General features: G+C 46.9%; 14 non-coding genes across 14 annotated transcripts; 9 read left to right on the top strand and 5 right to left on the bottom strand.

Annotated features, from left to right (window-relative positions):
* Nucleotides 1-34,438: 34,438 nt before the first annotated feature.
* On the bottom strand, nucleotides 34,439-34,513 carry Trnas-gga (transfer RNA serine (anticodon GGA)). The gene has a single exon. It is a non-coding gene; the product is annotated as a tRNA-Ser (tRNA).
* Nucleotides 34,514-34,716: 203 nt separating this feature from the next.
* Nucleotides 34,717-34,791, bottom strand: Trnas-gga (transfer RNA serine (anticodon GGA)). Its single transcript has one exon. It is a non-coding gene; the product is annotated as a tRNA-Ser (tRNA).
* Nucleotides 34,792-34,994: 203 nt separating this feature from the next.
* On the bottom strand, nucleotides 34,995-35,069 carry Trnas-gga (transfer RNA serine (anticodon GGA)). Its single transcript has one exon. It is a non-coding gene; the product is annotated as a tRNA-Ser (tRNA).
* Nucleotides 35,070-35,272: 203 nt separating this feature from the next.
* Trnas-gga (transfer RNA serine (anticodon GGA)) lies at nucleotides 35,273-35,347 on the bottom strand. Its single transcript has one exon. It is a non-coding gene; the product is annotated as a tRNA-Ser (tRNA).
* Nucleotides 35,348-35,550: 203 nt separating this feature from the next.
* Trnas-gga (transfer RNA serine (anticodon GGA)) lies at nucleotides 35,551-35,625 on the bottom strand. Its single transcript has one exon. It is a non-coding gene; the product is annotated as a tRNA-Ser (tRNA).
* Nucleotides 35,626-35,747: 122 nt separating this feature from the next.
* On the top strand, nucleotides 35,748-35,822 carry Trnas-gga (transfer RNA serine (anticodon GGA)). The gene has a single exon. It is a non-coding gene; the product is annotated as a tRNA-Ser (tRNA).
* Nucleotides 35,823-36,025: 203 nt separating this feature from the next.
* On the top strand, nucleotides 36,026-36,100 carry Trnas-gga (transfer RNA serine (anticodon GGA)). The gene has a single exon. It is a non-coding gene; the product is annotated as a tRNA-Ser (tRNA).
* Nucleotides 36,101-36,303: 203 nt separating this feature from the next.
* Nucleotides 36,304-36,378, top strand: Trnas-gga (transfer RNA serine (anticodon GGA)). Its single transcript has one exon. It is a non-coding gene; the product is annotated as a tRNA-Ser (tRNA).
* Nucleotides 36,379-36,581: 203 nt separating this feature from the next.
* Trnas-gga (transfer RNA serine (anticodon GGA)) lies at nucleotides 36,582-36,656 on the top strand. The gene has a single exon. It is a non-coding gene; the product is annotated as a tRNA-Ser (tRNA).
* A 203-nt stretch (nucleotides 36,657-36,859) lies between these two features.
* On the top strand, nucleotides 36,860-36,934 carry Trnas-gga (transfer RNA serine (anticodon GGA)). Its single transcript has one exon. It is a non-coding gene; the product is annotated as a tRNA-Ser (tRNA).
* Nucleotides 36,935-37,137: 203 nt separating this feature from the next.
* On the top strand, nucleotides 37,138-37,212 carry Trnas-gga (transfer RNA serine (anticodon GGA)). The gene has a single exon. It is a non-coding gene; the product is annotated as a tRNA-Ser (tRNA).
* Nucleotides 37,213-37,415: 203 nt separating this feature from the next.
* Nucleotides 37,416-37,490, top strand: Trnas-gga (transfer RNA serine (anticodon GGA)). Its single transcript has one exon. It is a non-coding gene; the product is annotated as a tRNA-Ser (tRNA).
* A 203-nt stretch (nucleotides 37,491-37,693) lies between these two features.
* Nucleotides 37,694-37,768, top strand: Trnas-gga (transfer RNA serine (anticodon GGA)). Its single transcript has one exon. It is a non-coding gene; the product is annotated as a tRNA-Ser (tRNA).
* A 203-nt stretch (nucleotides 37,769-37,971) lies between these two features.
* Trnas-gga (transfer RNA serine (anticodon GGA)) lies at nucleotides 37,972-38,046 on the top strand. The gene has a single exon. It is a non-coding gene; the product is annotated as a tRNA-Ser (tRNA).
* The last annotated feature ends 33,654 nt before the right edge of the window (nucleotides 38,047-71,700 follow it).

The raw sequence follows: 71,700 nt of genomic DNA, 5'->3' as shown, positions 1-71,700 counted from the left end.
GCTCTGCCGATGATAAAACCGCAAAACAGCCAGAGAAACGATGGTGTGCTCTCTGCATTTCTCGCCCTCGGATTATGTGTATAATCTTGCCCTCGGGAAGTATCTTGGCGTGCCCCAGAGGCTAGTCCTTTCTCGAGCAGCTGTTCCCTCAATGCGGCCTTCATCAAACCCCCTACCGGTGCCCCTGCAGCAGCAAACTGGCGTCTCGGTGAGTGTTGAATGTCGTTAAATAAAGCCACGAAATAACCATACCGAGTACGTGCGCAACTTTCTACGCTTGTTCTGTCGGGAACATCGTCGCCTGGCGGACCGGACGCTTCGCCTTCCGTCGACGAAAACGAAGCTCGGCTTTCGCCGGCGCGGCCGGCGGCTCACCGCCATCGCACGCGGAAACACCTACCGCTCGAGCACGGAGGATCATTTCGCGCTCCGTTTCACTGATTATCGCAGAAATGCAGTCCTGCTTCCCTGGCGAGCTCTTCGTTGCAAGGTTCAGCGGCAGCAACGGTATCCATCGCGGCGAACGCAAACGCAGCGACCATGCATGCAGTCACGATGCATCCAGCGCCTCGGCCGTTTATGCAAGCGGTGACGTATCATGGCGCACTCTGATTCGCTGAGAGCAATGAAATCTGTGACGACACTGCTTCAGCGCCAAATCTGGGGTGAGGGAAATTGAGGAAGAGATATTTGGTCTTTGTTTACGAATTTCTCCGCTAATCACTCATATTTTTGCACCCAACAAAAACTGCATGCATTCCTGCAGGTACCTCTTTTATTCCAGCTGAACTTCCTGTTTCTCTTTCGTGTCCCTTGAAGCAGCGTCTCCTTTGAGAAATAGTTGCAAATAATGAAACTTCTCAGTGGCGGTAAGACTCGCATTGTTGTGAATAATCTGGTCAAATTGCTCCCAAAACTCCACCCATTCACACACATCGCCAGAGAAGGGAGTGATCATGAGTTTTGGTAGCTTGGCTCCCGTCCTTTCCGATGGTGACGCAATGGTATGGGTAGCCGACGTTGAACCCTCGGCTCCGTGCGCAGTGTCACTTGAAATGCGGTCCCGCCTGCTCATCAGCTCAGCAAGGCTACGCGTCGCGTTGTCCTCATATTCCAAGACTGTTTCGTACTCGGCTTGGAATTCTTCGTCCGTGATTAGGTTCTCTAGTTCCACATTTGTCTTGTTTAGTTCGTTATTATTTGCCTTCAGCCTCTCGTAGACGGAGTCGAGCTGCTCATGCGTTGCGGAGTCGCTACGAAAAAGGGCACTTGCCTCGTTGATGATCCAACTGTTCAAGGATCGTCGTGAAGTCCGCTTCGCCTTGAGCTTCTCCATTTTCATGCAAGCAACTCGTAGCCGTCAGTTGGTCTATCCCGGATAGTTCGGCACCAAAATTGTGGAATTATGGCGTACAGCAGCCGCAGAATAACTCGATTCCGTCCATATAATGGAGAAAGGCTTTTAATAGCACTGATACAGGCCGTGAAGACCCTGCTAACAGGCGAGAGTCCCCGTTTTCTCCTCTCATGATGATGATGATGATGATGTCCTCGGCACATGGCTCGTACCCACTTCGGGGGATTGGCCAAGAATTGAGCATCTGAACTTTTAGATATGCATTCTGAAACTACAGTTAATGTGCATTTTAGTAATCAGAACAACAGACAGATTAATTTTTCTGAACTGCATAATTTATAATACTAATGCCAAAAATAAAAACTGAAATATCTCTCAGAGAATTCTAAAAGTGAGAATTTAAAATTTTATTAGTTTTGTTGATTGAATGAAACCACAAACGGCATCAAATACGTCCCTGTGGCTAAAGCCCAATACCGAGGCACCGAAAGTGAGTACTGATTCTGATGTTAAATTTAACCCTAATTCAGCAAGCGGTATTTCAAGAAGTCTTTTTCTTTGTAATTTATACTGACGACAGATTAAAAAATAGTGTTCTACGGTTTCTATTTCTAGGCAGAATTGGCACAGCGGCGATATCGCCAGACCAGCCCTGTGTAAATATAAATTTAATGGTGGGACACGGCAACGTAATTTTGTAAGGATGACTCCCGATTGTCTTGATGGACACCAATGAATTTTCCACGGAAATTTTAGGTGCTGAAATTCAGTCCATGATGTTATTGTTTCCATGATATCTCTACGAATTGCATATTTCCGATATCTGATCGCTGTTATTTGTGCCACCACTGCAAGGACCGATAGTATCGGTTCATTCAGGGATGCTCTCGCTAATGAATCGGCCATTTCATTTAAATGTAATCCGCAGTGTCCTGGTACCCATAATAATTGTATAAGATTCATCTGGGGGGGAACTAATGTTAGAAACGTCTTTAGAGCTGGTGAATTTGTTGAAGCTGTAAGCGCAGTACAGACAGAAAGGGAATCTGTTAGAATTAACGCGCTGGATTCATTTAAAGGGAGTTTCCCCAAAGCTAGAATCATTGCTAGGAGCTCAGCTTCAAATACAGGAGTGAAATCTCGTAGTCTGAAGGAGAATGACCAGCCAAGCGAAAGCGAGAAAATGCCTACGCCCGCCTTTTCGTCATTCACGGAAGCGTCAGTGGCTATTATGGTAATTGTGTGTACGTGTGGAACATAATATATATTATCTTGCAACATATTATTTAATAACCTGACCGAATGAAACTAAGGGTTTTGCGGGAAAAGTTCATCGAATTCAATCTTTAAATTCTGATTTGAGTCATATGATGGAATAACGTCTCGAATTTTTACATTCAAACTGTCTAATTGCTTTTGTACAAAAATAACCTGTGGGGTGTGAAAACGTGGCCAATGAGCACGAAAGAAGGAGTTTGGATCGTTTATTAATACATATTCAGATCATCTAATTGGAGAACTGTAAAACTTGAGAAATGTTTGTATCGTTAAGATGCGGAATCTGCAGGGCAATGTTGGTAGGCGCGCTTCCTGATAAAGAACATTGTTTGCTACAAACCTAGGGAGTCCCAGGCACAGGCGCAGGGCTTCACGCTCCAAAAGGACCAGAGGCTTAGTTTTATAAGCAGGGCTTCCTGAGAATAATACACAGCCGAATTCCAAAATTGGACGGATGTACATTTTGTATATCATTAAGAGGGCTTGCCTACGTAGCCCATATTTTCGGTTGCTCAGTCTGCGTAGTAAACCTAAAGCACGCTGAGCCTTAGATGCCACGTTTTCTATATGTGGACTCCAGTTGAGTTTTCCGTCATAAATTATACCTAAATATTTAAGAGACTCAACCTGCGGAATGTTTTCTTGATTGTAAACTATGGATATAGAAACCGGATGCATAAGTGGGAACACCAATATTGCGCTTTTACTTACGTTTAATGACATGCCAATTGATTGAAGCCATACCTCAAGCATACTCAAGTATCTCTGCAATTTTTGGTATAAAGAATATATGTCGTTGTCGGCGGCGAAGAATGCAATATCGTCTGCATAAACGCAAACTTGCACGTCCTGACTGGCTGGAATAGAACTCATTAATATGTTAAATAATATTGGAGATAGGACTGCTCCTTGGGGGACACCACGAGTCTGTTTGAACTTAGACGAAAAGCAGCCATCCTTAAAGCAATAAAATTCTCTTGATCTCAAAAATTCTGCCAACCACGCGATTATATATTTTGGGGCATATGATTCCGTGGTACATTCAGTAAGACTGTATGTTCTACGGAGTCATATGCTTTAGCTATGTCTAATGTAACTAAAGCGGCATATCGTCTTCTTTTTCTAGCGAGTTGTATGTGGCTCTCTACATCAGCATGGGCACACCATATAGAGCAGTCAGCTCTGAAGCCTATTTGATTTGTATTTAATATTAAATTATCCGACATCCAGACTAATTCTGTAATGTAGAACCCTCTCTATGAGTTTAACCATATTAGAAGTAAGAGAGATAGGTCTGATATTTTCTATGGAGTAACCTAATCCTTGTTTTTTAGGTATCGGGATTACTTTAGCTAGTTTCCAATCGTATGGTATCCAGGCATTGTTTAGAGAATAGTTTATAATGCTTCGGAGATCAGAAGGAGATAGTTCGAATAAAATTTTTATCATATGCACTGTAATTCCATCAGGACCTGGAGCTGACACGGGTAAGTTTCGAATTACTTGAGCTAATTCAGGCAAAGCAACTTCATTAAACTCTGACGTTAGGGCTGGTTTTTGCAAGTTTTGTGACATAGATGACATGAATCAACGCTCAAGGCCTTTCGCAATCTGTTCTAGGGATTTTGTCATTTCATCAGATGATAGAGTTACATAATCAATATTAATTGGTGGTGGCAGAATTTTGCGATTTCGCATATATCTAAACATATATCTCCTCTCGTGCTCGCCGACGCTTCTTCTTCTCTTCTTGTTCCGCCGGCGCTTCCAGTGAAAACAACAGTGGAATAACTTGCTGCAGCCTTCGATAGCGACCGGCTAGCGTAACTTAGAACCTGTTCTAGTCCGTCAGTCCTCTGCATAAGCACGGCGCCGAGTCCTACGTCGCTTGTGTCGGTGTGGACTTCGGTATCGGCGCTTTCGTCGAAATGCGCAAGTATTGGCGGCGATTGCAGGCGTCGCTTTAGTTCAACTGCTTCGACTTGCGGCGTCTCCCACTTAAACTCGACGTCGGCCTTCGTGAGGTAGGTCGGTGGCTCGGTGATCCGTGAAAAGTCGTTGACGAAGCGCCTGTAATAGGCGCACAGTACAAGAAATCTACGAACTGCCTTCTTGACGGCGGGCTGAGGAAAGTCAGTGCATGGCTCCTCATACGCGAAGCGGCACTTTTCTGGCTTCAACGTGAGTCCGGAGGTTTTGATTGCTTGAAGAACTGTATCAAGGCGCCGGAGGTGTTCCTTGAAGCTTGAGGCAAACACAACGACGTCGTCCAAATAGACGAGGCAAGTCTGCCACTTCAAGCCGGGCAGTACTGTATCCATGACGCGTTGGAAAGTCGCAGGTTCCGAGCAAAGACCAAACGGCATGACCTTGAACTCGAAGAGTCCGTCTGGTGTTATAAATGCAGTCTTCTCCCGGTCCCTCTCGTCGACTTCGATTTGCCAGTAACCGGGTTTGAGGTCCATCAACGAAAAATACTTTGCATTGGAGAGCCGATCCAAGGCGTCGTCAATCGGTGGGAGAGGGTATACGTCCTTCTTCGGGATATTGTTCAGGCGACGATAATCGACGCAGAAACGTAGGGTTTCATCCTTCTTCTTCACTAACACCACAGGGGACGCTAGCGGACTCTTGTATGGCTGGATGATGTCGTCGCGTAGCATTTCGTCGACCTGTTGCCTTATGGCCTCGAGTTCGCGCGACGAAACTCGGTACGGGCTCTGATGGAGTGGGCGGACATATTCGTCGGTTATGATGCGGTGCTTGGCGACTGGGGTTTGTCGGACTTTTGGCGACGACGAGAAGCGATCCTTGTATAGCAGGATCAGAGCTTTTAGCTGTTCTTTCTTATGCCAGGGAATGTTCTCATTGACGTCGAAAGTTGGTTCAGGTACAACAGTCGTCGTTGCAGGCGCACTAGAATCCGTGAAGGCGAAAGCACTGCCGGCTTGTACTATTTCGTCGATGTAGGCGACCGTTGTGCCTTTGTTAATGTGCTTGTATTCGTCGCTGAAGTTCGTGAGCATCACTCTTGCTTTCCCTTCACGTAGCTTAGCTATACCTCTAGCGACGCAAATTTTACGGTCGACCAGTAAGTGAGGATCGCCCTCGATGACGCCCTCCATGTCTGCAGGCACTTCGCCACCGACTGAAATTATTACGCTGGAGTGAGGCGGAACGGTGAGTTGTTCTTCTAGCGTTACCGACTTGGACGTTAAGTCGATGACTGCACCATGTTGGTTTAGAAAGTCCATGCCTAGGATGACATCCCTGGAGCATTGCTGCAGGATTACGAAGCTCGCCGTGTAAGTGTCAGTTGTTTACCGTGACTCGCGCTGTGCAGATTCCAACCGGTGTTATTAGGTGGCCTCCCGCTGTCCGGATATCGGGTCCTTGCCAGGCCGTCTTCACCTCCTTCAACTTGGCGGCGAACTGGCCACTGAAGAAGGAATAGTCGGCTCCAGTGTCGACGAGAGCGGTTACGCTATGACCATCAATTAGCACGTCTTGGTCGGTAGACCGTCGTTTGGCATTACGGTTAAATCGTGGCGTCGGATCACGGCCGCGTCGGCTTACTCTGCTGCTCCCACGTCGCGTCGGAAGGTCGTCTTTCTGCGGCGAAATGTTGTCGTCAACGCTCTTGCCAGGCGGTGTGCTGACACCTCGTCATGATGATTCGCGCATCTTCTTCGTCGGCGACGGACGATCTTCGGCATTGCGTCGTACAGCAACCGTACCTCAATCGGTTGCTGCCTTTAGTTTCCCGGGTAAAGGCTGGGAGATCGGCCCCGGGTTCGGAATACAGCCGGTGATGCGGCGAGATGTAGCGGCCTGGTGACGGCGAGCGTGAGGGTCGTCGTGGTTGCCACTGGGCAACGGCGAGGTAGTCGGCGATGTCGCGTGGTCGCTCGCCGAGCTGTGGACGTGGCGTGTTGACGGCGAATCCTCGTAGGCCCATCTCGTGGTATAGGCATCGGCGGTAGACATGGCCGGCTTCCCCGCAGTGATAGAGCGGGCGGTGGTCGGGGGCACGCCAAATGTCCGTCTCCCTCTGCTAGCTGTGCTGGGCGACGGGTGGGCGTGCTGGCGGCGGCGGCGGTGGACGACGGAACTGCGGCGTTACGGGGCCCTGGCGCGAGCGCGGAGGGGGGCCTTGACGACGGGCGACGGCGGCATAGGGCATCGCTTCCGGCTGGGGTTGCGGCGATTGGGGAAGTCCTAGCGATTGCTGGATTTCCTCCCGCACGATATCGGCGGTGAAAGCTACTTGAGGCTGCGACTACGGTAGTAACTTCTGCAGCTCTTCGCGTACGATCGCCCTGATGGTGTCTCGTTGGTCGTCGGAAAGTCCTTGGACTTCGGCGTAGTGTGGCGTGGAACGGCGATTGTATTGGCGGTTGCGCATGTCCAGTGATTTCTCGATCGTCGTAGCCTCCGAAAGAAAGTCTTGGACTGTCGTTGGTGGATTCCGCTCCAGTCCGGCGAATAGCTCCTTCTTAACTCCCCGCATGAGCAAGCGAACTTTCTTGTCTTCGGGCATAGCGGAATCGGCGTGCCGGAACAATCGATTCATTTCTGCAGTGTACATACCGATGCTCTCACTCGGGAGCTGTACACAGTTTTCCAGCAAGGCTGCAGCTTTTTCTTTACGGACGACGCTCGTGAAGGTGTCCAGGAAGGCGGCTCGGAAGAGGTCCCAGGTTATTAGTGCACGCTCCCTATTCTCGAACCAGGTTCTGGCGCCGTCTTCAAGAGAGAAGTAAACATTGCGCAGCTTTTCATCGCAGTTCCACTTATTGAACGTAGAGACCCGGTCGTATGCCTCCAGCCAGCTTTCGGGATCTTCACATGGCGAACCGCGGAAAGCCAGCGGCTCCCTGGATTGTTACATCACGACCGCAGATGTTAGCACAGGGGCTGTCATGGAAGCTGCTGCCGAGGTCATGACTTTTGTCCTCTTGGCCTTGTCGGGTAGGGGTTCGTACTCCGGTGGCAGGTTCAGTAGCCTGCGGCTAGGTCGCTGGTAGGGGTGAGCGTCGACGTCTTCTAGACGGTGTGGGCTTGGCTCACGGCTGGATGGGGGGGTCCGGTACAAGGAAATAAAAGCACCTCCACCAGATGTCACGTAGTAGTGACGAAGCAAACAGCCGTAAAACTGTGAAGGACGAAACTGATTCTTTATTGGGCGAACCTGTGCCCACAAAACCAAGTTACACTCGAAGCACAACGATAGCGGCGAACACAGTCAGCGATCGTCGAAAATCTGATCAGCGGCGAAACGCGTCAGCTTTTATACATGAGTCATCGAAGGTGCCCGCGTATCTTCTGGAAAGTTCTAGGCCATTCGCTTCGGTCATACTATCAGATTACGCAAGCGTCGGTGTCAGCAGAGAACGGATAGAAGCATCGATAACGGTCGGGAAACTTCGGAAACATGCAGCCGCGTCCTGTGCTTAGCGATAACGTTTAACATTTGTTAGTCGGTGAAAAGCGGTCACCAGTGAAAGATAAACATGTACACGTGTCAATATATTCCCGTATGCATCCTGGGTCGGTATTTTGTAGCGATGCCTTTCCGGTGATAATGCCTTTGCGCGCTTATCGCGCTTTGTCAGTGGTCAGAGCGATGGTCCGCTCGCGCTCTCAATGGGATCAGCGGGCCGTGAGCGGCGGATGATAAGACTAGTATAGAATAATTCATAAGGCATCGCTACAAAATCGCGGCCCTGTACTCCTTAGTTAAGTAATGCCTCTATGACTGCTGGGCCGCGATTTTGTAGCGATGCCTTACGACTTATTTTACACTAGTCTTATCATCCACCGCTCACGGCCGGGTGATTCCGTTGATAACGTGAGCGGACCGTCGCTCTGACCACAGACAAAGCGCGATAAGCGCGAAAAGGCATTATTACTTTAAAGGCATCGCTACAAAATACCGGCACTGGTATCTACACCTGCTGAAAATACCCATGCGCCTGCGGAAAAAAATGGCTTTAAGAAGTTTATTACCTAGATATCTTTCTTAAAATGTCGTTTGACATCAGTTCATTTCGCTCATATTGAAAGGATCCTGAGAGTGTATGTATATCGGCACTAAATAGATTTTAGGGCATATGTATTTGCTACTTCTTGGCACCTAGGTCAGAGAATCGCGCGCAAGACTGTATGTGCAGATCGCCGAAGGTTCTTGTCGCAAATAGGGAACGAAATGCCTTATTATTGCCTTATTCGTATCCGCACTAATCCTTGGACGGCAGAGGATGTGTACCTATCGGCAATTTTACACCCGATTCGAAAAAGCTACAGTTTTACCCTAAAGCATTTTATATCCATTTACAGGTCCAGAGTGAGGTATGCCTCTCCTTGCAGCTTCACATAGACCTGATGCGGTCGATTAAGTCGAGGAGAAAGGCCCATTTTCAGAGCCACTCGTAACTGGACAGTAGTCGCTAGGCGGGCTCCTTCCATGCAAGAAGCTCTTTACTTATTTTCTAAGGTTAAAACGAAGGACGCCTGCGGCTGACGCACACATTCTATTAGGACTAGCACTTACATGTTGACCTTACACGAGCACTCTCATGTTTCAATTCCCACGCCAAGCGATCTTATAGCGAGATTTTCCAATTCACGCTGGCAGTTCACAGATGCCGCTGCTCTTCATCAAATGGAAGCCGATACAGCCAAAATATTTCAGAACACGTTCGCGCATCATGACTGATGACACACGTCGCATGTTTCTGTAGCAAAAAGAAATTTTCGCATAGTGTAGTTACTGCTGTACCCGAAGACTACAACGTGGTTCCACGAGCGCCTTGCACGAACTCACGTGACGCAAGTTTCTCGGAGAACGAGCTAGAACATCTCCAAGTCGTCCAGCAGCACGTGATGGCAACAATTTCAAACAGCTTCGCGCCGGCTCGCACTCGCCCTTTCCTCCTCACCCGCTCTAAAGGAGTACATCATAGTTGCGTGGTGGCGATTTCCGAGCAGTAGTGATTTGGAAATCATTCCACATTTTCAAACACCAGGAATGGAATGAAAATAAAATGATGGCACCAGTCGGGCAGATAGAATGGGAATATAATGAAAGCCCTAATTTCGAAGGGAGTAGGAATGAAACGTGCACATAGTCCCGAAACGCAAAATGTTCATTTTTAGCGAGACTACAAAACTGACTAAACTAGTCCTGGCCAATTTATTACATTTCTCAACATTTACTCAATACGGCTCTTTTAGTGTCTGCCTAATTTGACCACATCTGCGGTGGTCCAGACATTATTCTGCGCATTCTGCACTTCTTATGACCCAGAAACCATTGTTCATTACGATGTTGAGGTTCATTTAAAAACAGCAACTTTTAAATCTCCGTAACTTTTAGTTAAAGACTTGAGTTGCCAAGAGGAGTCTTCAGTTTAGAAAGAGCATGCTTGACGTACGACAAAGATTGGAACACCTGAAACTGCCATTTCGCAAACGGTGGCGCCCTGCGTGAGTTCTCGGGGATTCGGAAAGCCCACCATGTTCTAAGGTGGTCTTGAAAACGCTCTACCGAAATAAATGCTAGCTCGAGACGCGCTTGTGCCACTGCTCGCGTGTTTGTCGTCGCCGTCTTCCACAGCTGGCTTCCATGCCGCTCATCATGCAAAAAAGACTAAGCTAATTAAGATCAAGTTGTTTTAGGCATTGTAACCTACAACCTTCGGTGGGCGTCGAACCCACGACCTGTGGTGTTGAGGCGAAGTAAGCCCCAGTTCATTAACATAGAGCTAATTAAGGCCCTCCAACCCACAACTTTGGTGGGAGTCGAACCAACGACCTTTTGTAGTAATTAAGGCGAAGGTAATTAAGGCACAGTTAATTAAGGTAGCGTAAATTAAGGCACTTACACGCATGATCTTTATTGGGCGAAAACATGTATTGAGAAGTAACAACGCATTCGAATGAGAATGTCAAGTAATTTAATGAATGTCTCTTGAGCGCCCTAGCCTTCGCCCTCTTTGGCGTGTGCTAAAGCGGCTGTCAATTTTGTTTTTTCGCACACTTTGGGGTATCCAGAATGCAGTATAGTAGGCGGTCAGAGAGGTGTGCTGGAAACAATGGAGCCCGTTATTGTGCCAGTTCATTGCGAAACATAAAAAGAAGCAGCAACCTCCAACGATTCCTTCGGCTCCCAACTTGCTGCGACAGCAGCATTGTCCAACAGTGAAGACCACCGTCTTAATTTTGTTTGTCTGCTTTTTCCTCCGATAACTGCACGCACCCACCATGGGAGAAACGGTCTAAACTTGTTTTGAACGGGGCACTACAAGAATTATTAATAAATAGAGACATTACAGGCAACAACGCCCTGAAAAGATGACAGGCCACAAAGCATGTTTGCTCTTGCGCTATAAAATGGTACCTAACATGTTTTTTATTACGTTGCCACAACTTCAAGAAAATGATTCTTTGCAAGCGGCAGTAGTAAAGAATTAAAGAGAAATCATTTCATTTGGTGAATTTTGGAAGAATGGAATGGGTCAATTCACTCACTTAAGGATTGGAATAATCCAACTCTCATCATCCCTAAGAGTTAGAAGGAGTGAAATTACGAGGATCTCCACTCTACGGAACAGAGCTTAAATGAAATTGAGGGCTCCACTACGCAACTCTGGTTTATGATGAAGACGCCCCGCTCCCAGGAGCAGACGCAGGGAAGCTTTGCGTAGAAAAACGGCCCGCCGGCCGTCAGCGGATGTTTGCCGCGGGCCGGTAGAAAGGACTCCGCGGGCCCGAGCCGGCTCGCGCGTCGAGACCCCTAGTCTAGAGCGTCTAAGTAAAGAAATATCTGCGAGTCGAAGGACCAATTCAGAGTGCAGGAAATCAGCAGGGACCCAATCCATGCTCCGCGCTTCCATCTCCCCCTGTTTCACGCGCTTCTACTAAGGCAGTCGAAGGCTTATGAAATGCAGAGTAAAAAAACGAATACAACAAAAACAAGAAGAAAGCATTGTCATCATCATGAGAAACAAAAAAATAAGAAAAAGAAGGCAATACAAATACAAGTCAGCAATCTTGGTCTCAACACTCCAATTCCCTAAAAAAATCCATTTCTACCAAATACCACGTACATGCACTGATTTGTTTCACTCTTCAACGATTCTAGAAAAAAATCTAATGTTTAAATATATTTATCCCAGAAAAAGTTGGGGCCAGCGACTTTCCGCGAGTGTGCCTCGTTTTTCAGGTGATGTGAGGTCTACAGCATTTTGGAAAGTTAAAAGCAAAACTACAGCCGGCTAATTTTTTCTGAGCAATCACTGATACTGTGGTGGCGCACGGTGAGTGTATCTGGGGTGTATTTGTTATAAATAAATGAATTTTTGTGATTTACGTACCAGAACCACGCCATCATTGTGAGGCACGCTGTGGTGGACGACTTCGGGATAATTTTGACCGCCATGGTTTCTATAACGAGCACCTACTGCAGGGTAAGCGGGTGGTGCTGTATTTCGCCCCCATAGAAATGTGGCTGCCGCGGCCGCGATTTGATTGCACGACTCGTGCTTAGCACCGCAACGCCATATCCACTAAGCCACCATGGCGGGATTAATAAAAATAGCCGTACACTGTGCCCTTTAAACGTGCTCTAGTTCTTTCATATTTATTATTGTGGAGGTCCAAGACAAGAGCAGAAATTTCGACGTTTGTCCTAAGCAAGAGTTGTATGATTACTGTGTGGCTTTCACGAACACGCGCTTAAGACAAAGACGAAAGGAACGCGTACGACAGACGGGTGCTCATTGATTGATGATCAGCTGATTTAAATTGACACTTATTTCGTCGAGACTGTGGAGTCGTCGCACATGACGATAAGCTGCTGGGGAGGCCGTTTCAAGTACAGCCAGAGGAAATAAAACAAGGAATGCACTGCCGACAAGCCGACACACCACACGACGGTGGGCTTGGTGGCACCGTAAAGGACGCCATGAAAAACCACTTTCTTCTTCTCGTACAGACGCTGCTCGGACTGACAGGGACCACTCGGAACTGCGACCGGTCTTCGATTGTTCGGCACCATGATTCCGGAACGCTGGCTATCCTGCATCATCATGAGCAGCACCCCACTGGGCTATCAACACGGCTGACAACGACAATCTTGCCGTCCGTGGATCAAGCATCTAGAACGATCACAACACCGCACCTGCGCCGTCCCTTCGGCCAACCAGTGACAGCAGCGACATCAGACGAAGCGTACAAAAGGCCGCAGCAAGCGCAGGCCCTCTTCAGTGGGCTTGGTGGCACCGTAAAGGACGCCATGAAAAACCAATTTCTTCTTCTCGTACAGACGCTGCTCGGACTGACAGGGACCACTCGGAACTGCGACCGGTCTTCGATTGTTCGGCACCATGATTCCGGAACGCTGGCTATCCTGCATCATCATGAGCAGCACCCCACTGGGCTATCAACACGGCTTACAACGACAATCTTGCCGTCCGTGGATCAAGCATCTAGAACGATCACAACACCGCACCTGCGCCGTCCCTTCGGCCAACCAGTGACAGCAGCGACATCGGACGAAGCGTACAAAAGGCCGCAGCAAGCGCAGGCCCTCTTCAGTGGGCTTGGTGGCACCGTAAAGGACGCCATGAAAAACCACTTTCTTCTCGTACAGACGCTGCTCGGACTGACAGGGACCACTCGGAACTGCGACCGGTCTTCGATTGTTCGGCACCATGATTCCGGAACGCTGGCTATCCTGCATCATCATGAGCAGCACCCCACTGGGCTATCAACACGGCTGACAACGACAATCTTGCCGTCCGTGGATCAAGCATCTAGAACGATCACAACACCGCACCTGCGCCGTCCCTTCGGCCAACCAGTGACAGCAGCGACATCAGACGAAGCGTACAAAAGGCCGCAGCAAGCGCAGGCCCTCTTCAGTGGGCTTGGTGGCACCGTAAAGGACGCCATGAAAAACCACTTTCTTCTTCTCGTACAGACGCTGCTCGGACTGACAGGGACCACTCGGAACTGCGACCGGTCTTCGATTGTTCGGCACCATGATTCCGGAACGCTGGCTATCCTGCATCATCATGAGCAGCACCCCACTGGGCTATCAACACGGCTGACAACGACAATCTTGCCGTCCGTGGATCAAGCATCTAGAACGATCACAACACCGCACCTGCGCCGTCCCTTCGGCCAACCAGTGACAGCAGCGACATCGGACGAAGCGTACAAAAGGCCGCAGCAAGCGCAGGCCCTCTTCAGTGGGCTTGGTGGCACCGTAAAGGACGCCATGAAAAACCGCTTTCTTCTTCTCGTACAGGTTAGAAAGAAATATCTATTTTCTAAGTGTCACAAAAGTGATGCTATTTGTTTCGTGGTGCTACCAGGCCCTGAGTATATCTTGTGTTGTGTTTACGAGTGCTTCCGCATTGTCCGCTCGGTGTTGTTGCTTAGTGGTGACATCGAGGAAAATCCAGGCCCAGACAAGCTCGACGAGATCTTAAAAGGGGTTACGGAAATTCAAACTTCGCAGCGCACTTTAGAAAAGGGATTGCATGGCGTTCAATCTAGATTGACAGAAATTGAAGTTACTCTTGCATCGCTTAAACAATATCATGAAAAGCTGGAGCAGTGTGAACAGCAGGTCACCGCAATGAGCAAAGATATCAAGAGCCTGAGCAAGAAAATAGACGACATGGGAAAACAGAAGCCGTAGGAATAACATTATTATTTACGGGTTGGAAGAAAAAAGCGATGAAAGTAGTAAAGCTCTAGAACAAGCGGTAGTTAGCGGTGTATTCAAGGACAAACTCGGTGTAGAATCGAGATCAGTCGAGCGTGTACACCGTATTGGAAAAAAAAAGAAGAGCACAAGGCCTGTAATAATAAGGTTTTACAACTTCAACGAAAAAATGACCGTCCTTCGTAACTGCAAGAAGGTTAAAAATAGTTCGATATCTATATCCGAAGACTTCTCGGCCTCAGTATGTGACATACGCAGGAAACTTTGGCAGTCATCCAAAGCAGAACGTGACGCTGGTGATAGGGTAACACTTCTTTTTGATAAGCTTAAAGTGAACGATCAACTGTATCTATGGAATGACGTACAGAACTGCAGGTTACCTTTGAGCAGCGTACGCCGCGATGACGCCGGGAAGTCCAGTGCTAACAACACATGACGAGCGGTAGTTGTAAATTCACTTTCCTTAGTATGTTTTAATGCAAGGAGCATTGTTAATAGAGCTGAAAAATTTGAAGATATCTTGCTAACTTACTCTCCTGACATTGCCGTCATAACGGAAACATGGCTGCACGCTGATATTCAGAAACAGTTCCTCCCTCTTATTTTCTTCTTCGCTCCGACCGCGACAGTCGCGGGGGCGGAGTCGCTATAGCAGTACGGCAGGGCTTACCTTTTCGCAAAGAGCAAGGTATTCCAGATCATAAAAGTGTGTGGTGCACTGTATGTCCATGAGTCACCCGTACTGATTGGTGGTATTTATAGGAAACCGAACGCGTCTGACGACTACATAATGAAAATTCACGACTTCCTTTGTGGCAGGTTGAAAGATCGTACTAAACTAATTCTTACTGGTGATTTTAACCTCGCGACTATTGATTGGAGCACGTTCACAGCCGGTAGTAGAGATGTTAGTAGTTCTGAACTGCTTTTGAACATAGCGTTTAGTTTTTCGTTATCTCAGCTTGTCACAGAGCCAACGCGCATTCAAGGGCAAACATATTCAATACTAGACCTTGCATTTGTCTCTAATCATCTAACAGCCGACATCACACTCGAAGAGGGCATATCAGATCATAAACTGCTGCTGCTAACAGTTACTATAGGCGCTAGCGGACCAATTCCTGAATCACGTGTAGCTGTTAAAAACTACAATAGAGCTGACGATGTCAGCATCATCGACTACCTTGAAGTAGCATTAGAAACCTTTTCAATCGAAAGTTATAGTACTGTGAATAATCTATGGCTTAAACTGAAAGACATAATAACATATTGTGAGGGAACGTTCGTTCCCACGCGACTGAAACGTACAAAACTCAGAAACCCATGGATTACGCGTAGTGTGATCCACCTAAAAAGAAAACTACAAAGAATGCGGAAGAAAAAGCGTAATCCTGAAGATATTCGCCGACTTTCTGGTGAGCTCAAAACAGCTTTAAGGAAGGCAAGAGATGTTTTCTTTTCAACGACACTAATAAAATTTATGACACAGTACCCACAAAAGTTTTGGCGCTACCTATCCAGGCCTGAGAACCACGTGACTCAGATCGACGTAAATGGAATTATAACGGGTGAAGCTCACACTGTCGCCAACACATTTAACAGATACTTTCAGTCCGTTTTTACACGTACCCCTGCGATTACAGAAAATGAAACTATGACGGATCCCCTGTTATCAATGTCTGAAGTAGTCGTAACTCAAGAAGGAAGACTTAATTTATTGCTACAGATTGACGTCAAAAAATCTCCAGGTCCTGACAATCTTTCAAATGTTTTTCTTCGGCGTTACGCAGAGCAGATAACTCCTTTTTTGCATACAATTTTTGTAGCGTCGCTTCAAACAGCCACCCTTCCGATGGACTGGCTCCGTGCCAAGGTCCTCCCGATTCACAAAGGAGGTAACAAGTTGCTGGTAAACACTTACAGACCGATTTCACTCACTAGTTGCTGTTGTAAAATGATGGAGCATATTATTGGCAAAGCAATTACCTCCTACTTAGAAGATAACAATCTACTTTACCCCAAACAACACGGGTTTCGTAAAGGTCTTTCTACCGTAACTCAACTCCTCGAAATAACGCATGACTTTGCTACAGTAATTACCTCGAGACTTCAAGCTGACGCAATATTCGTAGACTTTTCCAAAGCTTTTGACAGGGTGCCCCATCCAAAATTAATTGACAGGCTTAAGAATATCGGAATTAACACTAACGTAGTACACTGGATAGCCGCCTATCTCTCAAACCGCAGTCAGTATGTTAAAATAAATGACACTGAATCTGAAGAGTTAGATGTCTACTCCGGTGTTCCACAAGGGTCTGTGCTCGGTCCAATTCTTTTCCTAATATTTGTTAACGACATTCATGCTCATGTTGAACCTGATGTAACAGTAAGATTATTTGCAGATGACTGCGTCATCTACACTACAGTACGCACGGTTAATGACCAGATACGACTTAATTCCTCCTTAACAAACATTGCCAGATGGTGTTAAGAATGGGGTATGGAAATTAACGTAGCCAAAACTTCATCTATGTGTATAACTCGAAAAAAGGCACCGTTAAAATTTGCGTATCATCTAATGGGCTTACATGTAACAGAAGCCGATACAGTTAAATACTTGGGTGTTACCATCACAAACACATTAAAATGGGATGTTCACATTAAACAGACGTGCGCAAAAGCATATAGACAGCTGGGATACCTTCGCAGGAAACTTGCACTGGCACCTTCCAAAGCTAGGCTAGCAAGTTATAAGGCCCTTGTAAGGCCAATCCTTGAATACGGCAGTATTATCTGGAATCCGCACCAAATCTACCTTCTTAATCAACTGGAGGGAATTCAAAATAAAGCTCTTCGGTTTGTGTATTCGCAGTACTCACGTGACGTCAGCATAACCTCACTACGCAACAGGGCAAACATTCAAACTTTGGCGATTCCCCGACGCGTTGCTGTTTTAAAGTTTCTTTACCTACTTTATCATGACAACATTAATATAAGCAAACAAGAGTACCTAAAACCACCATACCAGCGCTCAGCCAGAACAAACCACGACAAGAGTATCAGGCCATTTATCTCCCGCTGTAATACATTCAAGTATTCCTTCTTTCCGTCAGTCATAGAATTATGGAATAAACTGCCACGCGACATTGTGTCCTCAGAATCTATTAACGCTTTTTCTGTCAAGATTGAAAAGTTCCTTAATCAACAAGTTGCGCCGTTGTAGAAAAAAAAAAGCGCTGCTCACGGAGTGTATGCTTTTCATCTGTATGCTGATGGCAGTTCTTTTTAGTGTATGCTTTTACTGCGTATGCCGCTTGCAGTTCTTATTCCAAACTTAGTGTCTAATGTGTACCCTTTCCTGTTAGTCTGTACTGCTTAAGTTTTTTTTTTACTTTTTATGTATTCTTTGCAATCTGTACTTTTTATTTTTTGTTCCCACTCCTGTAAGAGCCTGTCAAGGCTTACAGTATTAATAAATAAATAAAAAAATATATACAGGGTGTCCTAACTACGATGCACCAAGATTTAGAAATATGCAAACGCCACGTAGCTGGACAGAACCAAGGGAATGTTGTTAGCAGTCACTTGGAGATACTCAGATTGGTTTTTTTTTGCATTTCGCCTAATTACATAATTAGTCTTAATTAATTATTCAACTTCTTGAATATCATAATCAGATGAAAAATGTCAATGAGAAAATTGTACAGCAACTTGAAAAACTCCCGGTACAGCTTTGTTGCTCAATACGTGCTACATAAAATTGTTTTTCCGGGGCGCGTAAGAAGCCCTGGAAGGCACGCAAAGTGCCTCGAGCGGCCGGTCGCGCGTCATTTAAATAAATGGTTCAGTGGCACTTCTGCGAATTATCTGTGAAAAAGTTGTGATAAGCGTGTCATCACAACTATTTCGCAACCTGCAGCAATATTGGCTTCATGCATTGCCGTGGCATTGTAGTTCCATCAATGCCATATTATCGCTGGATGAACGTGTATGTAGTGAATTTGTAAATTCCCTTGTCTCTTCACATTATTGAGCATTCCCCGCGTCCTTGAAAAACAGCTGGAGGGGTACAGGACACTATTGATAAAGCTCCAATTAGATCCAAAAATCTACGCAGGAGTTTCTGCTTTGCTTATGTTTATTAAGCGTGACTCCTGTTAGATTTCGCGCTCTTGACGTGGCACTACTCGTTGACTTTGTCGCATATGATGACGAATGAGTAAATCTCAAACTATGAAAATGTAGAAGAGCTTTCAGGTTGGCTGTCATATATAACACTCGTTATACCGAACGCTGGCACGTTACCAGTTCGCCTACTCAGAACGTGAATTAAACGCGCACAGTTCACAATGTTAACATGCCAAAGATGTTGACTTAGTTAACCCTGTTAACTGCCGACAATGTTAACTGCAATCTTTATATAAGACTGGTACAGACCTGCAGTCAACTTCCTGTCATAATTCATGTTAAATATTCAAGAATTCTGTGCACATGACCTCTCATTTCCACGAAAATTATTTTCTGATGATAATGATTTTCACCTTTCATGTCAAGAAGAAGTAGTTTAATGATTTGAAAATGTAGAGAGGTCGGCCGGAAAATGGAACATCTGGCCTGCTACTCTACGTAAGGGAAGGGGAAGAGGGGAAAAAGAGGGTCACAATGGGGGATGACAATGGGAGGAGCAAGGTGAAAGGACACATTGCATAAATATCACAATCGTGAGTCCAGGCCCGTGTCGCCTATGAAACGTGAAATAGCACGCATTGTCTCTATCATCTGCCAACTCCGTGGCCATGCGCCCAGCAAGAGGTCTTCCGACAGTGGTCCATTGTATAAATGCCTCAAGGTAGCTGCCAGTGTCAGTCTTGCGCGGGCATGCTCAGGGCACACCACGAGCACATGCTCTATAGTCTCTATAACGCCACACACTAAACAGTCCGGGGAGTCTGTCCGTTCAATGATGTGCAAGTATTGTGGGCGTTTATTACGCACATCTTCCTCATCTGTATGTTAACATCATCATCCTCACAATTTTACCTATCCTTCTCTTCTCCTATATATGTGATCATCATCATCGCCTGTAAGCTGCGCTTGTTCGCTGACGAGCTCCCGGGCCTAATAAACGTCGTCCCAACCAAGACGTCACAAGTGGTGGAGTGTGCTCTTCGGTCCTACGTCCTCTGGCCGTCCGGTCTGCCTCCTGGAGCTTCGTTCAGGTCGCCGCTTGTGCCCACCATTAGCTAACATGCCACAGGACCTGCAGCCTGGCGCCCCTATTGCCACCATTCCGACATCGCAAGTGCCTCCTTCCTTTATCATCAACAGCCCCCAGCGTGACCCCCATCTCTTCGCTGGTCTTCGCGGAGAGGATGTCGAAGACTGGCTGGACGATTATGAGCGAGTCAGTTCCGCCAATCACTGGGATGATGTTAATAAACTACGCCATGTCTCCTTCTGTCTGTCTGGCGTGGCGAAGACGTGGTTCTTTAACCACGAGCCCGAATTGACCGACTGGACTCTCTTCAAGCACCAGCTTCGTGAAGTGTTCGGCACACCGGCCGTTCGGTCCACTCTCGCCAAGAAAAGCCTCGATGCTCGCAAACAACACCTGGGCGAGTCGTACACCTCCTACATCGAGGACGTCCTTGCACTCTGCCGACGTGTGAATTCTTCAATGTCGGAGTCGGACAGGGTACGCCACATTCTCAAAGGCATTGGAACTCTTGCCTTCAATGCACTCGCCACTAAGAATCCGGCTACCGTCGCCGACGTCGTAATCACTTGTCAGCGCCTCGACGAGCTCGAGTCTGTCCGCCTACAGCCCGACATTGACGATGCCCATTCTACGGGGGACCACGACCTACGTACACTGATACGCACGCTCATACGCGAAGAGTTACAATCGATGGGGTTAACCTCACCTTCGACGTATCCCAGCCAACCTTTTGGTGCGTCATTGCGTGACGTTATCAGGGAAGAACTGGCGTCCTTGACCTGCGCTGTGCCAGTACAAGCTCCTGTCCCTCACGCATTACCGACTACCGCACTACCGACATACGCGAAAGTTGCTGCCAAGCCTTTCGGCCACGTCACTTCTCCGTTGCCGCTACCAACTTACGCTGCGGTTGCTACTGCGCCCACGGTTCACTTCCCGTCATCACCGCCAGAGCCTTCATCGGCCTATCTGCCACACGGTACACCGAACACCCCCGACTACCCCCCTTGGCGTCCGTCTCGTCCTACGTGCTATTATTGTGGCTATCGCGGCCACATATCACGCTTTTGCCGCAAGCGCCAGCAAGACGAGCGTCGGGGCTACGATATGTGTGAGCGGGATTTTTACAGTGGGGCCTCTTACCAAGGCGGCGTTACTCTTCACCTTCGCGCGCTCTCCATCTCCGCCTGCATCACCTGAAGCACGAGGCGCTTACCGTTCGGCCAGACGCCGTTTTCCATCACCCTCGCCGCTCATCGTCACCACTTAGGCCTGCCTCCCTTACCTCTACCGTTCGCGCGGAAAACTAAGCGATGCAGTTTCCGGAGGAAAAATGCATACACACACAAGACTGAAATTCCTCCAGCGCGCCCATCCAATATGATTCGTGTGTACGTTGAAGGGGTGCCGGTGGATGCTTTAGTGGATACTGGTGCGGCTTTGTCGGTTATGAATGTTCATTTGTGTTCCCGTCTGCAGAAAGTTATGACGCCTTACGATGGTCCCACGCTGGTTGCAGCCGAAGGGAACACTATTCGACCTGCTGCCTTATGTACTGCGCGTGTACTTATCGATGACATTCTCCATCACATACAGTTTGCTGTGCTATACCCGTGCTCTCACCAGCTGATTTTGGGATGGGATTTTCTGTCTTCTGCCTCTGCTGCTATTTGTTGTGGGCAGCGTGTGATACACCTTACCAACACCGAACACTTGCTTGGTGAAGAAACCCGCACGCCACTTCACCTGACCGCTGCGGAAGATACGGAACTACTCCCAGGACAAATCCAACTAGGTACTCTCCTATCCGACGACATTGACCATGGTGACGTCTTGGTGTTCCCTTCTTCACGTTGCCTTACTAAAGACATAACATTTACATCAGGAGTTGTTCGATTCCACAATGAATCTGCACTGGTCACTGCCACGAACGCAACACCAGAAAAAATCCTCCTTCCGCAAGGCACAACCGTTGCATCCGTCGCCGATCTGGAGCCTGTCTGCGTCTTGCCACTTACACCAGTCTCTTCTGGGGACCCATCTTCTGGTGATTCTTCTTCGGCCGCCGCCCTTACAGCAGTCATCAGCACTCACTTGAAACCCACGCGGACACAACAGCTACTGGCTTTGTTGAAAAACACGCCAATTCTTTCGACGTGTATTCGTCAACGTTGGGCCAATCAACCGTTGCAGAGCATCGCATTCTGACAGAAAAAACATCTATCGTACGGCGCCGCCCATACCGTGTGTCTCTAGCCGAGCGGAAAATCATCGAAGACAAGGTCGGAGACATGCTGGAACGCAAGGTAATTCGCCCCTCGGCTAGTTCTTGGTCGTCTCCTGTTGTCTTGGTCCGCAAAAAAGATGGCTCCGTGCGCTTTTGTGTCGATTACCGGGCGCTCAACAAAATAACTCGAAAAGACGTCTACCCTATGCCGTGCATTGATGACGCTCTTGATTCCCTCCGAGGTGCGGAATACTTTTCCAGCCTGCATCAGCGTTCCGGCTATTGACAAATCCCCATGCACGAAGACGATAAAGCAAAAACGGCGTTCGCAACCCCTGATGGACTGTACGAGTTCAACGTAATGCCTTTCGGGCTCTGCAACGCGCCTGCGACATTTGAGCGCATGATTGACACCGTCCTGCGTGGCCTGAAGTGGAAGACTTGCCTGTGTTATCTGGACGACATTGTCATTTTTTCATCCACATTTAATCAGCACCTACAACGCTTGGATGAAGTTTTGACGTGCCTCGCCCGCGCTGGTTTTCAGCTGAACACCAAGAAATGCCGTTTCGCCAGCAAAGCCATTAAGATCATGGGTCATGTCGTGAGCAGGGATGGCATTCAGCCGGACCCTGACAAGACTGCTGCAGTCCTTCGCTTTCCTCATCCTGACAGACCCAAAGACTTGCGCAGTTTCCTTGGCCTCGCCTCTTATTTCCGTCGCTTTATCCAGAACTTTGCCTCCATCGCAGCTCCATTACACAAGCTACTAGCTTCCGGTGTACCCTTTCTGTGGTCCCAGGAATGCGAATCGTTTGCACGCTTGAAGGACGCCCTCACGTCTGCACCTGTGCTTTGCCATTTTGATGAAGCTGCACCGACTCTCCTACACACCGACGCTAGCGGCCGCGGTATAGGTGCTGTTCTTCTGCAACGCGACAACTCTTCGCGAGAGAGAGTCATTGCATACGCCAGTCGTGTACTCAGCGCTTCCGAAAAGAACTATACGATCACCGAGCAAGAGTACCTGGCTATTGTTTGGTCGATACAGAAGTTTCGCCCTTATCTCCACGGCCGTCATTTCACCATCGTTACGGACCACCACGCCTTATGCTGGCTTTCCACGGTCAAGAACTTGTCTGGACGCCTGGGTCGCTGGATTTTACGCCTCCTAGAGTATGATTTCGAAATCATTTACAAGTCCGGAAAGAAACACCAAGACGCCGACGCTCTTTCTCGCTGCCCGCTTCCTACGGCCCCGCTCGACGCCTCTGCAGTCGCTTCGCACGTCACCAGTTCGACCGACACTGCTACGGTTTCCTCCCTGGCCTCAATGTACCAACTGCCTTTCGACAATGATCAGCCTCTCGCCAGCTTGCTGACCCGTACTGTCAACGCTTCATAGCTCACCTCTCTGGGGCTTCTCGTCCACCTAACGCGCGCCTCCGTCGCCAGCTCGCGCACTTTAAGCTGGACGATGGCGTGCTGTATCGCCGTATTTACCATCCTGACGGGCAACGCTGGGTGCCAGTTCTACCACGCTCTCTCCGACTTCGTGTCCTCAACGCCTTTCACGATGATTTGACAGCTGGCCACCTTGGGTTCCATAAAACCTATGACCGCATTCGAAGTCGTTTCTATTGGCCTGGCCTTTCTGCTAGCATCGCCAGATACGTCGGTTTCTGCTCTTCCTGCCAGCGTCGCAAGATCCCAACATCTGCTCCTGCCGGCCAATTACAGCCGATTCCATGCCCCGCAGCCCCGTTCGAGGTAGTTGGGATCGACCTTTACGGGCGCCTTCCGGTCACTACTGCTGGCAATCGATGGATAGTGACTGCCGTCGACCATCTGACGCGCTACGCTGAGACAGTTTCTGTGCTTACTGGTTCTGCTTCGGAAGTTGCTCACTTCGTTCTTGAAGCCATTATTCTGCGCCATGGCACTCCTCGTGTGCTGCTCAGTGACCGTGGAAAGGCGTTCCTTTCACAAATGCTTAACGAAGTTCTTCGAGCCTCCGGCACTGCCCACAAGACAGTTTCTAGCTATCACCCCCAGACTAACGGCCTGACCGAGCGGTTTCATCGCACCCTTGCCGACATGATCGAAGCTTATATTCAACCAGACCACAAAAACTTGGATGTTCTTTTACCATTCGTCACTTTCGCCTATAACACGGCCGTGCAGCGCACAACTGGCTATTCGCCATTTTACCTTGTTTATGGACGCTCCCCTACTTTCTTTCCGGACGTTTCATTCTTCAACTCCAAGGCTAATTCATCTCTATCATCGTGCGAAGAGTACGTCTCCCGACTCGACCACTGTCGCCAGCGTGCTCGCCTGAACACAGAGGCAAGACAACAAGACCGGAAAAATAATTACGACGAATACCATCGCGTTGTATCTTTTCGACCTGGGGACGAGGTCCTGCTGCTGACTCCTGTTCGCACCCCTGGGTTATGTGAAAAATTCCAGCCACTGTTCATCGGACCGTACATAGTCATTGGACAGACTTCGCCTGTCAACTATCGCGTCACTCCTCTTGACGCCCCCACAGACCACCGTTGCCGCAATACCGAGGTTGTCCACGTGTCCCGCATGAAGCCCTTCACGCGGCGTGCCTCGACACCATGACAGCCGGCCGGCCAGGATGGCCGCTTTCGCGTCGGGAGGAAATTAGCGTGGGCTTTTATTACTCACATCTTCCTCATCTGTATGTTACCATCATCATCCTCACAATTTTACCTATCCTTCTCTTCTCCTATATATGTGATCATCATCATCGCCTATGGGCTGCGCTTGTTCGCTGACGAGCTCCCGGGCCTAATAAACGTCGTCCCAACCAAGACGTCACAGCATTTGCGCGTGAAAGTGACGCCTAATCGCAGTTTGTGTATCAGGCATGTATGAGGGCGTGGAATTCCACGCAGAACAGAAAATTGCATATCGGGATCAAGCCTTTTAAGGCGGACGTGACCAGCGTCTGGCTGGGCCCAGTATGTTTTCGTCGCACTCCTCATTAATTTCGAAAGGAGGCATGTGATGTCCGGTCTAGATAACGGCACTACAGTGCGCAGGCCATTGCTGAGGGCGCGCTTTGCTTCAGCATCGGCCATCTCATTACCATTGAGCCCACAGTGCCCCGGGATCCATTGTAACACTATGCGGTGGTGTTTTTCTTGAGCGCACGAAAGTAGCTCGGTGATCTGTAGTGCCAGAACTTGATATGCGGTGTGACGCAGGTAGCATCCCACTTTCATGTCAACTCAAAAGTAGTACTTTTCTTACAAGGTGTAGCAAATCAAAACCCTATTTTATTTAGAATTTTTCTACCATTTGCTTTGCATCGAACATCGCAGTGAATATCTGGCCTAAGAATAACCTTGCACTCGGCCGCGCAAGGCTTAAAAACAGCGGCGCAGGGCGATCGTAGAGCAGCATTTTCCGAAAGTGCACGCGTACTTTTCATCTTATTACTCATCATGATTGCAATGTCTTTTCGCGCGTTTCAGACTTACGGCCGTCACTGCGTGTTGCTTAGCGCACCTTGCAACACCGACACCACGTTCCACCGCGTTGCAATGCCGACAACGGGTTCCAGCAGACCCGCTCCGTGAATGCGTCTCTCTCTCTCACGCTCTCATTTTCTTTATCTCTCTTCCGAGCATAGCGAGCAAAACCTCATCTTGACCTCTCAGAGCATTGGCACGAGCGCGTGCGAACGCGCCTGCTGTGGACGAAGACGACGACGCTCGAACACAATCATATCGTTCGCATAAATGCATGTTCTGCAAGCATGGCTGTATATAGCCTAGTGGTTACGACGCTCTGCTTGGGATCGTGGGTGCACGGGTTCGAATGCCGCCTCGGTGAAAGAGTGTATATTGTTTTATTTATTTCTTCATTGCTGATTATGATAGTTTCTTGATACGAACCACAAATTACGTATAGCTTAAACAGTGTCGCTGTTAAAAATTGTACACTACTAATTTTACGTTGGAATTTTGCATTCAATGCAGCGTACCCTCACAATGTACATGGTGCTGTCATCTTGAATGGCAGTCATGCTGCTCAGTGTTGCAGCTCTTGTGCAGTTGTTTCTGGATTGTAATGAAAACATCAGGCATTCAATTTTATTTGACGTTATGCATCAAACTGGGACGTTATTCATGAAAAAGAGAAACTGTCACCCACCCCATCGGACAATACAGCTACAAGCAAAACCCGTTTTCAGATAGCTTCGTAGTTGAAGAATGCGGTTCCTTTGTAGCTTCGTGCTGCTGTCGGGTGACGGACAATTTTCCCCTTTCATAAACGTTCCTCTTAGTTAATTACGTTCTGCGGTAGCCCGTGGCTAACGCAGAACTTATTTGTCACAGGGACATTATTCCATGCTGAGTGCCTTGTTGATTGCGGTCTTTAAAATTATTAGCGTTACTCACTTTGGCTATTAAAGGGATTCTGATCCACCCCTCCGGCAATGTGAAAAAACTTTCCGAGGGTAGCATACGCTGCTGTGAACATCTCAGCCAAATTATGGACTCCTTCGCAGTGTTGTGGGGCTCACAAGCGGAGCGGGAAGTCACATTTTTCTCACACTCTTTACAACAGAAGCCTTCTTCTCACCCTTTTCGGGGCTGCCGTACTTCGTCATATAGCAGATTCCCATACACTGCTGTAATTAACCAATAACAGACTTCAATAAAGCAGCATGAGCCGACTATCATATGCTCACGCTCTGCCGTGCCCACCAACGTAGGAAGAAAACTTAGCTGCAACTACTCACTGGGGTGTCGTAGCAGTCAGCTCTCGCTAGTTTCGATTCGCTTGCAAAACTCAACTACCCTTGAACTGCGCGAAACAAATCCAGGCCAGGCACACAATGATTGCCGCGCCTCGCGATCACTGACGGTTAGCATTTACCAAGGAGTACGCGCTCACACCCTGGCTAGACGTGCTTCGTATTGAGCGCTACAAAATGCGCGAGCTGGATTTTCCTGCTATCTGTACAGTACAGCGCCGGTCCACGCAACGGCCAGGCTGGAGCACTCCAGCCCTGCTGGGCACTTACAAATGCGCGTAGCCACACGTGGCGGCGTATGGCTGCATAACGGTAATACCACGGCAGCCGCGGCTTGCCGCGGCGAGCCCCGTAACGCCGTAGGCGAGGTCTCGCCACTCTATCGGTAACAGCGATCCTTCGCTCCACCTCAATGGAGGATGCTGAGGGCGAATGAGAAAGGTAAATAGTGCGCTCGGAGTATCTACGCTCGTACAAGTTTTTTTTTTAAATATTAGTTCAGTAATATAGTCCTGGTAGCTACCATACTGTTTCAAAGGCGTTTTATTACGGTAGCAATTATATGGACATTCAAGTAGCATTTCTGCCATTGCCGTGATGTTACGAATAAAATCCAAGGGCGATAACATCGTCGCCGTGAGCCGTATGCTGTATGAGCGACCGAAAGCGCGCGAGGCTTAGCCGACGATGGTGGCTCAATCACGCGCGCGCAATGCAGGAAAGCCGGGAGGAAGCACGCCGTCTTCCGTCGCGCGCAAGGGATCGAGGGGGAGGAGAGGGGGACGTTCTATCCTGGCGACTACTCCGTATGGCGCGGCCACCTTCAAAGTGATGTGCGACGGAGAAAGCGTCCGCCCTGTGCTGTGTTTTCGCCGCTTAGCTGGCGTTGAAGCGAGAAACAGTACGAAGGTCAGTTCGCTCGCTGCTGCGGCCGCGCTTCCTTACTCCCGCGTTTAGAGAGCGAGTTTTCGCGGTCATCGAATGAGATGAGTTTATGTTTGCTTGTGCACGCGTGACACCATGCTTGTTAATTTACTTAGTAAGCGAACGTTTATCAGTTAATACCACACATAAAACTACTATCCTTACTTCGTATAGCAGTCTACGAAGCTGCTATCGCAAACGATGCTTCACCTTGCGACTGTGACTTCTTTGAGACTTCAAAGAAATGTGGTTCCGGGCCCTGGAATCACGTCTTGTGAGGGAGCTCTGCTAATAACAGTTTCTTTCCACTGCAGTAATATTTACCTAGTATCACATCAGTTTATTTCTCATCTTTATCGCGTGTGTTTTAACATTCGAATGCAGCGGAGCCTACAACGAAGCCGACATCAACTCCCAGCCCCACCACCAGGTCGACCACGACCACAACCACGACTACTACTACGAGTACGACTACAACCACGACAACGACACGAACACGTAAGTACACTCCGTGGTGCGTTATGATGCATATCAAATCGAAGCTGCAAAGCCAGTCTTCATTAATGGGAAATGCTAGTTCCGCCCAGGATGTCCAACCGTAACTGAAGCTGAACCGCTTATTATTTTCAAACCGGAACCTAAATCGCACCGAAATGGAGCTTAAGTTGAAGCGGCAGAAATTGTGGACACGTTTCGAACTAGTCTCGCCAGTTTATAACGGTTCGAAACAAAATGAATGACCTGTTTCGAAGCAGTTCGTAAAACGTTTCGGAATGTTTCATTCGAAACATAGCGACCAGTCTGAAGCAGTGCAACAGCTTCTAATTTTAGCTCCTGCCCACAAAACACATACGCTCTTAAAAACGTCTTGACAGTGGCGACAAAAGGCCATAGACGCGTTGGTCTGAGATAAGACGGTAAATAATAGTTCTAAAGGACGTGTCTGATCCAAAGATTAGACTTTCAGTGATCGCCGACTGTGCAAAGCGCTATCGTTATGCTGGATTGTTACTTATTTTCCTGGGCACAGTTCTCCCCAATAAAGAGTTGGTGTCGTGATTCACAGTTTTCGCTACTGTGCCCTTCACCGGCACTACAACGTTAAAATATGGAGGTGCTTTAATAGGGGCACCCACAAAGTAATTTACAGTTTACTTTTAAATGACACACCAATCCCCGAAAAAAATTATTGGCCAATATAGTTGTGCGCAGAGTGTATTTGCAGGCGTGAACCATCATTGATTCGTCGAGAATTCATTGTAGCACAGCATTCTGTCATGCTATCCTGCCGCATGTAATTGAAATCAGGATGTCATTTCTGCTCGAACCATAGCATCATTTAGGACATGTTCCCTGCTAGAAAATATATTTTAGCTCGCAGAAGACCCAGCATGTCAACATTTTGTCTACACTGATGTGTTTCACGCAAAGGTGACATCCTTGTTTTAGTCATGACATTGGCATACAAGAAAGATCTGAAAAAGATCTTTGCTCTTAGGCGGCCGTTCCTGCGGCTAGCGTCGGCGTCCACGTCCTCGTCGTAACCGAGTGAACGAGCACAGCGAAGGATGAAAGAGTGAACGCGGTGCGCAGCGGGGGATGAAATACAGCGATAGCGAAGAGACCGCCAGCAGGAAAGCGGAGGAGGAGGAGGGTATGGCGAAAGCGTGAGAAGAAAAGCGTAGTGACGCGCAAGACGGGCTTTGAGGCGACGATGGCTACCGAATGGCGCCAGAGTGGCACGCGTCGTCTGTATGAAAACAAAGCGCTGCATGAGAAGAGGGCTTTCTGCGGCGACTGCTGTGAATTGCGCCCACGCGTCACCCACGCGCTGCCTCTCGAGATCTCCCGGCAAGGCAGTCACGCCACACTTCACTCAATTTGCAACGTGCCGCACGAGTTAGATTGTCCGCGCCAGCCAAGATATCGCAAAATGAAAAACACCTGTGGAGCTGCGCTCAAATTTCGCATTCGGCACTATCGTAATCGTCGGTCATTTTTTTTATTTAGGAAGTAATTGCAACTGGCTGCGCTCAATTGATTTGTCTAAGCAAGCTGCACATGCGTACCAATCAGGCTGTGCTACACTATTATCATGCTTCACATCTGGAAGAACTACCTGTACATCACTCGATCTATCCGACAAATAAATTTTTATTGCGATAGCAATTATATGGACACTCCAAGCCGATTTCTGCCGTCGGCGTCGGCGTCGCTGTCGCCGTCGCCGTGAGGTTCAGTATACAGTCCAACGGCGATGAAATCGTCGCCGCGCGCCGTATGCTGTATGTGCCAGTGAAAGCGCGCGAGGGACGCGCGCTTTTACGGGGAGCGAACGCACGTCGGAGAGCAAACGCGACTTCTTTCGTCGGGCAAAAGGCCGTGGGGGGACGGTAGGGAGGGAGTGGAGGCGACGTTTATCTGCGGCACCAAATGCCAATTGATATAAAAACGTTGCAATGCACGAATGTGGTAAAGACTTCCGACGCTGCTCGACGAGTGTCCCGTTCTGATCTCGTCGAAAACCTCTGAGCCGCCCCCAGGGGCACCGGCAACAGCCAGAAACGCCGCGCGCGTTCTGTGCGAATGCGGGCGAAACGCCGACGGCGCACGTGGGGCTGGTTCTGCTGCATGTTCAAATTTGTACAGCTGATAAAACTACTATCCTTAGTCCGTATAGCTCTCTACTAATTTGCTATCGCAATTGATGCTTCGCCTTTAGGGTGAAACTGCGACATTTTTTCTCTCCCTCCAGTGTGTATAACAGTTATAAAATAATACCGAACAAATAAAAGCTCATAAACTTCGCATTTCATCGTTGTTCTATTACGAGCTTCTCCGGAAGGTAGGCGCTTTCAAAGTCATGTATGAACAAAAGGCACAAAACCGAAAGCAATCCCGTGTGCTTTCGCGATTGAAGCAAGCGAATTGAATCGATTGCAAGGAAACATCGTTTTACATTTGTTAATATACACATTTGCAACTTTTCCCACTAAATTGAAATTTTGTCGAAATCTGACAGTGTGAGCTGTCGGAGTTATTGCGTTTCGCACGGAAAATAAGGCAGTCCTCTGCAAAAGAGGATTTAATTTTATCGGCTAGGTTAGCTATGTATATAAAAATAAATATTAATGTCAATAAATCTAAATAAAAGGCCCTGACGCCGCGCCCTCACGCCTAGCAGATGCTACATGCCACCAGGTTGAAAACAGTCGTCATTGGTAATGATATATTGAGCACTCAATGCTTTGTACAACGCAAGTACCAATATCCTTAATTGCTATGGTGACAGACTAGTAACTGATGTGGTACTTTATTTAAGGCTTTCGACAAAGCAATAGACAGAGACAAAACGCAATCGACAGTGAATCCGTTTCCGTGAGCTGAAAGTATGCTGTTTCTCGCAGGAGCATTCCTTCGAAAACCACGAAATCATGTCGATCACTGCTGAAAAAACAAGTGATATTTCAAGAAAGCAACATGGCTTGAGTAAATTAAATACTAGGGAAGTTTGCACAATATGCTGGTTAGTGATATTTTGTAGTTAGGAGCAGAATGATGTCACTACAGGGGAATCTGCAGTTTTCATTCTCCTGTCGAGTTGCAATTCTTACCATTCTCATAAGAGTGGGAAGATATACATTCTAAAAACAGTCACTGAAGTGCTTTTAGATATGTCACATCCAATTGGAATGTCAGGTCCAATTTTCGAAAGAACGCATTATTGTATTTCCAAGTCGCTTTGAGATTTCCACGTGCTTCGCCCGAATATGGGAAAATTCACTGTCCAAGTATTCTGTTAGTGTTTCGGCGTCAGTCTTTCTTTAGGTGTAATAGTACACAAATATACCAAATTTAATATTGACGTTTGTGTAAGTGGCTCTAATACGGCCTCCCCTACGCAAATATATAAAATTTTAATTTGAAGCTTTCTCAGGTGGTGTTAATACTGCCTCCCTTATGCGGGTTAAAGCCGTGTGCGTGTTGGCAATTCTGAATACGAATCGACTGGCATTTGCCATCAAGGGCAAGGTCGATCCGCATAGATCGCGAAGGTTGGGGCGAAAAGCAGTTCAGAACGAATTGTCACCGACATCAGCAAGGGTGGTTATGGGAGCAGCGATTGAAGCGCGACTATGTTTGGTGAGAACAAACATTCGGAAAGAAAAAAGTGTTTGTTATTTAAAACGAGACACACTTAAATTCATTCAACAAAAATAAAATTCAATTCTTAATCCCTTTTATATACGCATGACGAGAAAAGAACAACTCTATTTTACTTTATCATTATCAATAAGTACCTTTTTTCGGCGCCCACCGTAAGAGCGCCTACCGATAGCGGCGGGCGTTGACGCCGCTATCACTTGCAATGCAATTGAAGTGGGCAGAAAGGCGTGCTCGTAAAGTTCACTGTTACAAAACTCCCCACCTGTTGCTTTGATTGTCGACGTTAGTCTGAATTTGGTGACGCGAACAGTTTCATTGTTTCCTAACCTGTTCAGTCAGAGGTAGTGAGTTGCGACCGCCAAATAATTGTTTACTTTAGTCGTTTTCGTGGGACAGCGCTGGCCGACGGGCTTGGCGTCCGACTAAAGGACGAGCACTCTACGCTCAAAGCGTTCGTCGGCCTCCAAGGAAAGTATCTTCTGTGCAGCGATGCAATTTCGGCACCCGTACGGCTGATCTTTTCCTTCATCGCTGTCCGGGCTGAAATCACGAAACGCCCCTCAAGTCGAATGGCGGGGCATTTGAATATACACCTACAATGGCAGGCCTCCAAAAACAAATTTCGCGCCAAAATGACGGATAACAAAATTGTTAACGGATATGACGTCAAATTATATTTTTTTTTCCGCTGTAAGTGTTCCCTCCTCACACAGATGGCGCTAAGCTCCATGAACCGCCGATGAACCGCCATGTTTTGAACGTATAGGCATCTATGGAAGCTTCGATACCAGGCCTTGCCAAGGGGGGGGGGGGGAGGGGGGGGGGGGGAGAGCAAGGGACGAAGACGATCACAGACAAGGAGAAAGCAAACAATTCGACATTCAATTCGCAATGGATTTGCGAGTTCACTGTATACTTGTATACTTGAAGTTGTCTCGAGCAAACGCATGTGTTCTATAAGAGTTATTGCGGCGTAGAAATATGGAAGCAGGTGGTCACTGCTCCGAACAATTCTGTGACAAGGAAGCCGCGATCGCTGCACAGAGGCGCAAATTACTGAGTCAAGACAAGGATTAAGAAACTCTTGCTTAATAGTTTCCAGTCACTCAATAAGCATCCTTCGCATTTAGCCAGTTTACGAATTTAGTTGCCACACTTAGGCAATGTGACCTCATATTTGTATAATCTCACCGGGTTTGCAGCTCATGAAAACGCTTTGCAATACTGTATTATTACTCATGGTCTCTCAATAAGGACAGAATTTTACGTGCATTTGGTTCTGTTCCTGGGTTCCATTGTCATTGTTGTGGTGCGGCAGTTACGACCATCCTTAAGTGTTGTGTTGTTTACAAGCTGGACTGTTTGCCAGACGTCAAGTTTTGTACCGTTTTACACGTAACAAACATGTAAATAAGACATTCTTTTCGTTTTTTTATAAAACGGATTACACACATCCTTTCCATTTAACTCTACAATAGCAGTGATAAAACATGCGGTATTCTATATGGTGCTCCAAAGTAGTTTATATTTCTAATGCTCATACTCAGTTCCACTTGAAAACTACTCTGTTCCAAATGTAGTCAAGAGCTCGAAGAAAGTTCGTCTGGTCAGGTAACATGATGATGAAGAAATTGCGGTCACTGACCAAGTCAAGGTGAAAATAACACAGAGACGTTTCGGGACCCATACGTCTCTGTTATTTTCACCTTGACTTGGTCAGTGATCGCAATTTCTGCATTACTCTATTCGAGCACCAATTTATTCAGCGTGGTCCAACTTGATCACTATGCGCTCCGTCTTCCTACTTAGTGTCTGTGTGCAGAAACCTTAACAGGCTTTAAAATATTTCGTTATGTTTTTTCTTGTGTCTCCACGTTAAGCATGAGAAGCACTTGAGTTGGTAGCTTGCACTTACGTATGGTAGTTAGTGCTTGTGTGTCTTTATCGTTCTTGCGAACGTAATAATAGTGCTGATATTTTTCATTGTTTTTTTCCCACCCTCAAGCTATTCTCCATCTTAAGTGCGAAGATTCTTTGTAAGCAGTGCTGTAGCCATGTAGCTGTCGGACGACAAAAGAAGGGCCTTGTAATTTTTATTTTCAGCAGATGCCATGCTGGTGCATTGATTATATAGGCATGTCTAACTTTTCTAAAACCTATACTGTGGTGTGTCTTCTCGGTGTAGCGTCCACCGGTTATGGATACATGGTGTGCACCATGGGCCGCAACGGATTCGACGTAGCCATGTTTCCCATCAAAGAGGAGCTGTGCGACATCATCGTGTTCACGCACGTCTACGCCGGCGCCGATAATGTCATCCACCCAGTCACCGGATTCGTGTCTTTTCGCAAGTTTATGGAGGTGCGGCTGCTTGTCTGTTGAAACTCGTTTGCTGTGGGCGCAATATTTCTGCCAGGCACAATTAAGCGACAACCACCAACTTGACTGAATTTAAAACAACAGTTGCAACAAAATCATGCCATAATTGCATCTGAATGGCATGAATTCTTAGGCACGGAACACTGAAAACAGTACGTGACCGGATTTCGAATCTTTGGTGATATCTCCCCTTTTCAAGCGAAGCTTATATTGCCTCACAAGCGTCGGCGGTGGTGGTGTCATGCTAAAACTAATTAAAGAGAAACTGAGACATCCACCCAAATGTAGCAATTCGCTACTATGGAAACCCAACCGGGTTCCTCGAAAGAAAGCCTCGCAGTTGAAGAAAAATTCGTCCTGGTCCGGGACTCGAACCCGGGACCACCGCCTTTCCGGGGCAGCCGCTCTACCATCTGAGCTAACCAGGCGGCTAGCAGATGGCAGGGCGAAGTCGAATTTGTCGACAACTCGAAGCAAAGGCAAGTGTATGGTGTAATAGTTCAGCGGAAATCCGCTAGGTGGAGAGAAGTAATTAAAGAGAAACTGAGACATCCACCCAAATGTAGCAATTCGCTACTATGGAAACCCAACCGGGTTCCTCGAAAGAAAGCCTCGCAGTTGAAGAAAAATTCGTCCTGGTCCGGGACTCGAACCCGGGACCACCGCCTTTCCGGGGCAGCCGCTCTACCATCTGAGCTAACCAGGCGGCTAGCAGATGGCAGGGCGAAGTCGAATTTGTCGACAACTCGAAGCAAAGGCAAGTGTATGGTGTAATAGTTCAGCGGAAATCCGCTAGGTGGAGAGAAGTAATTAAAGAGAAACTGAGACATCCACCCAAATGTAGCAATTCGCTACTATGGAAACCCAACCGGGTTCCTCGAAAGAAAGCCTCGCAGTTGAAGAAAAATTCGTCCTGGTCCGGGACTCGAACCCGGGACCACCGCCTTTCCGGGGCAGCCGCTCTACCATCTGAGCTAACCAGGCGGCTAGCAGATGGCAGGGCGAAGTCGAATTTGTCGACAACTCGAAGCAAAGGCAAGTGTATGGTGTAATAGTTCAGCGGAAATCCGCTAGGTGGAGAGAAGTAATTAAAGAGAAACTGAGACATCCACCCAAATGTAGCAATTCGCTACTATGGAAACCCAACCGGGTTCCTCGAAAGAAAGCCTCGCAGTTGAAGAAAAATTCGTCCTGGTCCGGGACTCGAACCCGGGACCACCGCCTTTCCGGGGCAGCCGCTCTACCATCTGAGCTAACCAGGCGGCTAGCAGATGGCAGGGCGAAGTCGAATTTGTCGACAACTCGAAGCAAAGGCAAGTGTATGGTGTAATAGTTCAGCGGAAATCCGCTAGGTGGAGAGAAGTAATTAAAGAGAAACTGAGACATCCACCCAAATGTAGCAATTCGCTACTATGGAAACCCAACCGGGTTCCTCGAAAGAAAGCCTCGCAGTTGAAGAAAAATTCGTCCTGGTCCGGGACTCGAACCCGGGACCACCGCCTTTCCGGGGCAGCCGCTCTACCATCTGAGCTAACCAGGCGGCTAGCAGATGGCAGGGCGAAGTCGAATTTGTCGACAACTCGAAGCAAAGGCAAGTGTATGGTGTAATGCCTTTGCTTCGAGTTGTCGACAAATTCGACTTCGCCCTGCCATCTGCTAGCCGCCTGGTTAGCTCAGATGGTAGAGCGGCTGCCCCGGAAAGGCGGTGGTCCCGGGTTCGAGTCCCGGACCAGGACGAATTTTTCTTCAACTGCGAGGCTTTCTTTCGAGGAACCCGGTTGGGTTTCCATAGTAGCGAATTGCTACATTTGGGTGGATGTCTCAGTTTCTCTTTAATTACTTCTCTCCACCTAGCGGATTTCCGCTGAACTATTACACCATACACTTGCCTTTGCTTCGAGTTGTCGACAAATTCGACTTCGCCCTGCCATCTGCTAGCCGCCTGGTTAGCTCAGATGGTAGAGCGGCTGCCCCGGAAAGGCGGTGGTCCCGGGTTCGAGTCCCGGACCAGGACGAATTTTTCTTCAACTGCGAGGCTTTCTTTCGAGGAACCCGGTTGGGTTTCCATAGTAGCGAATTGCTACATTTGGGTGGATGTCTCAGTTTCTCTTTAATTACTTCTCTCCACCTAGCGGATTTCCGCTGAACTATTACACCATACACTTGCCTTTGCTTCGAGTTGTCGACAAATTCGACTTCGCCCTGCCATCTGCTAGCCGCCTGGTTAGCTCAGATGGTAGAGCGGCTGCCCCGGAAAGGCGGTGGTCCCGGGTTCGAGTCCCGGACCAGGACGAATTTTTCTTCAACTGCGAGGCTTTCTTTCGAGGAACCCGGTTGGGTTTCCATAGTAGCGAATTGCTACATTTGGGTGGATGTCTCAGTTTCTCTTTAATTACTTCTCTCCACCTAGCGGATTTCCGCTGAACTATTACACCATACACTTGCCTTTGCTTCGAGTTGTCGACAAATTCGACTTCGCCCTGCCATCTGCTAGCCGCCTGGTTAGCTCAGATGGTAGAGCGGCTGCCCCGGAAAGGCGGTGGTCCCGGGTTCGAGTCCCGGACCAGGACGAATTTTTCTTCAACTGCGAGGCTTTCTTTCGAGGAACCCGGTTGGGTTTCCATAGTAGCGAATTGCTACATTTGGGTGGATGTCTCAGTTTCTCTTTAATTACTTCTCTCCACCTAGCGGATTTCCGCTGAACTATTACACCATACACTTGCCTTTGCTTCGAGTTGTCGACAAATTCGACTTCGCCCTGCCATCTGCTAGCCGCCTGGTTAGCTCAGATGGTAGAGCGGCTGCCCCGGAAAGGCGGTGGTCCCGGGTTCGAGTCCCGGACCAGGACGAATTTTTCTTCAACTGCGAGGCTTTCTTTCGAGGAACCCGGTTGGGTTTCCATAGTAGCGAATTGCTACATTTGGGTGGATGTCTCAGTTTCTCTTTAATTACTTCTCTCCACCTAGCGGATTTCCGCTGAACTATTACACCATACACTTGCCTTTGCTTCGAGTTGTCGACAAATTCGACTTCGCCCTGCCATCTGCTAGCCGCCTGGTTAGCTCAGATGGTAGAGCGGCTGCCCCGGAAAGGCGGTGGTCCCGGGTTCGAGTCCCGGACCAGGACGAATTTTTCTTCAACTGCGAGGCTTTCTTTCGAGGAACCCGGTTGGGTTTCCATAGTAGCGAATTGCTACATTTGGGTGGATGTCTCAGTTTCTCTTTAATTACTTCTCTCCACCTAGCGGATTTCCGCTGAACTATTACACCATACACTTGCCTTTGCTTCGAGTTGTCGACAAATTCGACTTCGCCCTGCCATCTGCTAGCCGCCTGGTTAGCTCAGATGGTAGAGCGGCTGCCCCGGAAAGGCGGTGGTCCCGGGTTCGAGTCCCGGACCAGGACGAATTTTTCTTCAACTGCGAGGCTTTCTTTCGAGGAACCCGGTTGGGTTTCCATAGTAGCGAATTGCTACATTTGGGTGGATGTCTCAGTTTCTCTTTAATTACTTCTCTCCACCTAGCGGATTTCCGCTGAACTATTACACCATACACTTGCCTTTGCTTCGAGTTGTCGACAAATTCGACTTCGCCCTGCCATCTGCTAGCCGCCTGGTTAGCTCAGATGGTAGAGCGGCTGCCCCGGAAAGGCGGTGGTCCCGGGTTCGAGTCCCGGACCAGGACGAATTTTTCTTCAACTGCGAGGCTTTCTTTCGAGGAACCCGGTTGGGTTTCCATAGTAGCGAATTGCTACATTTGGGTGGATGTCTCAGTTTCTCTTTAATTACTTCTCTCCACCTAGCGGATTTCCGCTGAACTATTACACCATACACTTGCCTTTGCTTCGAGTTGTCGACAAATTCGACTTCGCCCTGCCATCTGCTAGCCGCCTGGTTAGCTCAGATGGTAGAGCGGCTGCCCCGGAAAGGCGGTGGTCCCGGGTTCGAGTCCCGGACCAGGACGAATTTTTCTTCAACTGCGAGGCTTTCTTTCGAGGAACCCGGTTGGGTTTCCATAGTAGCGAATTGCTACATTTGGGTGGATGTCTCAGTTTCTCTTTAATTACTTCTCTCCACCTAGCGGATTTCCGCTGAACTATTACACCATACACATGCTAAAACTCTATCGAAAACCTGTCAAACACTCGGTATATATACTGAAATTGGCGCGGAAGGGAACGAATGTATGACTAACATGACTGATAGGTCATGACATCAATAAGATCACATGCTCGTCAGTCATGTCATGATTAATGATAGTAAATGCACGTGCGGCGCATACCCGCATTGGATATGCGGGTATCAGCCAGGGACAAGAAAGAAATACCGAAAGAAAGAAATGAGCAACACGAGGACAAGGTCAGAGCTAGAGCCAACGTTTCGACGAGTGGACTTGTCTTCTTCAAGGCGACATATGATCTCCTCGGCACAGTATATATAAGGTAGGGTTCTTATAAAAGGGAGAGAAGGTAAGGTGGGTGTAAGGTGCGTGGGTGAGGTCAACCGGCTAACGTCAACCGGCTAAAACACGACGCTGCCTCAAGTTCCTCCGCCGCCTTTCAGTAGTGCGTCATCTGTCTTTTCAATTCTACACTCTCGCCGCTAACACACTCTCGCTCGTTACCTCACCCACCCACCTTACCTTCGCTCTCTTTTAGAAGAACCCTAGCTATATAGACGTTTTCACGATGGCGCTTCCGACGGTCTGGCGTGGAGAGTATGTGTCAGTGTTGCCTGTTTGGTCTGGACTGTGAGCTTGCCTGGCGCTTGCATTGCGGAGTGGTAGCTTTCCTTCAATGTTTCCGTTTATTTTTGTCAGGAATGGCTTACGCTCGTAAATAATGGCATATATACTCATCAAAAGGCTACAGGCCAGCACTGTGCAGTTTATAGGTGCACAAACAACCAGCGGAAAATAACGATTTCGGGGACTAAGTGTGTCCACAACACCGCCCTCCGCGAGACCACTGCCGCGATGTGGTATGTTCATGCTTCACCGGTTTCCTGCATCACCTGAGGACTTGACATTTCAGTCTACTGTGAACCAATGCACACATCAGTAAAACAATGCATTTTGGTAAACCCTTTTCGGCATATTTCCCAATAGGTTACGAGAATCGTCAACTCTTCGATGCAATATTTTCTCGTATGTAGTGGCAGAGGCTACATTTGTTATTCTTTCAAACACCACTTCATTCCAATGCCTAATACGGGGGTCACACGGCGCACTTTTGATCGTGATCGAGCCTGATCTGGATCGAATTTCTCGGGTGCGATTGGCTTCTTTCCTCAATCTGCGGAAGGTAGCCAATTGTGGTCGAATATTCCGATCCAGATTGGGCTCGATCGCGATCAAAATTGGCCGGGTGACACCGGTATGAAACAAATTGAAGCATTTTGCAAAAGAGCTAGTCGGTAAATACACTTCGCAACGATCTCGAAAAATCGTGCCCTATGGAACATGTAATGTGTCCGTGAAAACGTTGTCTCTGCGTTCACACGCGCCCTGCCCGGTGCTGCATTTAAAGGTAATTTCGAAATCTAGCACCTGGGTTGTATCAGTTCGCCGCAGGTACCGCGCCGCTCGAGCGCTACGCTTCTGCTTTGACATTTGGTTATAAGCCCTCTCCACTGCACCAGATTCAATAAATATTGCATGTTAAGCTGTTCAGTTGCGTAGGAAGCGTATGGAGTAACCACCGCATATATACCAACCGCTGACACGCGTCGGCTGGCCGCCGGCACCTGGTTCTAAGCATTGCCGGACAGCTACGAACGCGCCTGCTTTAGCTAAATGAGGTAACCTTCAACCACGAAACGTAATGGTGACCAGATTCAATCGACGACCACAGTCACGTGTGCCCAGCAATAACAATAATATATATATATATATATATATATATATATATATATATATATATATATTACATTCGAGAGCAGCAAAGAGCGGGCTAAGAAATGCAGCTCCACTAAAGTGAAACCTGGGAAAGCGCGAAGCAGTGATGCGCCGGTGCTGAAGTAGTGCTACAGGCCGGGCGTGATCACGTGCAGCGGACGCCAACAGCCCGGGCCCCTAAAGTGTTTCGCACTTAAAATACCGCTGATTAGCACGCCAGGTCTCGACGAAGCAGACGCGGCTGTGGCCACTACCGACGACGAAACGCCACATACACTGGCTGGGCTTTCTATTGCCATTGCACTACACACTGAGCGCTCACGCGAGCACGTGAAACATGTAACAAGTCAAGCGGCACAAGAGGCGCAAGACAAGCGAAGCGGAAGAAAGCAGTCGAAATAATTCTCGGAGAAGATCACACATCCGAAGTGCGGCCAGCCTGTTCTCTCAAGGACAACAGTCCAAAATGGCGGCATAGCATGTTCTGACGCTAGACGTCGCCCGTGTCGGGCAATGGCGAAAATCGCGGCGAAAATTATGGCGAAAATTATGCTTAAAATCGGATATATTGGCGGGTTTGGAAGTTAACCAAAGATCAGTAGGCCGGTTGGCTTTGGGAGCACACGGTAATACAACAAATGAGGCAGTGCATGGAGACATGGGTTGGGCCTCTTTTGAAGTCAGAGAAGCACAAAGCAAAATTAGTTTTGAAGAAAGGCTCAGGAACATGGATGAAAATAAATGGGCAGCTAAAGTGCACAAGTATCTCTACATGAAAAGCGTGGACACAGAATGGAGGAAGAGGTCAAGGAAGTTGGCAACCAAGTACAGGATAATCGAAACTGTAAATAGACAACCAGGGGTCATCAGAAAGAAAGTGAGAGAAATAGAGACCGTGAATTGGATGCAAAGAATGGAAACGAAAAGGACAAGTGGAGATTTACAAGAATGAGAAGAAAGAAATTAGAAGGGAAAATCTGTACGATAACACAAAGGGCAGTGCCTTGCTATTTGAGGCTCGAGCCGGTTGCCTAAGGACGAAAACATATCGGAACAAATATTCGGAATTAGATGAGACATGTGTATGCTGCAGTAAAGATCCAGAGACCACTCAGCACATCCTAATGAAATGCGACGGGATCCACCCAGCGAGAACCGTAGGTAACGTGCAACTCCCAGAAGCGCTTGGGTTTAAAGTGGAAGGAAACATAAACAGATCAGCCGTAGAGATCAGCAAGAGACGATTAGAGTACTGGTGGAAAAAAAGTAGGGAAAAGATGGATGCGACCTGATCTCTTAAAATCATAGGCAGCGGTACAAGGTAAATTTTTGAAAAAGAAAAATAATGATAGGTATACAAAAATGCAAGATAAAGAACATGTATAGTATACCTGATTAAATCAAGCAGGCTAGGTGACTATTTGTCGCCGCCCCGTTTCAAAGGGGATGCCAATAAATCATCATCATCATCATCGGCGCTACTCAAACGTCGGTTTGTGAAAAGGTCTATATAATGTGCCGAGGAGAGCATATGTCGCCTTGAAGAAGACAGGTCCACTTGTCGAAACGTTGGCTCCAGCTCTCACCTTGTTCTAGTCTTGCTCATCGTCTTTAATTTCCATCTCCCGCATTCCCCGTGTTTTCCCCGAAAGAAAGAAAGAAAGAAAGAGCGAGATCCGACCAATCAGGGTCATTTTATGTGTCTCAGGGAGGGAAGTAAAGGGGGTTGGCGCGGCTCCGCCGGGCTTCCCTCGCCTCAGATCAGTTTCCGGCCGGATGGGAAGGCTCCGCGTGGTGCGGTCCGCGAGGAGCAGGCTGAGTTTGAGCAACAGCGCCGTGAACTCGCTCGGAAAAGGGCTCGTCGTCGACATGCCCATTCTAGCGTGAGGGCTTCCGATACCCATGCGAAACATCAGCGAACAGCCGCGGACCCTGAGTTGCGGAAGCATGATGTTGAGGCCAAACGTCAGCGAAGATCCGCCGACCCTGAGTTTAAGGCAAACGAAACGGACGCCTGGACAGCGTCGTCTTGCCACAAGCTTCGCTTACCCCTATTTTCTCGACAGGGGAAGGGCTGGTGATTTTTATTTCTTTTTTTTTTACTTATTTGCATTGTTTTGTCATGTTTTTGTGTTTTTAGTAGAGGTGCAGCTGTCTCTAATTCTGTGTGTCTGTCTCGTTACTCGTCGTTTGGTCCTGTGTATATTCTGGCGCTGTCTATTACTTGATGATGAAGAACCAACTAGCCCAAAAACACGTCCTTACTAATTTTGAGGCATATTACTTTTTTATTTCTTTATCTTTTATTGTTATGTCATGCTCCCCCTCAGGCGAGCTATGAGCGAATACAAGACGATAAACATTAATGAAGGGTACGCCACAGACAAGCCACAAAAAGACTGAGAGAAAATGAAGGAAGGCAAAAGAAAGTGGACAAAATGTGAAGAAATGAAAGGAAGAAAAGCTTACGCAGTCTTCGTAGCTTTGACTCAATGTACATATAACTGACAAGATTGTAAAAGCAGCTCCATTGCCTTGCACCGAACTAAGAGAAGCGAAGTGTACTTCCCACAGTGCAACGGAGATGAGAGTAGTGGTTGCGTCGTGACTTGGAATATGCAACGGAACGATGACGGTGTTTGAACAAAATCATTATCATCATCATTAGATAGCGGCGAATATAGCCACTGCCTTGGCGGCGGTCGATGTTGGTCGCGTTGCTCGCTCGCTCGTTCTGAACGTTTTGCTTCCGCGGTTTCGGCGCGGCATTCCCGTCGCAGTTAAGCAGGAAGATTGAGATGGTCAGACGGAGGAGCCGCACCTTTGACCAAGTCTGTCAGACGTGTTTTATCTGCGGAAGAAGAGACTCGCATGCAGTGACGTCAACCACCATGCGTCATCATGTGAAGCAAGATTGTACCATTTTTCACTATATTGTCACGTAGTAGTGACGCTGAAGTAAACAGTCGTAAAACTGTGTATGACGAAACTAATTCTTTATTCGGCGAACCTGTGCCCACAAAAGCAAACTACACTCGAAGCACAACGAAAGCGGCGAACACAGTCGGCGGTCGTCGAAATGTGATCCGCGGTGAAACGCGTCGGCTTTTATGCCGGAGTCATCGAAGGTTCCAGATTAATCCCTGATGCCCGCGTATCTTCCAGAAAGTTCTAGGCAATTCGCGTTGGTCATGCAGTCAGATAACATAAGCGTCGGTGAAAACAGGCAACGGAATGAAGCATCGATAACGTTCTAGAAACTTCCGATACAGGCGCGTCCTGCGCCGAGCGATAACGTTTAACATTTGTTAGCCGGTGGAAAGCGGCCACCGGTGAAAGATAAACATGTATACGTGTCAATATGACCGCACCCTGCATTCCCACATGCAGTATCTCGTGTGATAGACGGCAGTTCCCACTACATTTCGCCAACACAGCAAGTGAACGTTGTTATAGCATGCGGTACCCGCCGTGGTTTCTTAGTGGTTATGGTGTTGGGCTGCTAAGCACGAAGTCGCGGGATCAAACACCGGCCACGGCAGCCGCGTTTCGACGGGGGCGAATTGCGAAAACACCCGTGTACACAATCAGATTTAGGTACACGTTAAAGAACCGCAGTTGCTCCAAATTATTCCGAAGTCCTCCACTACGGCGTGTCTCATAACCAGATTGTGGTTTTGACACGTAAGGCCCCATTATTTATATTTAATTTAGCATGCAGTTTAGGGCATTTGGTGTTATGATATTATAACTTTAACACCACTAGTAGAGCCGCTGGTACTTTTATGTCGCCGCATATATGCGGCCACACCTCAAAGGAATATGGTCTATACTTCTATACCTCTATAACATTCTTAATACTGTGAAAAAGTTTTTACACAGAGAGCTTGCCAGCGAATAAAATTAATCTGTGCCGAGAGTAATTTGAATCGCCGCCTGCTTTGTTCAGCATACTGGGTCACTTACTGTGATAACGTACACAATAATACGTCCATTTAACTTGAAAGAAGGCTTGAGTTATCTTCTTCTACCCCTTGCCTATACCAACGAAGACTGCCACACTCGAAAGCAGTCAGCGCCCCCTCTAGGAATGGAACTTGTGTAATCTGGCTTTGCAATCACTTACTGTTTGCAGTTCGTGCATTTTCCTTGGCTGGGCCAAGTTTATAATTCGCTCCCACCTCTTCCTAACCACTTCTGTCCTGGATTATGAGATTTTTATCGAGCTTCTCTATTAGCAATCGAGCAAACTTGCGTCGAGACTTGTATTGCTTCTTTATTCGCACATGCTTGTGTGTACACACGCCCATCACGGCGATGCGGTGCTTGCAGGTTGCCACTTTGTTCAACGGCGATAGGCACACACGTTTCGGTCTGAGCCATTCGCCGAAAATGCTGGACTTTTTGCTATCGGGAAACGGAGATGCCAAGAATCGGTCCACCGAGTTCAAGCAGGCCACGGAGAAGCTGTTCGCCAACATTAGCTTCCCTTCCATCGGCATCATGGGCCTCGTGAAGAGGGCCAACGACTTCGCGCACGATCCCAAACTAGCCATCTGGTACAAGGCGAGCATATCTTCTGGTAGCCCACCGTTACAACGCGGTAGACACCTTGCACTTGCGCAGCGACTACCTTTAACATATCCAATACAATGCGTTTCCTTTTAGTTACTAGAAAGTTTTGAGATCGCATGGATTACATACGCTGTTCACACAGTTCCGCTTGATTACCTGAAGAATTAGACATTACTTGACGCACGACAAATTGCACTATCGAGGGGCTTAATTGAAAAGATTCACTTATTAATTTCTTTACTTATTCGCCTTGGGTCCATGTGTCAGCTGCGAAATTAAAGCCTTAACTGTAGTCAAACCATGTGGGCTTATCAAAAATGCTAAGACTATAGTGCCACTCTCGAGATAGAGTGGGGAACAACAAGATATGGCATTTTACATTTTGGGTCCTATGAACTCTTGAACACGCACGGCCATGTTAGGTTATTCACACTTGGGTAACTCACGCACCAAGCACACAGTTTCCATATTTCAGGAATCTATCACAAGGAAACCATTGCGCCAACCAGTATGTCAAAATAAAAGGCTTAGCATGCTACTACACATTTAATATGTAACAACAGATCTAAGGACAAGAAAAAAGAACACACACGCATCCACTCGCACGCAAACTCGAAAAGTGGCAGTAATGAGTACCATGAAATAAACAAGGTGTAAAGTGGAGCTCTATGGCGCCATCAATGAACAAAGTGTTATCCTTCAAGGAATGACGTGAAGCGTATAGCGCAGGACATGCCTGGCGGCTGTTCTTAGCAACATCTATTTACCACAATTAGATACAAACATGTCGGAACGCCTCACATGTGTGAACATGTGTGAACTCATGGCCGTAGATAAACTGTATGTACCGTATCACTGATTATAGAGGCTGACGGCCAATCGCGAATTCTAGTTATCTTACTAGGCGTTAGAACGTTGCCTCAGTATCCTGCATAATAATATTTAGAATACTGTAGCAAGCTGTCGGCTAATGCCTTCAATCATTTCTTGCATGCCATCCCTATCTATGCCATCTGCAAAGCGCAGTTTACCGAGATGTCGCCATATACAGCCACAAAAAGTCCTGATGCTTCTTTTCAACAGTTTGTTTCAATCTCACCTTAATTATTGCCATTTAGTTTGAGCTACTACCACTCAAGAAAATCTGCACAAAATTGATGCCTTGCAAAAAAGTTCTTCAAACGACCCTAGTTACTTTCATACACATGAATTTTTTGTGAAATATAGCGTTATGCCAATCGCAACAATATACGATTGCCGACAGCGTAGAGCATATAAACAAGAGTTCAAAACGGGATCGGGTTTTCTTAAGCAACATGCCAAGTTACAAAACAATACCAGTATATATGCAACACGCAAAAATGAATCCTGGAAAGTACCAACAGTAAGAACAACATATGGACAACAGGCGCTTCGTAATAATCTACCGAGATTACTAAATAGATTAAACAGCGAAACGATTCAATTGTAAAACACGACCTTTAAAGCTATTCGTAGTTATTTCAACTTACGCTAGATAAAGTTCTTTGCATGTGTTCTTATCTGAGCAAACATTGTTGTCGGTCTGGTGCCTTTTTTTTTCTTTTTCTGTTTTCTTTTTTTTTTTTTGGGGGGGGGGGGGGCAATTGTATGTTTGTTATGGTTTAGTTATTGCTCTGCGTCAATCAAACATATGTTTGCATAATAATGTATACCTTCTGCTTTTTTCTTTTACGTCTTTGTAGAAGAATATTTGTCTGTATGGAGATATGTGAATGTATTTCATGCATTCCTGTAAGAGGGTATAACGTTATTGGCTTTTCTTTTTTTTTTTTGTACACAACTTTCTTTTTGGTATTTGTGTAATTTTTGTAAATTTATTATAATTTCACAAATGACATAGGCTGATTGTTCCTAAGTCAGTGCCGTCAATACGAATGCGGGGGTGTCGAAATGACAGCTTTTTCCGCACGCTCCTTCGTTCACTGCGCTGTACTGATGCGAAAAATAAACATCATTGTCATTTTCATTCTTCATTATATTTCAAATTTAATCCTTCCCAATGTAAGGCTTGAATACGTGTTCTAAGTATCCAGTAAACAGCATCGCATCGATTGTATCTACTGTACGACCCCCTTTTTTTTATCGGTATTCGCCGCTTTTCCTGTAAAGAATTAATGTAGCTGTGGAATCCTTAAAAATATTTGTTATGACATTCGTATATTGGCAAGCATACATTGTTCCTCTTTTTCCTGTGAGCATTTTGACTGGCTAAGCAGTGTTACAATCATGTCGTTCACGTGAACCCGACAGAAGCGGATAAATTCGGCTTGTTGGCCTGGAATCAGCCTGTCACGCTTACGTAAACGCTAGCCGGTCGGGCTGAGCGAGGGTCGAGCGGGTTGAGTCAGCCCGACTGCATGAGGTAGGTCAGCCCCAGCTAACCAGTGTCAGTGCTTTTGACTGATACAGAGGTCAACGTCCTTAAAAGGTGATGCAGTTGCTGTCGCGTGTTGTTTAAGTATATATTAGCCGCTGTTTCCACAAATAAAAGTTGTAAGCTAGTCCTCCCCGTATTCTTCTCACGCTATTGAAAATCTTTACTACGGCATACCGACTGGCCCGAATGGCCACGATGGCTTAGCCCAACCTTTTTGCAGCGAGCGTATAAACGCAGTAGGGTCGGGCCAGCCAGCTCCGAGCGGTACCTCTGTAACGCGGCAATCTATGTTATGTGAAGCACTGTGCAGGGCAAGCTCATCGTAACAATGGGCTTCTTCGATTAAGCAGTACTGTCCGCAAACCGACCACGGCTTGTGGTCTGACTAGCCCTTACAGAAGAGCACTTCACAGTCACGTGATCCAGCTGTTGTTGACGGTCCGAGGTTTCACTCCAAAGCACCGTGACCGGAACTCATTCTCCGGGCGGTCATCGTCTGCTCGTAGCTACTCGCAGATAGCACTACTCAGCGAACTCATTAACTGTGGCCTCCGATATGGTGCTGCCTCAGAGACCACGTCACTGACACAACTATAAAGCTTGCATAGTGCAATCGCAGCCTGAGTGCATAGAACGTGCTCGCAACGCACAGTTTTCGTCGCGCTCTCGCTATTTGTGCCGCTTAACCGCTGTAAATAAGCTAGTTCATTGCCGCAAAATTTAAGCGGAATTCCCACACGGAACGCTAGCAAAATCGCGATCTTTCCAAGTCGCTGTTCAGGCAGAAAGTGCCCACCGATGTCTCCAACGCTCGTGAGACCATCTACGAAAAGCCCGACGGGTACCTGAGACAGAGCGCGTGTACACCGACTACAAATCCTGCACATCAAAACGCAAACGCTCCAACCTGGTAGCAGAAGAGATAACCGGCGAAGCTACAATTGTGAAGCTACCAGCATGAAATGGTCACATACGATATGACATGCTTCCTCGCTCACCAGCTTCACTCACCTGAAAAGCGAAATCCACCTGTTTACTGCACATAACGCAATGAGCATGATATATTTAGCGAAACGCATCAAGAAAAGCAACCTTATGCTCCTAATCGCCGTGATTTTCTCTTAATGAAACACGAAAACTGAAGCTGCAACATTTTCACGGCTCATGAAAAGTCAGCATGTTTTGCACACAAAGCGCCGATATGGCAGACCCGATAGCTGACTGTACAATATTTGCTCTCTGGAACGCGCAAAGTACGCAGAAGCACACGGCATTTTATTGCAATAGCAATTATATGGACACTCAACGAGGATTTCTGCCGTCGGCTTCGCCGTCGCCGTCGCCGTGAGGTTCCGTATGACATCAACGGCGATGAAATCGTCGCCGCGCGCCGGGCGCTGTGCGAGTGAAAGGGCGCAAGGGACGCACCCTTTCACGGGGAGCGAACGCACGGCGGAGAACAAACGCGCGTTCTGCGCCGTGCTCCTTGAAGGGCTGCAGAATTAAGCATCTCTTTCCTCCTTTACAATCACCATATATAGAGAGAGCAAACGCGACTGATTCCGTCGCGCGAAAGGCCGTGGGGGACGGGAGGGAGGGAGGAGAGCGGAGGGGAGGCGACGCTTAGCTGCGGCACCAAATGCGTAATTATATAAAAACGTTGCGAGGCGAGAAGGTGGTAAAGACTTCCGACGCTGCTCGACGAGTTTCCCGTTCTCATCTCGTCGAAAACCTCCGAGCCGCCCCCAGAGGCCGTTGCAACAGTCACCAACGCCGCGCGCGTTCGGTGCGAACGCGGGCAAAACGGCGACGGCGTCGACAACAGTTCTGCGCGTTGATGGTGCTGCTGCATGTCCAAGTTTATACAGCTGATAAAACTACTATCCTTACTCCGTATAGCTCTCTACTAATTAGCTATCGCAATTCATGCTTCGCCTTTCGGGTGCAACCGCTACATTTTTTCAGAATGCGGTCATCTGCTAGCTGCTTGCTCTCGTCCGACCAAATATCTACTGACAGCTCCGAGAGCACGCGGACCGTACGCGACTTCCGGTCTGCCATACAGGAACGCAATTCCGGCAGCTATCGGTCTGGTGGGTGGAGCTTCCAAAGCTGTCCGAACAAAATGCAATGTGGCAAAGCAGTCCAGGACTGTCAGGTACTGATAATCTAAGAGGTGCAATAAGACCCACGGAATAAAGCTGATGCAGACGGCTGCGGGAAACAGAAACTCAGTTCGAACAGGTTGATGACTCGGCTTGACGCGGCGTGCCGTTGTTGAGAATGGTCAGAAGCGAGTTCATGTAAACGCATGGGGCTCAGTGAGCCCGATTTCTGAGTCATGTAAACGTAGCCAAAGCTATCACTCCGGGCAAGGCGCGCCCTTCGTGTATCAAAACTTTCGCGAATGTTGTCGCCTATTGTATTACAAAAGAACCATGGCTGTAATGAGATTACATGCGCAACCCGAATAGTCGTGTACATTATAGAACGCAAGTGAGCATCAGCGATTACGCCGGATTTTACGATGAGTCATGCACAAAAAATCACAGCATATCCATGAAGTGAATGATGATGAGTGGGCGAAGCACCGGGGGATCATTCGGGTAAACCACAGCTATGGACGAGAGATAGAGAGCGCGTGTCGGGAACGAGAGAGAAAATTACACCATCTTCCCATAGTGGAACCCTGAGTAGTATGCGAAGCAGCCACGCGGTCGCCTCAAGGTAGTTTTATCAGCTGTATAAACTTGGACATGCAGCAGCACCAGCAACGCACAGAACTGTTGTCGACGCCGTCAGCGTTTTGCCCGCGTTCGCACCGAACGCGCGCAAAGTGGAACCGGAACCGGAAGTGGAACCCGAAATGGAACCGCAACGCCATCTAGTGAACACTTCATAAAACTACAGGTGGCTACGGACACACAACGCCATCTATAGAGTAATTCATAAACTAGAGGTGGCTACATACTACTACTACTACTACTACTACTACTACTACTACTACTACTACTACTACTACAGAGGAGGGAACGACCCACACCCTAAGGAGCTTCGCCCCTAAAAAAATGCTGTGGCTTAACTTAGTTATGCCTGGGTGTGCGTGGCGAGAGGTACGGTTAATCTTATTGTTTAGCTTGCTTCTCTCTATGGTTACATCCTTATCATTTAGCTTCATACGTCTGAGTGTTTAGGTTTGGTTGTTAACTCTCGTTAAGTTATCGTTACATTAAAGCCTAGACATTTTTTAAAGTGTAACCCATTTATTTTGAGTCTTCATCTTGTCGTTTCTCAATTGCCACAAAGAGTGCCCGATGGTCGGTGAGGCGGGACGATAGGGGGTTGTCGTCCAGAGACTTGAACACGTTTCGGGTGCATCCTGATCTGAATGCACTCGCCTGGCAGCTTCGTACTTACGACGCTTCTCGAGGCATGCGGCTCGTTCTTCCTCCATCTCCTCGGCTCACTGCCTGCTCTTGGTTTCGTTCCGGCGACGAACTTGAAAACGGGGGTACCAGCGAATACAGAAGGACGCGTACACAAGGAAAAGGCGTCGAAGACTGGCTTCTTTCAGTCTCTCCGACTCACTTCCCATATCTGCCGACGAAGCCCAGCGAGCCGCCCCTTCTAAATATACAATGCAAAGCTGGCTCTTCCTCTGTTGCAACGCGGTTTCACCGGCTCCTCCTCTGACACCATGCCAAATGCAAGCGGCGAACGCTTGCAACACAACTGCGGCGACGGCGGCGCGTCGCCACGCCGTGGTAACTCGAGCAGACGACGCCAGATGGCGCGGTGAGCGGCGCTGCCAGCTGCGGCGGTTGCTAGGCAATGGCTCAGGTCGTGGTGCGGCCACCGGCCACAGCAAAACGGTGAGAATGCGGCCAATTTTGTAGCTCTCGCTACAAAAAAAAAAAAGCCGGCAGATCCCACGCCCTGTAGGAATCGATGTTATGCGAAGCAGTGTGTGCGGAGCATACCAAGTTATCGAAAAGACCATGAGAGCACCAAGACGTAGGCGGCTTTTCCATGACCTACATGACACGCATGTCGTGACATTCACGTCATGGGTCCTCAGGAGTCCCTTTAACAACGCCTAGGAGACCTTACGGCGAAAACCTTAGCCATGCTCATGACCATGACTTCAACCATTGACCTTTAGGCTTTTCCTTCACTTAGTATCTGTAACGAATTGGGTTCGTGTCTTATTTAACCGGCCGAGGTGTTGCCTCGGGGCAGAAAGAAACAAAGCCAGCTGCAAATTAACAAGCACAAAAACCACACTTTATATATAAAAAAAAACATCAACCAATACAGAGCAGGGACAAGATATTAATTCACTGAATCTCAACGTGAGTTGGCTGATACTATGATAACCAACCTAAAGTGCAACCTTGTGCACGCAACAAACAGCGCGAGGTTCAGCACAACGCTCTCAAGCTGAACGCGGTGGACGCGAAGGCTATACAAAGTCCGGGTTCGGCTCACTCAAGTCGTGAAAGAAAGTTCACCGCTGTTAAGTTCCTGCTCGAAATGGTCTGGCTGACAAGGTATAGGAGCGACACTCACAGACGCTCGAGGACGGCCGAGCCGTGCAGTTGTCTGGTCGTAGCAACGCCGCCCCGTCTTCGCAAACCAAGAGAGACGCCACAGGTCGCCGGGAAAGCGCTTTGCGTCTGGGTGGAGGCCTCTGTGAGCCCGGGTCCAGGAGCCCGTCAAGCCCGTACCTCCGCACCCCAGCAGCCTTCCTCGAACGGTCCCTGCTTAAGACGTGCCCGGTAGACACCAGGCCATCGGGGAAACATCGATGAGGTTGGGTGAAGGCCTTGTACGCTCGGGTCCTTCTGGCCCTACGCGCGTACACCTCCGCACCCCAGCAGCCGATGGAGATGGAGAGCCTTGAAGTTACTGGCACATACCCACTCTGGGGGATTGGCCAAGAACCGGGTAGTTTGAAATAACAATCAGAAGGGAGCTGTATAAATCAAAACAAACATAAATGTGGGAATATATGCGCATCTGAGAATGAATAATTAGAATATATCAAATGACTTGAATAGAATAAGGAGTAAATGATGAATTAAAAAAAAGAAGTAGATAGCAAGTCATCAAATTTGTAAAAATATTTCGGTACCCTAAGCCGTGATTCTGTCATCTAAATCTTTCTGACCCTGTAATGTAATTTTGGGTGGCATCGAGAACCTTCCTGTCGCTGTGCCCAAGGGTAGAGGCCCCCAATGATAATAAATTTTGAACATTTAATTCTAATCTAAGAAGGCGGAATGGTGTTTCTAAGGTTCTTTTTCGCAATTCAGAATATCTTTCACAGACAATTAGAAAATGATCTAATGTTTCATGTTGGCCACAATAGGGACAGTTAGGTGAGGGAACCAGACCAGCTCTGTGTAGGTAAAAATTTAAATATGGAATTCTGCAGCGTAGTCTAGTGATTGCGACTTCAAGTGATCGCGTTTGACAGAGTTTGCTATTCCAATAATGCGACAAGTGCTGAAAATCTGACGAGTTTGTTAAAGAAGGGGCGTGAAATTCACGCAGCATCATTTTTCTCCGAAATCTAGCCCCTATGATGAAAGCTGAAATCGGTAGGATATGAATTACCGGGCCATTCAGGGACGCTTTCGCCAACGAATCTGCCATTTCGTTTAGAAATAGGCCCTTATGCCCTGGTACCCACACCAATCTAATCAAAGCTAAGTGAGGGGGCACTAACGATTTGAAAGCTCGCAAAACTGGGGAATTATCGGACGCTGTGAGGGAGGAGCACAGAGATAAAGAATCCGTCACGATTACTGTAGAACATGTTGATGTATTGAGTTTACGGAGGGCTAGAACGACAGCTAAAAATTCCGCTAGAAAGATCGGTACGAAGTCTGGGAGGCGAAGAGAGAACGACCAATCAAGAATAGGAGAAAATATTCCAATTCCACACTTTTCTTCATTTTGAGAAGCATCAGTGGCAATAACTGTCTTGATCGGAACGTGCAAAAAGTAATCATTTAATATTGAGCTTAGCATGCGGTAAGATAATGCCTTAGCATTTTTAGGCAAAATATCATCATACTGAATTTTAATGGAATTGGTGTTGTAAACAACAGGACTCACCTCACGAATTTGTATGTTTATTTGATCTAGGAGAGTTTGAATAAAAATAATTTGTGGTGTGTGGAATCGCGGCCAGTACAATCCGAAAAACAAGTCCGGCTGGGAGATGAAAACTGTTTGTGAACGCCTTATAGGGGATTCATATAGTCTTAAATATGACTGTACAGCTAATAATCGAAACCTCGTAACAAGAGATGGCATCGTAGCTTCCAGATGCAAAACTTCATTTGCTACAAATTTAGGTAGCCCTAAACATTGTCGCAAGGCCTGCCTCTCCAGAAGAACAAGGGGGCGAAGTTTATATGCAGGAGCTCCAGAGTACAGTACGCATCCAAATTCTAATACCGGTCGAACATACATGCGGTATATTGTTAAAAGCGTTGCTCTTCGCATTCCTGATCGACTATTGCTCAGCCTACGCAGCAAGCCAACCGCACGAATACCTTTTGTTGCAATATAGTCAATGTGTGCCTTCCATGATAGTGAACCGTCATATATCACCCCAAGATACTTGACTGTCTCTACTTGTGGGATAATATGTAGATGATAAGAGAGTGAAATATATATGGGGTCCGTTAATGGAAACGTTAGCACTGAGCATTTGTTAACGTTGAGACAGAGATGCATCGCATCAAGCCATCTTTCTATAGCAGACAAGTATGTCTGTAATACTTGATAAAGTTTTTGGATGTCATTTGCCGATGAGAAAAACGCTATGTCATCAGCGTACACATAAGTATGTACATCATCATGACATGGGATGGAACTCATTAGAATATTAAATAAGACTGGAGAAAGTACTGCCCCTTGTGGAACGCCTCTTGACTGTGCGTACCTAGCCGAAGAAATGCCGCTTTGGAAGCAATAAAATTCTCTGTTCCTTAAAAATTCTGAAATCCATACTTGAAGGTATTTTGGAAGGTTAATCTTTTGAAGCTGGTTGATCAATATCACATGTTCAACACTGTCATATGCTTTTGAGATATCTAGAGTGACTAATGCCGCATACTGTCTTTGGCGCCTTGCCAACTGAATACGGCTTTCAAGGTCAATATGGGCCTGCCATATAGAGCACTGTGATCTGAAACCAATTTGTTTCGGACTTAGAATCGATCGCTCATTAAGAAAATTTACGATACGAATATTAATAACTCTTTCAATCAATTTTACTAAATTTGAAGTTAACGCGATTGGCCTTATATTGTCTAATATATATCCGTCACTCGGATTTTTAAGCAACGGAATGACCTTGGCAATTTTCCACTCCAATGGAACCCATGCCCTTCTGACGGAATAATTGATTATGTCTAATAAACATTCTGGCGATTCTTTATATAAAATTTTTAACATGGTCGAAGTGATTCCATCGGGCCCCGGAGCCGCTGATGGAAAGTTTTGTAAGATATCTGATAATTCAGTCTTCGAAATTTCCGTGAAATCTTCCTCAGATGGGGATAGCAATGGAGCTAAAGGTTGTTGGGCAGAAAAGCGACTTTCTAGCCCTCTAGCGATTACCACCAACGAATTCTTTATTTCTTCTGGAGACAAAACTGCGGATTCTGCATTTATTGGTCGCGGAATCATTTTCTTGGCGCGTAGAAACCTAAACAGCGCGCGTTTATTGTTTGATTTAGAAAGAAATGCAAAATGCTGGGTGTCGTACTCATCTTTAGCCTTCAACACTGTCCGTCTAAAAGTACCTGCATAGAATTTGTAATCCAGCCAGTTTTGAGGGCATTGATTATGTAATAGTTTTTTCCAAGCTGCCTTCCTTCGCCTGTAGTCACGCGAACAGTCATCATTCCACCAAGGGGAAGAATTCGTTTTAACTGATTGTATAACAAATTGAGATTTTTCCCGCGAATCTTTTAAAACAGAACAAATGCTCAGTGCTTTCGATTTGAGACCAGCAGCCATTCTCGAACCACCCCGCTGACGTGTCTCTTCCGAACTTCTTCTTCTTCTTCAGATTCCTTTTTTTTTTCTTGCGCCGCTCAGCACGCTCGCGCCAAAGCCACATCGCAAGTCGTCGTCGTCGTCTTCATTGCACACACAGCTCACGCGGCGCCGTAAATTTGCAACTCCTTGATCATCTGTCGATGACGACTAAGCGCACATCATGACAGTATCACATGCAAACCCATTCCATTGGTTTCTGAGTGTTAATCTTTTTTCGCTGAGTCTGTCATTTCTGCTGAGTCAAGCTTATGACTATGACTTCTAGCATCATCCTTTAGTGTTGCCTTCACTTAGTACCCACGTCCGAACCCATTTCAGTGGTTTTTGAGTGTTGAAGTTTTTTCGCATTGTCATTTTAGGCGGCTGTATTATGAGCTACATGACACGCATGTCATGACCTACCTTTTATGTTCGTCATACACTGCTGTCATACTATGCCAATTTTGGTGCCTACCAAGTTAACGAAACGACCATAAGAGCACCAAATCGTAGGGAGCTGTTTTGTGACCTGTATACATAACACACGTCATTCGTCATACACTCTTGTCATAGTACGCCAAATTTGGTAAATACCAAGTTAACGATACGACCATGAGAGCACCAAGACGTAGGCGGCTAGATAGATAGATAGATAGATAGATAGATAGATAGATAGATAGATAGATAGATAGATAGATAGATAGATAGATAGATAGATAGATAGATAGATAGATAGATAGATTAGATAGATAGATAGATAGATAGATAGATAGATAGATAGATAGATAGATAGATAGATAGATAGATAGATAGATAGATAGATAGATAGATAGATAGATAGATAGATAGATAGATAGATAGATAGATAGATAGATAGATAGATAGATAGATAGATACTGTCAAAGTGGCAAATGTTCGCCAAGAAATGCTTCGCATTTAATAAGCTCCATCATGCACTTGGACCGATATAGACCGTCAGCCATCCTTTGCAGAAGAGAAAGGAATCACATAGCATCGTAAAAACATTTTTTTCATTGCCTCAGTCAAGCTGCAGAACAAGTTCCAGAGCGCCCGAAAACCTCCTCAACGCGCATATAAAGCCATCGGTTGCGAGCGCCGCCGTGGTGCAGCCGGCCACAGCCACCACTGAACTGACGCTATCCTCGTGTGAATGGAACGGCGGGAGCAAAACCTGCCCAACCGAGGGCGTGGGGGAGGTTTTTGGGCGCTCCGGTACTCTTGCTTCGGATTGGTTGAGGCGACGAAAAATGCTTTTGCGCTGCTCTGCGATTCCTTACTGATTTGAAAATGACCACTGACGATCTACGAGGAGGCAAAGTGCATGTTGGTGCGTAATTACTCTCAAATGCGTTAATTTTCTGTTCAAACCCATACCGGCAAGATTCACGTGCGTATGTGGAAGCGGTATATTTCTACAAGAGTTCGTCATCGGAGGAGTGGAAAGCATGATAAGCCAACAACTAGCCCCTTTTATCGCTATTTTCAACTACGTATCTAGTGTTCGCTTTGTTAACGAACCAACAAGCCAAACTCGCTGGACTAAGTGTGCCAGCGGAAAGGAAAATATTGAAGGCGAAGTGTCACTGAAAGTGCTAAGACACATTCAATGTTTCAACTATGGCGCAGCAATCTTTCAGGCGGTTTTCCGTGTGTTCTGCTGTGTCCGTTTGCGTTCCATTGCCTGCCGCGTGCCACAGTTTCCCGGCTCGATGGAGCGAGAAATTGTGCGCGAAGCGTGAAATGATAAACGACGCAATTGTTCGCTCAGTTGTTAGTACATTGTCACGTCGTAGTGACGGTCAAGAGCACATTAGCAAAACTGTGAATGACGAAACTAACCCTTTATTGGGCGAATGTTTGCCCAGAAGAACAGTCTGACTGAAAGCACAACGATATTGGCGAACACAGTCTGCGGTCGTCGGAAATATCATCTGCCGCTCAAGCGCGTCGACTTGTATACACGATTCATCGAAGTTTCGAGAGTAATCGTTGGTGCCCGCGTGTCTTCCAGAAAGTACTACACAATTCGGTGACAACAGACAATGTATAGAATCATCGATAACATTCCAGTAAGTTCTAATCATGCAGGCGCATCTTCCACTGAGCGATAACATTAAGTTGCTAGTGGGTGAAATGCAGTCCCCGAGAAAAGGATAAGTCAGTACACGAGTCAATATTATAGTTGCCTCCCAAACAGATATCATTGTAAATATGAACAGTATGATTGAAACGTTAAATACACCAGACACAAAAGCCCCGGGTCCCTCATCCCCGTGTCTCATCTCACCCGCGTATCTGCTTACGGCATGCTTACTTTACATATTTTGGGAAAATTATTTATTTATGGATACCTTACAGGCCTTCAGGAAGGCATTCGGTAATGGGGAACACTACAGTTACATAAACGAAAAACAAGCGTTATTCTACGAGGCAAGAAGAAAGGCATGAACGTAACAAATGCTTTGTTCGCACAACGTAAGAGCGTGCAAGATCAATACAGTCAATAAAAAAGTACAATTAAAATTGAAAACAAGAAAAATTACGCACAGTAAAGTACTAGTAAATATTAGACGAAGATGATCGACTACACAGTCGGTGTACAGTGAGACTATTTCCATATCAATTGCTGAACCACCGCAATGCAAAGAGCAAAAAAAAAGAAAGAACGATAAAAGACACAAAGACCAAGTCAACAACACTTCAACTCTGCCATCTACGATAAGCTACAAGTTCCGAGACAGTGAATGGCGTGTGAAGCCACTCATGATTTGTTTAGAAAAATAACTTATTAAACATCAACAATAGACAATAAATGGGTAAGAATATGGAAAAGTACTGGAAAAAATGACTTGTCATCCCTGCCTTGCGAAAGTAGACGTCCAGCGAAGTTGTGGAAAACCGCCACTACAGCTACTGAGGGGGGGGGGGGGGGGGGTATTCTTTATAAATAAGAAATGAAACAACAAATGCGGCGTTACAGCATCCAATAGTAACAAAACCTATGTGGACGAGTGGTTACGTCACTTTCGACATGATGACGAAACGTGATTGCGTCACCACTTCAAACGTCGCTTGATGATGTGGTCACACCAAAGGGCGCGTGATGTCGGTGGCGTGACGATACGTTACGTGAACGGCATCGTCACGTCATGATATTGTCTGATGACGTCACGTGATGACGTCATCAGCAATATCGGTTGACATGATATGATATATGATATAGCTCCCTCAAGAAGCGAAAAACAGGAAGTGGTCCTGGAAAAGCCATAATGGAAAGACAAGGAATAAAATAGATTTCATACGCTCTGCCGATCCAACCATAGTACAGGATGTGGAAGTGTTAGGTAGGGTAAAGTGCAGTGACCATAGGTTAGTGAGGCCTAGAATTTCTCTCAGTTTTAAGAGAGAAAGAATAAAATTAGTCAAGAAGAAACAGGCCAACATGAACGCAGTAAGGGTAAAAGCAGAGCAATTCAGGCTGGTGATCTCAAACAAATATGCAGCTTTGAAACAGGAAGATGAACACAACATAGAGGTAATGACTGAAACCGTTAGCTAGGCTCATCTCAGAAGAAGCAGTTGAAGTGGTACGTAAGGCACCAAAGCAAAATGTAAGTAAGTTCTCCCAAGCAACAAAGAACCTAATAAAGAAACGGCAAAGCATGAAAGTGTCAAACTCGAGAGATCAGACAGAATTCGCTGAACTGTCAAAACTGATCAACAAAAGAAGAAAGATACTCAAAATTATCAGGCGGGAAAGATCGAGGAAGTAGTAAAAAATGGCCGCATCATGATTTCAGTCAGAAGAAAACTTCACATAGGACAAGGCAAAATGTATGCGCTGAAAGATAAGCAGGGTAACATCATCAGCAATTTCGATGACAAAGTAAAAGCAGCGGAAGAATTCTATACTGATCTGTACAGTTCCCAGAGCAACCAAGCTACTTTCATTCGAAGTAGTGATGAACAGGATACAGAGGTTCCTTCTATAACTAGCAAATAAGTTAGAAGGGCCTTTAAAGACATGACCAGGGGAAAAGCTGCTGGAGAGGATGAAATAAGAGTATATTTAATCAACGATGGAGGAGATATCATGCTTGAAAAGCCTGCGGCCCTTTATACGCAATGCCTCACAACTTCAAGTGTACCAGAGAGCTGGAAGAACGCCAACATTATACTAATTCATAAGAAGGGAGACGTTAAAGAATTGAAGAATTATAGATCCATTAGCTTGCTTTCAGTATTGTATAAAATATTCATCAAGATAGTTTCGAATAGAATCAGGGCAACACTTGACTTCACTCAACCAAGAGGTATTCAGGAAGAGGCATTCTACATTGCATCATATCCATGTCATCAATCAGGTAATCAAGAAATGTGCAGAATACAATCAACCTCTCTATAGGGCTTTCATAGATTACGTAAAGGCATTTCATTCAGTAGAGATAGCAGCAGTCTTAGAGGCATTGCGTAATCAAGGAGTACAGGAGGCATACGTGAATATCTTGGCAAATATCTACAAAGATTCCACAGCTACCTTGGTTCTCCAAAATAAAAGTAAAAAGTTACCTATCACGAAAGGGGTCAGGCAAGGAGACAGAATATCTCCAATGTTTTTGACTGCATGCTTAGAAGTATTCAAGCCCTTAGACTGGGAAGGCTTACGAGTGAGGGTCAACGGCGAATATCTCGGCAACCTTCGGTTTGCAGATGACATTGTCCTATTCAGCAACAATGGGGACAAATTACAACAAATGATTGAGGACCTTAACCAAGAAAAGTTAAAGTGGGGTTGAAGATTATTATGCAGCAGACAAAAATAATGTTCAATAGCCTGGCAAGGGAGCAAGAATTCAGGATCGCCATTCAGCCTCTAGAGTCTGTAAAGGAGTACGTTTATCTACGTCTTTTACTCACAGGGGACCCTTGTCATGAGAAGGGAATTTACAGAAGAATAAAATTGGGTTGGAGTGCATACGGCAGGCATTGCCAAATCCAGACTGGGTGCTTACCACTGTTGTTGTAAAGAAAAGTGTACAATTATTGCATTCTACCGGTGTAGAATATGGGGCAGAAACATGGAGGTTAACGAAGAAACTCGAGAGCAAGTTAAGGACCTCACAAAGAGTGATGGAACGGAAAATGCTAGGGCTAACGGTAAGAGACAGGAAGAGAGCGGTGTGGATTAGAGCAAGCGGGGATAGCCGATATTCTAATTGACATTAAGAGAAAAAAAATGGAGCACTGCAGGCCATGTAATGCGTAGGATGTATAACCGGTGGACCAATAGAGTTGCAGAATGGATACCAAGAGAAGGGAAACGCAGTCGCGGATGGCACAAAACTAGGTTGGGTGATGAAGTTAGGAAATTGGCGGGCGCAAGTTAGAATCAGCTAGCGCAAGACAGGGGTAATTGGAGATCGCAGGTAGAGGCCTTCGTCCCGCAATGGACATAAATATAGGCTGATGATGATGGTGCTTTTATATCAGGCAATATCACAGTTGATGTGATGACGTCATGTGATGACGTCATCACATTACCTACGCATTGATGTCATCCTCAAGTGATGATGTTACCTGATGACGTCATGCGATGCCTCTTGGAGAAAAAGATCCCCACGAACTAGAGGCTAACAGCTTCGCTGTAAAAATAAAGGCACCAGAGACCTAGATGCTTGAGACAGCAAAATGTTCGAGGCAGAGCTGAAAAACCGCCCGTTATATATTCTACGAATATCTTCTGCAACACGCGATGACGCAATGTGCACGTTGAGATCTCGCGCGGCCCGCCTTCTACGGCCGCCTCTACGAGAGCCGAAGTCCTCGACCATCCAAGGGGCGCCGCATTATATATATATATATATATATATATATTGTAGTGACACATACCGGCGCCAGCAGAGGACGAAGAAGAAGACGCTTCTTGTTGTTGGTGCTCGCACTCGCTCCGCTTGGCCGTTGCCTGTTTCTGGCATTCATAAAAACGCCAAGCGCATCTAATCTTGAACGCGTCCTATCAATATATATATATATATATATATATATTGCCGGGGAACGCGCCGACCGGATCGAAACCTGCTAGCGGTGCAATCTTGGATGTCATGTGCCAGCCATTTTGTTGCTCGTGTTATCCGAAAGGATGCGCCACAATCAGTGCAACTGGCAGATTTGCGAAAACAGAACGGCGCCTGAATAGCACCACCGCTCCATTCCCTCTAACTATACTATTTTTTTTTTCGCGTGGCATTACCGCTGACAATGCGTCCTTCTGATGTATTCTTGACGCTACATGCAAGTGAACGGTAGTGCACTTGTATATTAGATTCACCCTCAAAATGCCGCATCCGAGCGAAGTTTGAGCGAGAATGAGCCAGTGGTTCTGGCGAAAATGTGATGCACGCCTGGTGCCCATTTTCGTGCAACATTTGGTAGACATTTTTTCTCCGGTTCGCATTACACATTCAGTGTCGCGTGTTGCCGCGAGAGTGCTCTTGAGCTTGAAATCCTGTATAAATTTTAAGCTGTGCATAAACACACATTGCATGAGTCTCTCGTTCGTGTTCGTTCATGCTTTTGGCTTGACTGCTGCATCTGCTAGAAATATCGCATCGCGACGTCGAATGGCTGCAAAAACGCGCGCGATAGTGGTGTGCCAGCGCTTGTTTGTTCATTTCAGATTTTGGCGGCCTCTGTGAAAAATCTTCCCAATGTCACGATTTTCTTGGGCCTAAAGTTAAATGACAAGGGCGGCGACCTGGCAACTAAAAAGAACCTGGCGGAGCAAGTTTTCCGCACCACAAAGGATATGAAGTGAGTGATCATGTCGAATCCGTGCTTTCTCATAATCCAAACGCAAAGCTCATGAAAAAGAAAGTCGGCCCATTGTTGGACGCATACTCCATGCTTTGAATGCGTTGTTTATGCGTGAATTTTCAGGCGTGTTTTTCGATGCAGTGAAACCAGCTGAACACAAGCATCCTTCGCGTTTTCTTGGTTTCTCACAATATCTGGGAATAAATTTCTTGAAGGTCTCAATTCCAACTTGCTGCGTTAAGAAGAGAGCCTCTGCTGCAGCAAGCGCAGCTAGGCTTATTGTACTGTCGATTCGTAACGCTTTGTTTGCTGGTGTCTCCGTTAATTTAAACCATTCTTTAAACATCTTTGCTACAGCAACTCTGCACACCACCCTTTACAACTACTACTGCATGACTTAAACTCCTATGTTGTCTGGTCCTTCAAGGCGCCTGACATTTGGAATAGCAGCTATGCTTATTGTACTGTCGAGTCGCAACGCTTTCGTTAATTTAAACCATTCTTTAAACATCTTTGCTACAGCAACTCTGCACACCACCCTTTACAACTACTACTGCATGACTTAATCTCCTATGTTGTCTGGTCCTTCAAGGCAGCTCAAAGGCGCCTGACATTTGGAATTTATTACAATCTATACCATCGAATGTTGTAAATGTATGTTCGGAAATGAAGTGACACCAAAATTATTTTTGTACTGACAAAAAAAATAGCGGCAGACATTGGCAGTGGCGCTAACAAAAACGGAGAATATTTACCTTAGACCGCATGCCTGAGCACCACAGCGCGATTAGTTTCAAGCCAAGTCTGCGCGAGCTGAGGTCCCTTTCAGCCATTTTATATGTCTGAGCGCAGCGTTGGTATGCTTACTGTTCATTCATAGCAGCTACTGGCGTGGGCGCGTTTTAATACGCAGCCTTCAATGAAGGCACTCGTTTGCTGCAGGGTGACCCTCTTGGTGTTGGTGACACACAATGTGGAGCACATGGGCAACACCACATGCACCGCCATCCCGATCAGCTCGTGGAAAGCCAGTGCCTACAATGATCTCACTAAACCTGCTCTGGTAGGCAGTGCAGCCACTTTGTAGCAGCGCTTTCAGAAAGAAACTCGCTAAAAATAAGTTCGAACACGGTGACGGTAGGGCGACCTTCTGTGTACCTAGTCGGGTTCTGAGCTTCCAACAGTGGTGACAAGTTCGCAAGAATGAAATCTTCGATTCTCGCATGAGTCACATAGCATAACAATTGCTTCTTGAAGCTGGCTACAAATAAAAAATACAATCGATGGCCAAGGTGTACATAACGAGGCTTTACAAAAACAAAGCATTGGCCATTGTTTTCAAAGGAGGTCGCACTATTGTTTATTTGCTCTGGTCATACCCGTGAAACCAGTGGCCACCTAAGCCAAAGTTGGCATGGGTAAATATATAGACATTTTTTAAAACCTTTCTGTCAAAAGTACAGAAAAGAAAGGCTAAATTTAAGCAATGCCGCTGTATCTTAAAAAGGGGGTTGAAACGGATATAGTATCACTATTTCCCTTTGATGCATCTCCCCCAACATTCCTGGCTTCCGAGGAACTGATTTTCAGTGTTTTTAAAAGGGAGAAGTAGAAAAGACAACGAATTATTGCTGTCTGTGGAAACCGTGTCTAGGATCTTTTCATTAAACTGTCAATGAACTACAAGTTCTACTATTGCGCAGGCTGTCGCTCTATTCCCTGGATTCTGTCTTAATTTTCTTTTAAATCTTATTCAGATCCAAGTTTATTGTTTGATTAGTGATACATATATGCAGGTTGGTATATACAGAAAGAAGTCCCACATTTGGAAACTGCAGCGATACCTAACTGCAGCGGAACCTAACTAACGATGCTGACCATTCCGCATCGAGGAAAATTATAACGACTTGACCACCTTTACACACGGCTTTGAGTAGGTCATTCGTACAGAAAACATTGAAATGGTAATTGAGGTAATAATTAGTAAAATAGTTAACTATTTAATTATTGATTGGTCCCCCTAATTAATTACAGCAGAAGACTCGCTTAGAAATATAAAAAAAGCGCGAACGATCAAGGACGAGTGAAGAACACAGGACGAGCGCTCGTCCAGTTTTTCAGCACTCGTCCTTGATCATTCGCGCTTATCGAAATAGTGAACGTAATCGAACTGGCCGAGTTTGCCCCATTTTAAGGAGATGTAAAAACACTATGGTCTTTGCTGCAAGTTTCCCACGCTTAAATTAGGATTTGACATTATCAAATTGAGCGCGTAAAGCGTTATATGTTCGGCGTCGTAGTGGGATTGAAATACATGTGTGGCAGCTAGACGACCGACAATCAGCAGACGGCGTAGCTGGAGCCATACAGAGTTGAAGGCCAAGTGAGCAGCGCGACGTTCGTTCCCGCCCGAGCATGTGGTCGGCAGTCGCATCGGCCAAACTCTCGCCGCCGGGATGCTGATGGAGGTCAACTCCTGGCCGGGAGTTTGAAAAGAAACCGCAAGTCGGCAGTTTGTGCACGCCCTGTTCGAGTCTGCGGGCTATCTAGTGCTCCAGCTCGTCTTGCTGCAGACTGTGGCGGTTTAATGCCCTCTGCACTTGGTGAAGCTTCCCCCGTCCACTGAAAGAAACTACATTTGCAAAGAAACACTTCGGCACACCTCACAAGTTCTCATACCTCGTGTAATTGACCTCGTTGTTTGATCCTCCCGGGTGGATTCATTCGCCAACTAGAGATGTCGTTCCGGTGAGTTCGCGTGAGTGCTGTTGTCACACCGTCCATCATCGCACAGTGGAAATATACTCGGCGTTTCTACGAAAACCTTAAGTAATAATTTAATATAGCCGTCTTGAAATAATTTCGGATATCTCTTATTTTCTTCTTGTTGATAAGTTTAGACAGTTCAGCGAATTCTATCTGACCTCTCGAGTTTGACACTTTCGTGTTTTGCCGTTTCTTTATGAGGTCTTTTGTTCCTTGGGAGAGCTTACCTACTGGTTGCTTTGGTGCCTTACCTCCCACTTCGATTGCTGCTTCTGAGATCAAGCTAGTTATTGTTTCATTCATTACCTCTATGCATAGGCGCCGACTACGGGGAGGCTCCGTGCTCGAGCCCCCACCGAGCTTTTCCGAGGGAAGGGGGGGGGGGGGGGCTCTGCCCCCCCCCCCCGGCAATGCTGAAGCCCCCTCGCCCCCGGGTCCTAAATGTCAGTACCAGAGTCCTGTTACCCCAATCGTTTATAGCTTCTTTTGAGTTGCCTTTACCTTCTCCTTTCAAATGTTATCTTGGCTAAAAGCTAGTTGCATCATTGTTGACGCGGACGTGCACGGCTTTTATTCGTACTTTCGCTTTATTTCTGAAAATCATGATAATATGAAAACAAGCGCATTAGAAGCACCAACGGCGGCTACCTCATCTGTATTATTTCGCTTCAAAATATTATTTTAATTTCCAGTGTGAGCATCATGCACAGCCACATTATATTTCAATGTGTACACATGACAAAGTTTATTATATTTTTAAAGAGAAAGAGGTAGCCAACTAACAATTATTTCTAATGATATGAATAGCCTATGCTTAGAATGAATATGTTGCTGTATGTTCAACTCGCTACAAATTGCTTTCCGCCCTTTTTTGATACTGAAAATACCTGCAAATTTTGACACTGAAAAAGACCTGCAGACTGCAGTGACCCCTTCAGCAGAGTCTTTTATCAACGGTGTGTGAAATGCACGTGAATGATATGCGTCTCAGCATTGCTTCGCTTTCCAGTAGGTAATGCTAGCGACTCACTAAAAAAAACTTATAATAATTTACAACATTTATTGGGGATGGAAACATCGCAACGTGCATGTAGACGTCATATATATATAACTTAGTAACCGAAGCGAGGCCAAATCGGATGCCCTCGAAATCAGAATCAATAGCAGTCATGCGCAGCAGAGCTTTTACTAGGACTCAGAATAAAAAAAGAAAAAGAGGCTGCAGTTTCGCCGGAAAGGCGAAGCAGTAATAGTGATAGCGCAGCATAAGACAATTACACGACGGAAGATTCTTCCCGTCTAAATCCGTGTACGAGCCGTACCCCCCAGCTTGAAAGCAAATATTTTTTTAATCTAACCGAAAATTAGCAATCGCGTTCAGCGCTGATTCCGATCGCACTCCACTGCGAATTTTACCGCGCAGGGTACCTTCGCGCGTCCCACCTATATAAAAATAAGTCGGTTACAATTTAAGAAGACAGGACAGGCGCGCCGCCCTGATCACTGAAGCGCAGCAGGCGATTGCCACCGCGACCAAATAGTCCCGCTGACGCGACTCGGCGTAAAACCCCTATATATGAAAGTAGCGACACTCTCCTCCTCTGCCTTCCCTCCTCCTCGTTTCTCCTCTCTTTCACGCTCCTTTTTCGACCGTTGCGCCGCCTACACCGCTTGAAACACGTGCACTTGTTTATATTTCGTCGCTGATCAGATTCGACGATCGCCGACTGTGTTAACCGCTATCGTTGTGCTCCTCGCCAGTCGGTAGACGCTTCTCGGGCGAAAATGGCGGTGGTGCGTGATCGCAAACAAACGCAGCCAGCGCCCGGGGGCTCGACGATCCACGTGATGCCATTAGGCCAATACCGACGCGGCGTCGGCCTCGGACAGGGTGTGCGAGGAGGCGGCGGCATTCTTCAAAGCGTGACGCTACTTTTTATATATAGGGGTTTTAACTCGGCGCAGCTCGAAGCGCGGGCTGTCATGTCCTCCGTCGGCGGGGTCACTGGCCGTCCGGCTCATGACGTCGGTCTAGAGTGCGCGCCCGTTGGTGGATGCTCGTGTGCCATTCGGCAGCAGTGATTGTGGCGGCGTGACTTTCATTTCATTTCATTTCATTTATTTACCCTAAGGGCCCAGAATCGGGCATTACATAGGGGGGGGGGGGGGGGGGGATAACAACAAGAAACTTCAAAACTGGGTTATAAGCATGAACAACAAAACGCAAATTAAGAATACAAATGATCACAACATTAAGGAGATACAGTGCATCTAGTAGTGGCATGAAATAATTGTTATATAATGCAATAATACAAGACAGAGCTACAACACTTTTAGAATAATACAGCAAATGTAGGACAGAGTTCAAAGGTAGTAAGGCGTGCAAGCAGGATAATATGGTTGTGTAGAAATGATCAGCTGGTATGCCAGGTTTTCTGATTAAGGTAGGTTAGTAAAGCCTATTGAAAAGAAGATGATTCCTTAATGTTGGCGATGGATTGCGGAAGGGCGTTCCAGTCAATTTATTGATAAAACTAGAGGTGAGTGTAAATGTTTCTTAGTCCGAGAAAATGGAGGGTAGACCTTGAGGTCGTGGTCTATACGCGCGGAGATGTGGGCTGCTGGATGAATGAATTTGCGTGAAAAGGCACTGTCACTGTGATAAATACTATGAAAAAAGGATAATCTCGAATACTTTCTCCGTATCACGAGCGGTAAATGCCAAGGGTTCTTTTTATGGATGACACACTGTGATAACTAGAATACGAGGACGAGATGAATCTAGCGGATTTACTTTGAATGGATTCCAGCATGTCGGTAAGGTAAGCTTGATGGGGATGCCATATGTTGGACGCGTACTCTAAGGATGGTTTAATTAGTGAATTAAATGCCTGAAGTTTAGTGCCTGAATTAGCAAGGCGTAGGCGACGTTTTAGAATGCCAATCTTTCTAAATGCTTTGCTAGTGATTCATTCTACATGATCATTAAATTTTAGATTGTAATTGAACAGGACTCCTAAGTATTTAATCGATGAAATTGATTCTACTGCAGAATTGTTAATTAGGTATTCGTTCGGCAATAAATTGAGACTGGGACCAAATTTAACGTGTTTAGTTTTCTCAATGTTAATTTTCATCTGCCATTTACTGCACCATTCTGAAAGAGTCGTTAAGTCAGATTGCAGGGTCAATGTGTAATTCGGATTTGTTATTTCTTTGTATATTACGCAGTCGTCTGCAAAAAGACGTATATATGGAACACTGCATGTTGGTCGCTATATCATTTATGTAGATTAAAAATAATAACGGTCCCAAAACTGATCCTTGAGGGACTCCCGACTTGACATGCGTGTGGTTAGATACGTACTCATCGATTTTAACACTCTTAAGTCTGTTACTAAGAAAACCCTTAATCCACATAAAGGTTTTGTCATCTAGCTGTAGGCTACGCAGTTTTGTGAGTAGACGTTGGTGAGGGACGCGATCGAATGCTTTAGAGAAGTCAATAAAAATTGCATCGATGAAAAATGAACTATTGATGGAGTTTTGTAAATCGGTTACTAGCTCAAACAACTGGGTGTGACAGGATATGTTTTTCTGAAAGCCGTGTTGGTTTTCAAAAAGTAATTTATTAGATTCAATGTGAGACATTATGTGACTGTAAATGATATGTTCAAGAAGTTTGCAGCAAATAGACGTAAGAGAAGTCGGACGGTAATAGTTAGCTAAGTGCTTGTCTCCAGATTTAAAGCAAGGAATGACATGCGCAATCTTCCACTCATCAGGAAGACATCCAGTGTCCAGTGACTGCTGGAATATTAGTGATAAAATGTAAGATGAGTTATCTGATGTTAACTTCAAAAGTTTTGCGCTGATACCATCCGGTCCAGGGCACTATGCTCGGTGAGCCACGTTTCTGTACCAATTATGATATCGGCATCACATGCAAGTATCAGTGTTTTTAAGATGTCAACTTTCTTAAGTAGGCTTCGGAAGTTTGCCAGGAGCAATGTAACTTTATGCGCAGTTGGTTTGTAGTAAGCCACTGTGGCTGGTCATTCGTGCAAGGCTTGCCTTTGTTTACTCACAAGAACGACAGACTTAGACAACAAGTCGTACCGATAGGTGCGATCCTGCATGTGCAGAAGGTTAAAACGGAGCGTAAAACGCTCGCTTTCCTTGCGGTTTTCTCGAAGTCTCGAAGCTTTTTACGTGCCAGCTGGATCTTAGGAGAGAAGTCTTCTTCCAGCCATACTTTGGGTGAGACAAGATTCTTTAGTTTGAAAGCGTTGCGCAGTGCATCTGTTTTTGATTTGAAGTTGAGAAACTTAATGATAATAGGACGATTGAAATCAGTCCGGCTTGAATGAAACGAAAATGAAATGAAAATGCATCGATCACCGCTCTTACGACATACGTCAACAAATGCTGGCAAGTGGGTCACATCCCAGATGCGTGGAAACGCTTTAAGGCAGTCCTGATACCGAAGCCAGGCAAGCCGTCCAGCCTGGATCACTTCCGGCCCATTTCCCTCACATCCTGCGTTGGCAAGGTTATGGATCATGCGTTGCTCACCCGTATCAACCGTCACCTCGAGGACACTGGAGCCTACCCATCCACTATGGTGGGCTTCCGGTCACACCTCTCCACTCAAGACGTTATGCTCCATCTCTACCACCAGATCATCAACGACCCAACTAGCGGCACCCGCGCCATCCTTGGCCTCGATCTGTAAAAGGCATTCGACAATGTATCACATGCAGCAATCCTGAACCGAATTAACAAGCTCAACATGGGCGAGCGCAGCTATAACTACATCAGAGACTTCCTGTCGTGCCGCACAGTCACCCTCGCGGTCGACAGGAAGCGCCGGCACTCCTCAAGGGTCGGTCATATCCCCGCTCCTTTTCAACCTCGTGATGCTGGGTCTCCCGGCCTGCCTTGACGACATTGACGGCCTCCATCACTCCATGTATGCAGACGACATCACCCTGTGGGTCGACAGGGGCAGTGACGGTCAGATAGAGGGCACCTTACAAGCAGCGGTCTCTGCAACAGAAACCTACCTCCAAGACACGGGTCTCCGACTATCTCCACTCAAATCGGAGCTGCTCCTCTACCGCCCGCGCCGCCGGCCCAAGCCTACCGGTGATTCACGCCAATGTGAGGAAATACTCCTGTATACGCAAGACAGCTCCTGTATTCCCCGAGTCCCGAAGATACGCATCCTTGGCATGCACATAGCAGCCAACGGGTCAAACGCAGAAGCTATCCGCAAGATTGAAGGCAAGGTTACAGCGGCTACCCGCCTGATCAAACGCATTACAAACAAGCACATGGGCGTGAAGGAGGACAGCGTCATGCGCCTCATACACTCCTTCGCAATCAGTCACATTACTTATGTGGCTGACTTCCACAACTGGAATGTCACCGAAAGGGAGAAATTGAACACCCTTATACGCAAGAGAGAGAGAGAGAGAGAGAGAAAGGTAAAGGAAAGACAGGGAGGTTAACCAGAGGTTATCTCCGGTTGGCTACCCTGTACCGGGGGAGGGTTAAAGGGATGCGAAAGGAGAGAGAGAGAAAAATAAGTGAAAATAAAGAATAAACAAAAAGGAACGAAACAAGAAAATCACACACGCACACAAAAAAGAACAGTTTCTGTGGGCACTGTCATGAAGTCCGCGAAGGCGTTCTCGTGTTGCATAGTCTGAACGTTCCGTCCTAAGTAACACAATGCAGAGTCAGAATTTGTCACTGAGTCCGGTGTCTTTCAAGTAACGCAGCAGTGCCTTCAGGGCGGCTCGCGCCGTTGTTTGTGTAGGCCAGTTTCTAAGGATGTTCCTTTCTGTTATTGGGCATTTGTCCAGTTGATCTATTGTCGCTGAGAGAGCTGCTCTCTGCGGGTTGAAACGAGGGCACTCACAAAGAAGGTGTGCGATTGTTTCGTTGCACCCGCAGGATTCACAAAGTGGGCTATTGGCCATTCCGATACGAAAGGAGTACGCATTTGAAAATGCTACTCCAAGCCATAGACGGATTAGAAGTGTGCAATCCCGTCGTGGAAGGTCGAATGGAATACGAAGCTGTAAATTAGGGTCCAGGGCATGAAGGCGTGCACTTGTGAAATCGGAGGAATTCCATTGCATCAATGTTAGCTCACGCGCAAGCGCGGAAAGTTTTTTCGCTGCGTCGGCTCTCGAAAGAGGAATGGCAACGCAGTTGATACCGTCATGAGCAGATCGGGCCGCTGCGTCCGCTCGATCATTGCCATGTATGCCACAGTGACTAGGCAACCACTGATATATTATATGGTGCCCTTCATCAATTATGCGATGGTGTACTTGTCTTATCTCTGCGACGAGCTGCTCATGTGATCCATGGCGCAGTACTGAGAGTAAACTCTGTAGGGCTGCCTTGGAGTCACAGAAGATTGACCATGGATGGGGTGGTTCCTCCAGAATGAAATGAAGAGCCGCACGGAGGGCTACCAGTTCAGCAGCTGTTGTTGATGAGGCATGTGACGTCTTTAGCTGCATCTTGACGGATCTTGCTGGAATCACCACTGCGGCAGCTGAACTTGTAGGTGTGACTGAGCCATCGACATAAACATGTACGCGGGCACTGTGAACCTCATGTAAAAGTCCTAACGTGGCCTGTTTCAGGGCAGATGACGGCATGTGAGCTTTCTTTGTGATTCCTGGGATGGTGAGGCGTATGTCAGGTTTGTGCAGGCACCATAACGGTGATGATGGTCTTGCTGCAGGCATGTATATAGTTCGATGGCAACGAGGTATGATTGGCTGCAATTATACGACTAAAAGTTGTGTGTGGTCTTTCTGTAAGTAAAGATGCAAGATGGTGGGAAGGTAGTCGGGCAACGTGCCGAATATGCGCCCTGAGGGCGTCGGTGGCTAAGTACGTTGATATTGGGTGGTCTCGCGCAATGACCATCGTTGCCGCCGTAGACGCACACTTCGGAAGACCGAGACACGTCCTTAGGGCTTGAGCTTGTAGTCCCTGGAGTACACGCAGGTTTGTTTTGCAGGTGTTGCCTAGCACCGGGA

The sequence above is a fragment of the Dermacentor silvarum genome, chromosome 10 (assembly GCF_013339745.2).
Source record: "Dermacentor silvarum isolate Dsil-2018 chromosome 10, BIME_Dsil_1.4, whole genome shotgun sequence".
NCBI lineage: Eukaryota > Metazoa > Arthropoda > Arachnida > Ixodida > Ixodidae > Dermacentor > Dermacentor silvarum.
Note: the sequence above shows the minus strand (reverse complement) of the source record. Positions and strands in the feature narration are given on the sequence as shown.